Source organism: Leptidea sinapis, chromosome 1 (genome assembly GCF_905404315.1).
Source record: "Leptidea sinapis chromosome 1, ilLepSina1.1, whole genome shotgun sequence".
NCBI classification, from domain to species: domain Eukaryota; kingdom Metazoa; phylum Arthropoda; class Insecta; order Lepidoptera; family Pieridae; genus Leptidea; species Leptidea sinapis.
In genome coordinates, this window is record NC_066265.1 from 24855670 (window position 1) to 24927758 (window position 72089).

The following is a 72089-nucleotide window of genomic DNA, read 5'->3' on the forward strand; positions in this document are numbered from 1 at the left end:
ATTATCAACGATATTCAGTACCTATTCGATATGTAGTATTATCGAATGGTATATATGTATATATATACCATTCGATATGTAGTACCTGTTATTTGTGTACGCATTTATCGCACAACCGTAATTATATTCTTTGTTTGAACATGATTCTCGTAATATCATGTTGATGTAGTAAAATTAATATGGAAAAAGTTAAATTCAATAGTTTTTGTAAATGACATAAGTACAGTTTATATGACATTATATTTATTCTAACAAAACAAATCTTATAACTATACTTACAATACTATATTTAGATTAAATTAAAACTATTATAACGAGGAAGTGTACCTAGAATCCTGGCAGCGTTGCCGCGTTGGATAGCTAGGCTGATCCGTTGACAGAAGTAGCTATCAGAGCTTGGGTTTCCAGTTGCCTTATTAAGGCGCGTAGATAGTACTTTGTACATTCTCCGCGCCTCTGGACCGCACGGGCCACGATACCAAACGGCATTTGTAAAGTTAACTGAGACCGACATATTTACGACGTTTGCTGTCTTCGGCAGTCAAAGAAGCAGATCTAGGACCCACTGACGTAACTTGGACGTGAGAAGGAGCCGGAGCAAGTCGACGCAAGCCGCGATCCACGATTATATTATATTATCTTTTTTCATGTAAATAAGGGACGAGACGATCAGGACGTTCAGCTGATGATAATTGATACAACCTGCCCATTTCAATGCAGTGCCGCTCAGGATTCTTGAAAAACTCAAACATTCTGAGCGGCACTACAACTGCGCTCGTCACCTTGAGACACAAGGTGTTACATCACATTTGCCCAGTAACTAGCTGGCATCCTGTGCAAAAGACACCTCTCATTCGTAATCTTTCTTCTTGAAGTGCACAAATAAATAGTTATTAACAAATTAATGTAACGCAAAAATATATATTATTAGAATAGTTTGGTATTGGGCTAATATGAAGTTTAGTTAGTTAGTTAGTTATAGTACTTGCTTTAAGACATCTACAGCAATATGTTGCAAACCTATCAAACTAATGAAACAAAGCTGAATCTTGTATTATGCAAACGCATATCATCCAGCGTAGATTTATTAGAGAAGTTCGTCGGTTACATTACTCTAACCGTGATGTAAGCCGCTTCGTAATATTGTGCATGTTTACTGCCATGTCATATTTGTACAGAATTATCACCTATAGAATTATAGCTTTACTATAGTTTCTAGACCTTAGATTAAGGTGTGGTCTCCACAACTCGCGCTCTAACTAGATACCTCAGGCGTAGTCGGAAAGTGCTGCAACAAATATTACGCCCAAGTGGGCATACTCGAGCCAGTCTTGAAAAATGTGTGACGATGACGAGCCACATGTTCTGTTAAACCTTGTAAAAATAATACTACAAGAAATAAGAATGACAATGGCATCATGTAAAATAACACAAGCATCTACTAGTAGCCGTTATAAAAAAGCTATTGTTGTCAGGTAGTGCGGTATCTAGTTGGAATGCAGCGAATACCAATTCTTAATCTAGGTTCTAGACTAATTATATCTACTGCGCTTGAAATAGAAGCAAGTTAATTCAGATATTAATTTTAGAGTTAATTAGATAGTTGAGACCTGTAGTTGATAGAAGCCGAAGAGCGCGGATTGAATACGAAATTTCATACGCTACAGTCCGACAACAACATTAATGGCGGGATCTGGATCATTCGAAGAAAATCTGCGTCCACTGGTCCACTGGCGTCCACGCACATACGATACCAAAATGATCATATCTCATTCCAATCCGTCGACCTGTAGAGCCACAAGCGCCGGCAACATTCCGGTATCGATATGAATTTCTAAGCTGTAAGTTGACATTCCTCGCTTGGCTTTGCTTACATAGAAACTGCAGAAATATATCTTTGTTTCTTATGTTTTAACTAGGCGGGAGACGCACCCCATAATGCAACCACTTTATTTGTAAGCCATGTGCGAAAAACACAATTTTTTATGGTGTGATTTCATATTAAAGAAAATATGTTATCAATGATAAATTAATTAATCTCGCATTGTTTTGTGAAAAATATATTAAAATATAATATAAAATTTGTTTCGTTGAAATACCCATAAGAAACCCCCATTTTACAATACTTCCACTGTGGTATTTTTTACCCGGTTTTAAGCGTCTCCTGCCAAGGTAATCACATAATACACTTTCGAGACAGTAAAATAAACGAAAATGAATATTCTTAGACAGAATCGTACCAAACTCATAGATTAGTAGCTAATGCATCATTAAAATTGAACTGATATGCGAAACTGCACTTAAAGTTTGAAACTATACTTGGAATTAGTTCAATACGACAGTACAACTGAAATGTACATAAATTAACAGGCAAAACTATCGGACTAAGAAACCTCCATTAGAATAAAATAAATAGCTTTGAAAAATAGTTGGACCAGTGTTGAAGCCTTTGGAAATGATAGAAAGGGAAAACATATAATAGTATGGTGAAACTAATTGGTAAAGGAAGAGAATATAACAGAAATGAAAGGAAAAATAAGTAACGGGTGATCTGAGGTTGGCATGTGGAAAAGAGGGGGTGTTTAACTTAGAGTTCGTATGTTGTTAAAAGAACCATAATACTTTATAATATATACCATAGAAATTAGAGTCACTTTAACTATAGATTCCATTATTTGATTTCAATTTGTATTCTATTACAAATTATATAGTATAAGTAAATCCTTTCAAAAGATCTCTTTATATCCTAACATAATACAGATTAAAACTCGTAAATCAATTTTGTACGGTTGAGACAGTTTTCAAAACATTTCGAACTGCCCAACTTTTGCTGAAATACAAAATAGACGGACGCCCGTACAGCGCTATTGAAAATTTTTTGCTTCTAAAATTGTGTCAAACAACAGCGTACTCAAATAAGGATAGAATGAATTTATTACTTCTCCTTAGTTCCTTTGCCTTTTATTCCGTATGACCATTTGTTTTATAGATTGTTGCATGGTTTATGTGCTATGTAGTTAAAGACATATTCTTTTTGTAGGAAAATAAGGGACGAGACGAGCAAGATCTTCAGCTGATGGTAATTGATACGCCCTGCCCATTAAAATGCAGTACTGCTCAGGACTATTGAAAAACCTAAAAATTCTGAGCGGCACAACAATTGCACTCGTCACCTTGAGACATAAGATGTTGAGTCGCATTTGCCCAGTAATTTCACTAGCTACGGCGCCTCTCAGACCGAAACACGGTAATGTTTACACATTACTGCTTCAAAGCAGAAATAGGCGTCTTTGTGGTACCCATAATCTTGCCGGCATCCGGTGCAAAAGAGCCTCCCACTGGTCAAATCATTGGCTTGTTCAAATGGAAGTTCATTATCCAGAGAGCATCTACTTAATCATCTGACATCTATATAGCATCCGGCATCAAAACTCATTGTTTCAATTCAAATCCTCAATACGCTGTCGGTCTTTACGACACATAAATAAGTCTACTCTGATATTATTACACAAATAAAATTTATGAACGATATAGAACTCAAAACCGCGACCTCTCACTTTTCGTGCGAGCGCTCCTCCAACTGAGCCAACCGTTCGAATGACGTATCGGTTATAAAGAGCGCGATTCCCGCAAAGTTTATAGATTTTGTCTACAAATTTTATTTGTGTAATTAATCCTATAAGTGAGGCTTATCACTTTAAAAAAATAACAAATTGTCTAATATTATTGTAAAAAAACAGAACTTATCATATTTTGAGACGTTACGATTTTTATAGTTTAACTTTTGTATTAATTCTTAGTCTGCTCGCTTTAAGAATTATCCTACCTAAAATCTTACCTCGGAGAGATGTGATGGCTGAAAGATTGTAAAAATGCAGAGGTTCTCATAGATTAAGACAGTACAATTTCTTACTGTTTTAATTTTTTATTAGTTGTTAATCTGCTCATTGGCTGACAACCAACAGCAGTACGTATTTGTATGGTTCATTTTACGTACATGACTTCCACCTAACTAATAATACTTAATTTTAAAGTACAACTATCTCATTGTTAGAAACCGAGATACACTGCGGTAATATAAAGAAATCAGTAACGTACAAGTGTTCTTTATTTATTTGATTAATTCAAATTATTGTCATAGCTGAGAAGATATATTTTATATGATATTTTTATTGCGACGTCATCATATGGCCCAAAGAAAGACCAGTGGGCCTACCATGAGCTGTTATTGCGATTCAATTGACGACCTAAGATGAACTGTTTTGCTATTTCATATCACGACGTCTATAAAGCTATTCAATTTATCAAATTGTTTTAGTTCGAACATCCATTCGTACCATGAGGTAAATTTCAACCTGTACTGGATAGCTTATGTGTCAAAGTGAGCGATTCAAAATACATTGCTACTTTCTTAGCAGAAAGTGAATCGTTTTGTTAATAACTTTTAAAAATAGTGAAAACATACAGAAATGGAAAATTTTATTAATGAAAGGTGAGATGAGAATACTTTATTGGACTTTTATGTAATAAAAAATACTGAAAATAAATACCACAAATGAAAATACTAAAGACAAGGCAGTAAGGCCCCTGGCTATAGCTTGTTCGCAAGAATGAATTAAAAAAAAATTGCACTCTGTGCTCCTGTAAAATCAAACATGAATGGAGGTGCGTTCATAACTCCTTTTAATTTTACGAAAACTCCTAAGCAAACCATTAATTTGTAATTCAAAGAACTATACATATAAATATTTTACTATTACTTAATAAGTACTAAAACGGGCTTAATGGTTATAATTTGACGCTATAAGGTGCAATTTTAAAGTATATTAGTAGAAATACATTGTAAAATCATATCATTATAGGTTTTAAAACGCAACGCATATCGTTCGAGTAAGAGACAGACTTATGCAACGACTATACAGCGTCATCTCTTTCTCACACCGCGGACCATAGACAAATCTCTTTCGTTCATTCTTCCATTAGCGATTCAAACGCCATTCAGTTATAGGCACTTCGTAGTACGCATCTTAGCGATTAAGTTCAGGTACCTAAACTGAACTGCATCGGAATTGAATCGCTTATTAAAATTTGATGGTAGGCCTTCAGTGCTGGTTTCTTAATCAGCAAACATGCTTAGTTGGGGCACTTTGTGACTTATAGACTTATTCGACAGTTTTGTTTGTTTGTCTGTTTCTTATAATTTTCAAGACTTTTGTAGTTACGTGTGCATATACACGTGATAAATGAACGTTTCTTTCTTCTTTCTAATACTAAAGGGATACTAGATTTTAGGAGTATTATTTAGTAAGAAAAACAGTTTTTTTCCATATTATGTCTTCCCCACAGTATTCCTAAGTAAAATAATTAAAGTTTGACAAAAAAATGGTTTTGCAAAAAAAATGTTTGACGATGCGTTACTGTGAGTCAACTATTTGAGTACGGTTGACGCTCTTGAACAGATGTGTATATAATGACAGGACAGATCTAAATTCTCTATTTTAACGTTTTTGTGAATTTATATCTGATGGGGGTTTTTTTTTATAATTTCTCGATGCTATGCATAACTTTTTAATAACAAAAGTAGCGTTGCATTCGGGATTTCTACCTACTTTCTACTCCTACTAGATTTTAAACCTTTGAGCCCTTTTTGAATTGATTGGAATAACTTATATCTGGTTCGATAAAGAATTGGAGAACAGACTTAGTTCTGCAGCATACGCGGTTAAACGATTAGACAATTAACTGAAATAGATAGGGCGCGACTAGTATACTTTAGTTATTTCCATAGTATTATGTCCTATGGTATATTACTATGGGACAACGCTGCCGATATTAATACAATATTTGTGCTGCACTATTTCTAACCTAGGTTCTAAAGAATAATTGAGAACAAAATTCAAAGAAATTAACATCTTGACTGTTGCTTCTCAATATATTCTTGATAATGTAATGTATGTTCATAAGCACATAAGTGAAGTCTTAACCATAATGTTAACACCAGGAACAGACATAAACTTATAATGCCTACTACTCGGCCAAGTCGAGTTAGTAAGTCTTTTGTTGGGCGATGTATATGCTTTTACAACAAGATCCCAGAAAATGTTCAAAACAAAAGTACTACGTTATTCAAAAGAATTGCTAAAAAACGCTTGTGTGGTAAAGGTTACTATAACATAAATGACTTTCTCAATAATACCACAGATTGGGAATGAAGCGACCGCCCTCAGGCTATTAAATAAGTTTAATTGTAAAATATTACTTTGTGAACATATTCCGTTGATGAAAAAGAAAGCCCCTTTAGATTCATAAATTATAAACCTGAGCAAATATGATCGTCATTTTATTAAAAAGTACAAACACTACAGACTTATAAGTAGACCTCAGCTGTATGGTATCAAAACAGAACTCAAGAAATCTCATTAAACCAACTTGTTCATATGTCAGGATAACTTAAGAGTAAGTACTCTAAGTCGAGACAGCTTTATAAACTACGTCTAGTTACAAAATGAAAAGGCGTAAGCTAGTTTATATATTTATAAAGAGTATAATATTATATTTCTGACCGTCTTTCTATTACGGCCGTTCCCAATATTCAGTCTATCTCTTACTTGAGATAAAAATCTTAACTATCGCTGACTTTTCTGTCCCAATAAATTTATCGACGGCAACTCACCTTATCCGTGCACGCTGTCTGTCAATAGGATGACGTATAGCTTACCAGCGATATAAAGTTTGTATGGAAATTGCAATTCCCACGTCCCAATATAAGGCAATAAGAATGACTTATCCGGTATATTGGGACAGCTTCAGATTATTGAGAGCTAATTTCTGACAGTAGAAGGTAGTAATTTATCTCTATCTGTAGATAGTTTTGGGATTGGGAACGGCCGTAAGTCGTTTAGTGATTACTTTAACCGTTACTTAGTAAAGATTTACAAAGTTTGTCTCCCACATCAATTTGTCTTGAATAGCCAACATAAATAAGAGTGTCTCAAACGCTAGAGTTAATAAGCATCTACTGGTTATGGATGCTATATATTAATTTTCTTATATAAAACATAAAATAAATAAATACACTTGGCCCGTGGGGCCCAGAGGCGCACATAATGTACAAAGTACTATCTTCGCCCCTCAATAGGGCTACTGGAAACCCGAGCTTCTTGCGCCGCTTCTTGTCTCTCAGAGCGCCATTTGTTTCCGTAGCGGTAGTAGTATCTAGTATATTAGAAATGACATCAAAAGGAATTATTATAAATAAAGAAATCAATTTTGAGAAAATAAATGCCTTTTATGCCTTTATGGCTTTAAGTACTGGCAGCTATTTCGAATAACGGATCAGCCTAGCTATAGAACGCGGAAAAGCTGTCGGTATTCTTGGTACGCTTCCCCGTAATGATAGTTTTTTATTAATTTAATCATAGTATTGTAAATATAGTTAAAGATTTGTTTCGTCTGAGTGAATATTAGACACAAAACATAAAACACAACTAACGAAGTATTAACAAGAATTGCTCGCTTAGATAAACAGTTGATTATTAATAATTATGTCATAATCTGTTATTTCATAATTAATGTTTATTTACAATTTAAAATCTTAAATTTAAAAAGTCAGGTCGAACAAACTAAAAAAGGTTAATAATTCTTAGTTTAATTCTTCTTCTGTGTTTCGGTATGAAGGGTGCCGTAGCTAGTGAAAGTACTGGGCAAATGAGACTTAACATCTTATGTCTCAAGGTGACGAATGCAATTGTAGTACCACTCAGAATCGTTGGGTTTTTAAAGAATCCTAAACATAGGCACTGGCACTGCATTGTAATGGGCAGGGCGTATCAATTACCATCAGCTGATCGTCATGCTCGTCTCGCCCCTTATTATCATAAAAAAAATAGTTTATTATTAATAATTATGTTATATTCTAACTGATCTTTCATAATAAATGTTATTTTAACAATTTATAAGCTTAAAAACGATTCCTAGGTATAGTTCAAAGACATATTAAAATTGTAGTACAAATAATATTGTTATATTGGAACATGGAAGTTATGATTCCTTTACTCTGTGGCTAATGGATAAAGCTTATTTTACGACATCAAAGGCGTGAAAGAGAATAATTCGCTGCTTTAATATCATAAAGAGACGCTTTCTGAAGATTTCCACGTCGCCAAATGTTAAAGTCGACTTACAAGTTAAAATTGCTCGGAATGTTCCAAAATTGTTATTACGATTTCACTAAATCATAGCTTAAATAATTCTAATGGATAGTATCTTTGCGCTGACTAATTGAGTTTTACTTTAAATCATCATACTTCTGTCTGAAAGTTAAAAGTTTAAAGAAGTTAACCACATTGAAAACTCAAATATACTGTTGGAGTTCCAGTCTCAGTGATACACAGGCAAATTGTAATGAAAGGAGGCAGATTAGAATTATTAGTATTAGATTTGTTGAAAATAAGCAGTACATCTTCCTTACTGACCATTACTTATCTTAATGATAGAAATTTTTAGTAACAAAATACATAGTTTCATATGTTAACAACGAGTAAACATAGATATAAATAAGCAATTGGGATTTGTGAAACGGATTTGTAGTACATTCAACAATATTGAATGCATTAACACACAATAACACACACAGCAACAACAAATAAATAAATAAAATAAATAAAACACTGTTTTTCGCGTATGTTCAAAGTTTATTAGAAAATGCATGTAGCATATGGCCTCCCTAATATAAAATAAACATGAGAAATTTTGAGAAACTCTAAGGAAACTTCGTTATAAATTTATCGTTACAATAGATTCTCTAGAAAATTGTAGAAGACAATTTTGTATTGTTTTACGACATATTCAAGAGTTAAGTAGGTTGCAGCGAACTATTTACAAAGCTATCATTTCAAATACCACGCCATCGAACACGACACAAGATTATTTCACATAACACTAACCTTATGAGGACAAGTACAGGTTGATGTTAGAGCGTGTCCAAAACAAATTCGCACCTAGGCACCTATACTTCAAGTTATATGGAGTATACCCATTTTACCCACTTATGTATCCGACACTGTTTGTGCTGGGTATGGTTGGGTATATTGAGTTGAGCGTCCGTAAGGATTTTTTTCTAGCAGCGTATGTGGTGAACCCGGGAGTTCTGTGCTGCTTGAGTCTTCGTGTGCCGAACCGGTACGTGTGGAGGCGCCTCCATCCGCCACTACTATCCATTCCGATGGCGAGAACAAATGTGTTGGCAAAGTCGCCTTTAACTAGAGCCCTTCGCCATGTAAATGAACTCCACAACAAAGTGGACATTTTTGAGTGTACGTGGAGTGAACTCACAAGGGTATTGTTATATGTAGTATGTTATGGTAAATAGTAGTATGTTTAAGTTTTTTCTATTTCTGGTGTGATATATTATTTGTAATGTAATGTAGTTTGATTGTATGATTAGTTTAAGTTTGATTGTTGTTTGCTGTGATTGTTATTCTTGTTTGTTTGTAACTGTCGCATTAAGTAATACCTGTAATGATAGTTGCTATGTGTGTGTGTGAAATAAAAACTGAAATAAAAACTGTAACATATTTAAGGAGGAATTGTGCTTGAAACTCACCAATATAATAATGACCTATCTAAGTTAGATTTATTTCATTCTACATTTAAACACACATACAACAGAATATTCAAATTCAAATTCAAATTCAAATATTTTTATTCAAAATAGGATTTATAATTACTTATTGAACGTCAAAATCTACCACTCATTCAAAAGAGACTGCCTCAGACCTGAGAAGAATGGGCGCAAGAAACTCAGCGGGTAGTAGCAAATAGTAGTTCAACCTTCTTTTATAATTGTACTATACTTAGCTTACTTAATTCAATTATATCGCTGTAAGTTTACCAAATAAATAAAATATAATTAGTAGAAATGAATTTATCTTTTTGGAAGACAAATAATAAATTAACTGTGAATATATAGTAATAAAGTATAAATTTATATATTTAGCAGTAGTATTTTATAATATTGTGAATAAAAATGTGTCTTTAGAACTTGTGTATATACTTAAGATATAATTAGTCTACAGAAGTTTGTATTCAAAATAGTTTTAAATTACTTATGCGATCATATAAGGAGCGTAGATTTGCATAGTCGGAAACAAGCAATTCGTCATGATATTATCATTTATACATAACAGTTATTGGGGTATTATATACCAATAGATTAGGCATAACTTCTTACATGTGTCCATACTTTTTTATAATATTATTTTGTTAAATTATTTGAAGCTTACTTTTTACTTTCCTTTCGTGAGCACAATATTAATAAAAAGAAGATAAAAATATGCAATCTGCAACATTTTTAGATTCGCCTTTTGACGTTTGATCACAGCAAAACAAAAATTTAATCCTTTAATTACTTACTTAAATTTCACCATCATATTAAGACTATAAAACAATATACCTAGTCTTGCCATAAATACTGAAACACAGAAAACAAATTCTACTGCAAATAACATATATTATCTACTTTTATCTGATCTACATTCTGCACCACTTTATCTAAATTCAAAAACAGCTTATTGCTAACATAAAAAACATACAATGGCCTAATAACCATTAGATCATCCAAACGAGGCTAGCTTTTTAAATGTTAGCAGTAGGCTAACTGTTTCAGATTATTTTAAAGAGGATTCATATTATGGGTGTAGAAAAAGTCTTGTATGCAACTGTTGATAATTAGGTATTAAAAAACTCATGTGATACTATTATCACCCAAACCCATATTCGTGTTTTAATACCCCTTATTACACAACAGCTGTACAGTGTACATAAATAATTATTACAGTGTATTAGTTTATAACATCAATATAAAACAATTTAAAATATAAAAGCTTATTCGAAGTGGTCTCCATTGGCTGCAATACAGTCCTTTAAACGTTGAGGCCAGTTATCAATAGAAGCACGCACTCTGTCGTTGGCAAAATCTTTCACTGCCAATCGTACAGATTGTTTTAGGGACTCCAAATAATCATGGCGTTTAGAGCAAGCCGTACTATCATAAACTGACCATAAATCACAATCCGGCGGTTTAAGATCGGGACTAGATGGCGGCCAGTCTTCAGCTCTGATGAAGTCCGAAACATTCGCTTCCAACCAAGACTGTGTAGACCGAGCTTTATGACCCGACACCGAGTCTTGCTGAAAGGACCATTCTTGTTTATTGAACATGGTGTTATTAAGGAGCTTCAATAGCTTTTCAAGAATGGTATCTTGATACACTTGTGCCGATGTTTTGATGCCTTTTTCACAAACGCATGGCTCAGTCACTCCTTCATTGCTAATACTCGCCCAAACCATCACTGAAGTCGGATAGTCAGCCCATGTTGCACTCTGTCGACTAATTGGGAAGCTTTGGAGCTTTGAGCATAAATACGGTAATTTTGTTTGTTTAAATATTGCTCAATTGTAAAAATTAATGGCGAGACTAAGTATAAGGATTATAAGCGTATTATGTTCATTTTTATAAAATTGGATACACCATTCATTACAAATTATACATATCTGTGGAAGTATAAGTGTATATGGTATGTTTCTAAATGTAAAATTATATCTCTAAATACATAGTATAGATTTAGACAGTCTGTGGACCTAAATAGCTATTTGCAAGTTAGGATTGCACCTAACAATGCAGTCGTGAGCAAATAAGAATTTGTGAATAGTGACAGTAACAGTTTCAATTGAAATCAAACTTTGTGTGCACCGAACGACAAACACTTTTAAACGAACAGTTTACGGTGCTTTAAACGTTGAACCCAGAAACAAAGCTACGTCAAATGGTTTTAAGTATTTAAAAGATACATCATGATGTTTTAATTTTAGAGTATATTTTATTAAATAAATTAAATTTTAGTGAATTTTTGAAGTGGGTACTTCTTTAGCGCGAGCACTTGCCTTGGGATGGGTATAAAATGTAAAACTCGCGTCATGACACGTGTCCTGATCAAAAATTCGTAAGCCAAGTTTAACTACAGTGTTTAACTACCAGGCAATCATAGTTGAAGAAGAGATTGTCTTATGTATGAAGCAGTATACCTTAATATATTCTGACGTCATTCGCACGACGTAATTACTGCAAAGCGGTTAAAATCATTTGTCATCCTGGCAACATGTACCAGGACTTCATATAGAGTTTAGAGGTTCATGTACAATGCACATCTTAAAATTATTATTTAAGTATTGACCCGTTGTTGTTGTTCGTTGCTGTTCGGAAATTATGGATGAAAGTTGTTTTTTTTAGTGATAATCTTTTTAATGTAAAATAAGTGTAATAGTTCTGAATCGTTAAATTGTCATATTTTGTGTACGATAAATAAATATTGTATTTAAGCTCATAAATGCTAGTACTTCTATTCAGATATGTAAAGCAATTCTAGCGAAAATAAGTCCATAATCATTCCAAAATATTCAAAAATGCACAATGTTAATGTTTTTAGTTCTGCCACTCCCGGAGTGCAACCCGTATTTTTTTATGAAAGAAACTATGAATTTTAAGCGTACAATGTTTCCTATAGCTAAAATACTCTAACAAAGTACAAAAGAATCTGTAAAGTTCTCGTAAGAAGCTTTATCTTAATTACACAAGTTCTTACACATTGAGTTTGTTAACTCGATTTTATCTTCATATTAAAATAATTGCGAGTGTTCTTCTTTCTTCTCTTCATAAGCTTTATAAATTTTGATAAAGTCAAGGTCAAAAATATTTTATTGACATAAATTCAAAAAATCTAACAAATACAACGAAAAACGTCAATAACCAAAAATACAATTCAAATACATGCTAATTATACAAAAGTTTTAACATATATATTTTAAAAATAATGCAATCTAGTAAAACATTACAAGCATTGCTCTGCCCTCATCCAACCTATTCTGGCGATTTTGACGAGATCGTGGGTCCATCTTGAGGGGAGCCTACCAACACTACGTCTTCCGGAACGTAGTTACCATTCGGGGATTTTAGTGCCCCGATGGCCATCTGTCCGTCGTGTTTTGTACACTGCCCACTGCCAGTTTCGCAACCATCTGGGCTATGTCAGTGACTCTGGTTTTACTTTGTATCTCCTCATTTTTGGGTCGATCTCGCAGGGTAACTCCGAGTATTATAGCCCTCTCTATTGCCCTCTGAGTGACCATGAGCTTCCTCATAAGACCCATAGTCAGGGACCATGTCTGCGTTCTGTATGTCATCACTGGCAACACATACTAGTTAAAAATCTTCATCTTCAGATACTGTGGTATTTTTGGACGAGAAAATTTTACGCATATCTCGAAGAATAAAGTCTAATTATTTCTTTGGATTTTATCCTTAAGGCTATAGTACAGATTAAGGCTTACTATATTTATCCGAATTTCCTCGTCATGCTAAACAATTCACGACTAATTCAATAGAACTCAATGACGTCAAGGAAGCGCAAACAAGGCCTCGCTAGTATTGTAAAGTGAAAACACAAAGCTGAGTGTAGACACAGCTTTGTGGCAGTAGTTTGCGTCGCGTTTGTTTCGTTACGAGACACTTTGATTTGTACTATTTGTTTAGAAAGCTTCAGGCGGTGAACGAAATGTGCTTTGTTGTTTTAAAAAGTTTTACAGTGAGTCTTTTTTATATTGTCTTCGTTGGTAGGTACCTATATATAACCTGGTTACAGAAGTATCGCGGCATCGGCAAATAAGTGAATAATAACGGTAAATCGCAACTAGTGTTGACCTGGTGTTCGAAGAGTTTGTGAGAAATAACTAAGTTTTACGAGTAAGTGATACGAGATGGGTACTTTCAAAAGAAGTACGTACACTTTCGTTAAAGCCCGGCAACACTTCTGTGATTACTTTGGTATTGCAAGAGAATGTGTATTGTGTATTGTATCACTTAACAACAGGTGATCCGTACGCTCGTTTGTACTACTCTTTCATAAGAAAATCAAAACAATATTCTACGTCACTACAATACAAAAAGCGGTGGGAAACTGAGGGAACGGTTGCTGTATTTATTGGTTTACACAATGACTTCTATGACGAGAAGTCACGAAGTTTGGGATAGCAATTGTGTAGCAAATTTGGATAGCGTGGGCGAGCAGAGAGTGAAGCAGCCATGGTGAATATATCCTTGCAAACGCTGATCTAATAATAATGACAATGTTTCATTAGTCAATTTCAACAACATCAGGTTAAGTTTGTTGAAAACAACGTTTACGGCGTAAAAAACAGTGATCTGGTCTTCTCGCTTACTCGCAGTGGACTATACGAGTTGCGGCATCGGAACCGACACTCAGTGTGCAATTATTTAAGGCCACAGAGCTTGTCTGTAGTATACACAGAAGTCTTTGGATTTGCTTTTAAACTTTTGATGTATGATTTTGTTATTTTACAAAATTAGGTCAAGTAATAAGATATTAGTAGTATGATAACCTTTCAATAAAATAAATGTAATGTTTTATTCAAAAACTATTCCATTATATTAAATTTTATTATTTGCGAAGATAGTGTGCCTTTCCCACCTTCAACTAAGTGAGTATATGAAAGATTTAAAAACTTAAAAATTAATGCAACTTGTATCCTAAAATAGAATTATAAATCGTTGTTGGTGCAATAGCTTGAACCGGTGACTCTCTCCCCAGGTTGGACCCTCGCCCACCACAATATTGAATATTTGGTTAAAAAGAGCGCAAAAAATGTTTTCTTTCAAGTTGTTCAAGCGGTAGTAGTGTCTAGTATATTAGAAATTACATCAAAAAGAATTCTAAAAAATCAATTTCGAAAAAATAAATGTCTTTTTGCTTTTCATGCCACGTTTGGTACGTGCTTTACTTACTTTTGGCTTACGAATTCGAATTCACATAAACGTTTATAAGATGCTTCTAACGGTCGATACGGTCACTAACGCTATTGTAACTCGACTGGTGTTACGAGAGATAGCGTTACGGTGATTGCATACCATCAGATGACCCTTTGGTTTTTTAGTTGTACTCCTCTTCTAAAGAAAAATCATATTCTCCGAGGAATGGACAGAAGAAAAAGCTTATAACTCTACAGTATAACTCATATTGAAAAGTTTATAAGCTACATAAATAAATTCACTAACTGTGGTCCCTCCATTAAAAGTAATTGAACTTTCAACAAATGAATTAAGATGATAACTTATTAAAAAAAAAAAATTACGTTAGATATAATTCTCAAAATATAATATACAATAAAATGAATTTAACATAGCAATTATAAGCTGCACAAGGCTTTTTGTTTAACCCTAGAAAGATAATCTATGTCAAAATGACTCCCGCGCCGACTACATTTTCCTGCAACTTTTTAAATTGTGTGAATCCGGTGCATTCCGGACATCTTAGTCCACGCCGGGAACTAAAATGATGCTGATTCTTTGGGTTTGCCAACATTCCACGTAATTCATTCATTTTTGAAGTGATCACCGATCTAACACTTGGAGTAAAGTTACTTTTGTTTTAGTCTATGTACAGTAAGTAATAAGGACGTTAAACTGCAATGTATTTAATTTCAGTAATATCGGCATTTATATCCTTTTAATAGGAACACAAAGTGATCACGCAGTACTAGATAACCAGCAGATTATTATTAATTAATTTTACAGAAAAATAAATCATTAAAACTTAAGACAAAACTATATATACTACAGATAATGATGTGTTATATAGGGATGTAAGTATTTAGGTGATATAATAACGGCCTTACAAATTGGAACAAAAAACTTGGTATATAAGTCCTAAGAACAAACCAAGAATATGCTAAAAGTTTACAAATAGACATTTTGCTTATGATTGGTTTATTCGGACGTATAATGTTTCCCGCGTTTATTTGCAAGGCTGCTTGACAATCGTAAATCTTCAGAATTATAATTTTATTGATAGTGGTGTTAGCTATATCGTCCGTTTTCAATAACCTATTTATCCTTACTTTTACTTACGAACGTAGTTAGACGTTAGAGGTAGACAAATCTATCCTTTTAGGCTTACTTACATTTCAATAACCTATTGACCGATAGCATTGGACTATAACAAATAATATAACTATATTGTACATAACTATGGATAGATAAGATCTTGTCATTAAATGGTGACAGCAATGTATCCGTTAGTTAAACTAAGGATAGAAAGGTTATTGAAAACGGCTGTAAGTCAACATTTTGCATATTCTTGGTTTATTCTCAGGTATAACTTTATACCAATATTATTTATAAGGCATAAAAAGGCATAAAAGGCATTTATTTTCTCAAAATTGATTCCTTTAGAATTCTTTTTGATGTCATTTCTTATACTACTAGATACTACTACCGCTTCGGAAACAAATGGCGCTCTGAGAGAGAAGAAGCGGCGCAAGATACTCTCCCAGCATTCTTTTTTTTGCGCTCTTTTCAATAAAAATATACAATATTGTACAGTCATTTCTATCGCTATAAAATAATCACAATCTAGTCCCAGGCTGTCCGATCATTTAGATATTCAGCAGTGGAGTAATAGGATTTACGACAGAGCCATTTTTTAATAAAACATTTATATTTAATTATAGATAATGCCTGAACAATGGCTGGGACTTTATTGTAGAAGTGTATACATTTACCCTTAAAGCTATTATGTATCTTATGAAGCTTACTAGAATTTGTTACAAGCAATCACTTATTTCTAGTGTTATAATAAGGCCGTTATTGTCTTGATTCTCATGAATAATGCTAAATGTTATTATATTTATGATCTATGTATTGTTTATTATCAAACATATAAGAATTACACAGTCTAAAATGTCAACTACCTACTCTTAGAATGTTTCAAATAGCGTAATTAATTTTACAACATTGTCATTACAGAAACTTTCAGTATGATGCACGTAAATAGTATTATTATTATAAGTATATAGTATAATAGTAGAATAATATGTTAATACATAGTATTCGTGTTATAGACTCGAAATAAATCGCAGTTTATATCTTGCAATGTGACACATACTTATGCTATTAATAATGTCAAAGCTACATTTATATCATTGTTCAATTCTAGAAAATAGTCAATAAACAAATCCGTTTCAAATCCATCGATTTATCGAATGCATCTATGAAAGTTAAAAATAAAATCCAGTTATGTTGGAGCTCAGTTTAACGGAAATCCTTTCTATTTTCAGTGCCTAAATCAGACTGCGTGGATAGAATGGATTTTGTCGAGTCAGCGATGAATGAAGTTGAATTATCAGCACCTTGCTGAGTCGTTCCAACTCATTTGATTCTCTCGCTCTTTATCTTCAAACGTTTGGTAACGGTTTAATGGAATTAATTTTAAAATTTTCAATGAATTCAAATATTCTTTTAAATTTAAATGCTTTGTGTTAATAATGATTTGTCCTTAGATTAAGGATTGGTCTCCAACTAGATACCTCAGGAGTAGTCACAAAGTGCGGTATGTGTGTCCACATCTTCTGTTAAACTTTGCTAGTAATTGAAACTAAAATGTTGGGTTGCGGGATAAAACTTTGTAAAAATAATACTACAAGAAATAAGAAAGACACTGGGATCACATATCATCAATAAGCATTTTATATTTTATTAATTTCAATGTAAAATAACACGAAGCTTATGTTTCAAAATTAAAAAGATGTAATTGAGTGCCAAAATGCCACGCACACAAGTATCTAATAGTTGCCATAATAAAAAAGCTATTGTTGTTAGGTTTTTGCGGTATCTAGTTGGAGTGCAGTGGAGACGAATCCTTAATCTAAGGATTTGTCATTGAGAATAAAGTCTCGTTTGATAGGTCAATATAAACTATAGAGTAATAAATATAGGCTATTCATTGAAATTTAATAATTTGACATTTTCTTTAGCAACTCCATCATTTAGTTCAGTACTGTAAATTGATACTTATATATATTATTTTAAGCCAGTTTACAAACTTATTACTATTTCATATCAAAGTGAAACTTATTTTTATCATTTGCCAAGAAATCAATATAGATACAGCCTCCACATACGTAGCCTGTTTCGATATAAGCTAATTGGCAGGTGTCAGTCTGTCCGTTTTTTTCGTGCGATGTATTGATTTATGATATATGATATATGCTATTGCAGATTAAATTATTTATTAGTGTCGGCAGGACTAAGAGTTAACAATATTGAGTGATCAAATAAAGTAGACGGGATAAGTGGATCAGCCGACAGATACAGCGTTTTTGCATTTACCACAAGTCAGGGTGTGATTAAATAAATATTTTGAAACATTGTTCAAAACAGCGTTAATTGAGTAATTATGCCTTTAGCCAGTTATGTACTCACTAAGCAGAGGGTCAGCCTTATCCTCGAATAAACAAAAAACAATTTAAATTATCAAAACACTCTTCTAACATGTTATTGAAAAACCTGTATTTTTATTTAACACCGCCTCCCACATTATCTTGCTACACCTGAGGAATCACAGGAGCATTGCTGGACTTTAACGATCACTAAGCAGAGGGTCAGCCTTATCCTCGAATAAACAAAAAACAATTTAAATTATCAAAACACTCTTCTAACATGTTATTGAAAAACCTGTATTTTTATTTAACACCGCCTCCCACATTATCTTGCTACACCTGAGGAATCACAGGAGCATTGCTGGACTTTAACGATGGTGTACGCGCTTTTTTTAAGGCACCCATATCGTATCGTCCTGGAATCAACGCACAAGGAAGCTCGATCCACAGCTTGGTTGTACGTGCAAGAAACTTCCTTGAAAACCGTACAGTGGAGGAACGCCACACATCCAGATGGTGGAGAAGATATCTTAATTTGAGGCGTGTCTTCAGAATACTCCCCTTTATATGCGGTAGAAGACACAATGATGTGGTCAAATGGTTCGAGCTGTTACTGGGGTGTGCCAGACCAGAGACAATATCAATACTTCATATGTGGCCGGAGCTGCACTTTGTAGAGCGCTAGAATATGGCTTGAAGTATGGCCGTGCTCTATTTATGACGCCCAACTTCTTTGAAGCCAATTTGGCTTTGCCCTCCAGATAACCGTGGAATTGGCAATCGCTGGAGATTTCAAGACCCTGTATTCGATTACTAGGCGAGTTAAATTGGACAAGGTTAATTTAGCCTCATTCCGATACCTTCTCAAGAGAAGTCTCGATAGCACACACGAGAAGAAATTCCAGCACTGGTCGACGAGTTCCCGAGATAGAGCTGCATGACCCCTGTATACGGCATCACCAGTACTATGTTGATATGCAGAAGATACAGTGTTAGTGATAGCACACAGTCTTGGGGCACTCCAGAGTTCATGGGCTTCCGGTTCCATCAATAACCGTCGACTGTGGTCGACAACAACCTGTCTGCTGCGCCCAGTGAAGAAGCTGGAGACCCACTTGCATAAACTTTCGGGATGCCCAAACGATGGAAGTTTTGAGAGAAGCGCCTTGTGCCATAAACAATTAACGACCTTCGCTATATCCAGGCTAACTGCCAGGTCTTCCCGCTTGCTTTCGATAGTCGCCGCCCATCTATGTGTTATCTATTTTGTTAAAGGCAGTTGAAAAACTATAACTTCCAAAAGATTTCGCATAATGGTTACATTATGTCATTAAAAATTTATGCAAGATAGTTTGTACAACTACTTATAGCCAGTCAAGGTTTTACTATGATAACATTATGTCATAAAAACTGATGTAAATTTGTGTGTAATTTATGGCTAGACTAGGGAATATAAATAAAATAATAAATTTCTTTCACAATCACTAATAAGAAAATAAATTACATACACACATTACTGCTTCAAGGGAGAAAAAGGCACCGTTGTAGTACCCATAATCCAGCCAGGTTCCTGTGCCAAGCAGCCTCCCACTGTTAAAAAACTAAAAGATAAATTACAGAAATAGTAAAAATAACGGTCACAGGGTTAACGAGATATACATTTTATAACGTTATTAGAAGTTTCCTTAAATCCTATCATTTCAGGTTTGAAGTTATAAAAAACAAGTCCGCGCTAATTGCAGAGGTTCTATTCCGTCGAGGGTACTTAGAGGGAACACGTTTCTACCCTCTTAGATCCGACGCGTTGCATTTCAATTTTAAACATGCTTTAATTTTATTTTAATAGTACTGCGGAACTGCTTACGTGTAAATGTCGTGTGGCTTTTTTAATTACATTCGAGGGGTGGCGTGCTGGTTTTCCTAATTTAATGGTATATTTTTACATTAAACTTATAGGATGCATGTATTATTTTTTACCATTTTACTTTTTATTGTTCATCTAAAGTTATTTGACGATTTTTATTAAATTTATGTTTATAAGAACGAAATTTTTATAAACTTTTGTTTTGCGCCAATAATTACATGCTAAATATCCCTACTTATATTAAAAATGTAAATGTAAGTTTGTTTGTTACGCTTTTACGTCGGAGCTACTGAATTTATCTTGATGAAATTTGGTACAGCGATAGACTAGAAGCTTGGGAAAGGACATATGCTATTTTTTATCCTGGAAAAATCTATGGCTTCCGTGGAATTTGTGAAATACATACATTCAGTCGCTCGCTAGATACCAACTTTAACACACATTACTGTGCGCTCTGTAATCGAGATCTACCCTCAGTTGAAAAATAATTATGGTTAAGTGTACAAAATGCAGTAAAATTATATCAAAGAAAACGCCAGGTCTACAATGTTGTAAATGCAATAAGTGGTTACATGCAAACTGTGCTGCAATTTCTGTGGAACAACCAACAACTTTGTCATCCACGGATGCCATCGACTGGAAATGTAGAAACTGTATGGGTATGAAGCCAAAACGATTGTCGGTCATCGTACCTGATAATGAAGACGGCGATGAAAATACAGACACGGAATCCACGAAGATCAAGGATAATAACCAACACGAATCAATCAAGCAAATTCTAAGCGAAAAACGGCACGAAGTAAAAAATATCATAAGGGAAGAGCTGCAGCGATCATTAAAATTTTACGCCGAAAAAATTTATGATTTTGAAGTTAAATTAAACAACTACGAAAAACATATGAAAACCTTAGAAAACCAGAATATAGACTTAAAAAATAATTTAAAAAACATTCACTTGAAATATGAGGTGTTGGAGAGTAAATGTAATCAAATAGAACAAAACCTATTAAACAATCAATTAGAAATATGTGGGTTAAAGAATGAAGATAGTGTTGAACTTAATCCCAATGACATCTTAAGGGCACATTGGAAGAAAAACCCTAAACTTATAAATCAAAAATTAAAACCAGACCCCATAATCTCTGTGACCCTTCGCGATGGAATACGGGATCAGTGGATTTTAGCTTCCAAATCTGGATCACTCACAGCAGCAAACATTGGAAGGCAGGGAAACAAACTGTACCTGCGTTAATCACTGGCCCCGCAACTCCTTTCTTATTGTGGAAAACGATAGAGGAATTAAAGGATCTTTTTAGATATATATGGTGTAAAAATGGTGCTATATTAGTGCGAAAAAATGAAAGTGCAAAAATTATATCGATTCGATCTGTGGATGACATTTGAAGTTAAAACCTAAAAAACAGTAAGTCTATAAATCTAAGTACTTTTGTTTTTTATCATTCTAATAACTATCTAACACTTTCGGATTTAATATGGATAGTGACATCATTTTAGAAATAAGTTGCACTCACTGGAACGATTTCTGTAACCAACTACCGTTTGATAATAAATCTTTGCTATTATTTCATGTAAACATTCGTTCGATTATCAAAAACTTTGCATTGCTGGAAAATATAGTATCAAATTCCTTGCACACAATACACATAATAATGATAACTGAAGCGAATATAAAACTGGATATAAGCATGTTATTTCAACTAACAAATTATACACTTCAAGTACAGCTTAGGTCAAACAAAAAAGGAGGAGGAATTTTAATATATATTTTAAGAAATTTATTTACCAAATAAAAACAAATATAATATATGCGCTGTTTATCCACCACCAAACACAGACAAAAGAAGGTTTATTTACGAATTGTCATCATTATTATGTAAATATGGGTGTAATCAATCATTCATTATAATGGGTAATATGAACATAGATATCCAAAAATTGCACCCCATAATTAAATAATATTTAAACACTTTGTCTGATCTAGGTTTTTCATGTGGCATCAGCAATAATTGTACGCATATAGAAAAATTAGGCAATAATATAACAAAGTCATGTATCGACCACGTCCTAATTCGTGATAATTCTAAGTGTGATATATACACAGCAGTAGTAAACATTGCACCTGCGGATCATTCTATAATCGGTTGCGCGTTACTCGGTGCATTTGCACTTAATAACATGAATAACTCAAGTACATACACAGTTCGAAATAAGTTCACTTATGATAAAACTAAGCTACGAGCTGAACTTTTGATGCTGGATTTGGAATATTCTTTATCCTACAACGACCCCAATGATATTATGAGGCATATATATAACAAATTCAATTATGCTTATAGCAAATGTAGAATTGAAAGTCCAACTAATGTCACTAAGCGAAAATCATGTGAGTGGAGTAATAGCCGTCTGACAGAAATGTGTAAAAAACGTGACAGACTTTTTTACATATGGCGTCAAGACATGAATAATGCAAAAAATAGGCTTATATATAATAAATACAGAAATAAAACAAATAAATATGCGCAAAGGCTCAAATATACGTACACCATGAAAAAAGTTTCGAATAATTTTAATAACCTCCGTATGGTGTGGAAAATAATAAACAATTTGACAGGTAAAATCACAAAAAGTATAGATGAAATTTTAATAAGATCCTTTAGTCTAGAACCACTACAATTAGCAAATAATTTTATACAAGAATTTGATAGAAATGTTAAGAAAATCACCAAAAAATGTCACTTCGGAAAACTGCTAAACCCTAATGTATATAATAACATTGCTGACCGCGCTATATGGATTGGAAAAGCAACAAAGGAAGAAGTAAGTCAAATTTAAAAAAAACTTAATATTGATAAAAGTCCAGGTTATGATGGCATACGAGCCTATGACCTAAAATATATTTCAGAAAAGATGGTCCCAATATTAACACACCTCATAAACTGCTCCATTAAAACTGGCATTTATCCAGACCTGTTAAAGATAGGAATAGTACGACCAATATATAAAAAAGGCGAAAGGAATGATTAGAATAATTATCGTCCAATAACAATTTTATCGATCATAAATAAAATAATAGAGCGATATATTTGTGATAAAATAAATGCTTTTTTAACCAAAAACAATATAATATACGAAAATCAATTTGGTTTTCAAAAAAACAAGAGTACTTCGCAACTTTTAGAAAAATTCTCTAATGAAATAAATGGTCACCTAAACAATAAACTTAATATATTAGTGATGTTTATTGATTTCAGCAAGGCTTTTGATGTTCTAAATTACGATATACTCTTTGAAAAGATCTCGCAAAATGGGATACAGGGACCATTTCTTAACTTAATCAAAAGCTATCATAATAATCGTTGTACATCAGTGAAAGTATTAAACACTAAAAGCACTATGATACCTACACTAAGCGGCTGTGCTCAAGGCTCAATCTTAGGTTCTTTAGAATACTTACTATATGTAAATGTTATGTGTGGTGTCATCACAAAAGCCTCAGTGTACCAATTTGCAGATGACACTTGTTTGGTTGTTGCAAACAAAAACCTTAAATTAGCAGAACATGATATGCAATCAGATTTCAATAATATGTGTATGTGGGCTCATGATGTCGGATTGGTTATAAATATTGACAAAACTAAACTTATGTATGTACATTCGTCTCATCATAAAACACAAAATGAACCCGCTATTATCGCCCACCACCGCCGTTGTTTCCACAATCCAATACAGACGTGTGATTGTATTAAAATAGAAAATGTACAAGAATACTCGTACCTTGGGCTTGTGATTGATAATAGACTCAATTGGGGACCTCATAAAAACCATGTTTGTGCTAAATTGAGATCGGTGCTTTGTAAACTTGCATATTTAAAATATAAGTTACCTTATAGTGCCCTAAGATTATTATATATGGCTCTGGCGGATTCCGTTATAAACAACGGACTAAGCAGTTACGGAAGGACGTACAAGTCATATTAAGAGGATATATACAAATTACAAAAAAGAATTCTTAAAACTATCGTTCCAAATTATTTTTATAAACACAAAGAAAATACGGACCTTGCACTATTTAAATATTGCAAGGTTATAAATGTCTTTGATAAAGTGAAATTCCGTATATTGTCAGAAATAAATGAATCAAAATTCCTTCGAGAAATTCAAAGACTGCCTCATCTAAGACAATTTACAGGAACAAACATGTCATTTAAATTACCTAAATCTACAAATATATATGGCACCAGAGCAAACAACTACGTCATTCCTCTATACTTAAACGAGAGAGACCCCTTAGAGATTCAAAAATTATATATAAATAAAAATAAATATAAGTCATCGTTAAAAAAGTACTTTTTACAAAATCCTTCATTAATATGAAGTCATTAATAATTGTATCTGCGGTAAGCTAAGTAGACAACTAATTTGTAATTACTAACATTTAGTTGATAATTATTTTTTGTTTTGCATTTTATTGATTTCTATACTACTTTCTTTAAAATTGTAATTTAAAATCTTGTAATAACTGTATTAATTGAAAGTAATTGTTCTTTTCTTTTTAAATATTATGTAATTTAATTTTAAGCGGCTTCACACACAGATAAGCTTCCTAAAGTTTAAGTGTGTGTTATTATATTGTACGCTAACTATATTGTATTTTAAATAAATATTCTAAAAAAAAAATGTCGTTGTACTATAACTATACCAATGGAAGGTTTACTTTGCCATAGAAATCTTCCTCGAAATAAGATTCATATCATATTTTGGGAAAGGGAGCTAAAACTAGAACCGGAACTGGAATAGGACATAAGATAATCTTCAATTCCAAACTTGCTTATTACTTTTAAAAACCCTTCATTTACGCGAACAAAGTCGCGGGCATTAGCTAGTATAATATATTTATTACGTTCGTGTTGATTTTTTTTAACTATAAAGTCGTTCATTCTTTTCATAAGATATTATTAGAAACTACCTCGTACTTACATAAATGAATAAATATTCACAAACTCTTAAATATATTTAAAAGTGAACGGTAAATTGATTTTCATAAAATGCGATAAAATTTTAACTGCACAGTAATAATATCCTGATTTATGCTCAGTTCTTACGGGTGAGAATATAAAAGTATGCAACTCAGATTCAATTCAATTTTAGATATCAAAGAATTATGAGTATTAAAGGACTAAAGAAAGAAATAGTATCGACTTAAAGTTATTTAGAAGATTTGCTCGAAATTGAAACATAAAGAATTAAAAGTAATTACTTAGTCATAGCGTCTTCTTGTTAGCGGTGTTGGCTAAAAGTTTTTTAGTTAATATAATTAAATGAACTATATACAGTAGAAATTACAATATATTAGCGCATGGAGATATAGCATGATGTAAAAGGAAAGCAAATCTGTTTTTGAGTGAATTTTGATTGACTATGATTCCTCTGGGTTTGCATGTGGGCGGCGGTGATCACTTAACATCAGATGACCCAAACACTCGTTTGTCTTCCTCTTTAAAAAAAATTACAAGTCGTAAACAGTCAGCCACGCTTGGAATGCGCTGGTTAGTATTTTGAATATTAAACTGGCTAAATTATATGAAAATATTTTAGTACAAACCACATTATTACAAAAGGGTACATTAGATAGGTAGACAATATGCCTATATATTAACTATATATTTCTATATTATTTAAGAATAATTACAACTAATTCTCACAGTAAGCATAATTAAAAAAATTCGGGTAAATCATAGAAGCAATTTGAAAATCTCTAGCAACAATCACCAATCAAATTGCACACGCATTGCTACGCATTATTGTACTGCACACATTGACAAATCAAAATTGGTCACGCATTAATGTACTGCACAAATTGACAAATCAAAATTGGTCACGCATTAATGTACTGCACACATTGACAAATCAAAATGGCTTAAGCATTAATGTTCTGCACACATTGACAAATCAAAATTGGTCACGCATTAATGTACTGCACAAATTGACAAATCAAAATTGGTCACGCATTAATCTACTGCACACATTGACAAATCAAAATTGGTCACGCATTAATCTACTGCACACATTGACAAATCAAAATGGCTTGAGCATTATTGTTCTGCACACATTGGCAAATCAAAATTGGTTACGCATTAATGTACTTTACACATTGACAAATCAAATTTGGTCACGCATTAATGTACTACACAAATTGACAAATCAAAATGGCTTAAGCTTTAATGTTTTGCACACATTGACAAATCAAAATGGGTCACGCATTAATGTACTGCACACATTGACAAATCAAAATTGGTCACGCATTAATGTACTGCACAAATTGACAAATCAAAATTGGTCACGCATTAATGTACTGCACACATTGACAAATCAAAATGGCTTAAGCATTAATGTTCTGCACACATTGACAAATCAAATTTGGTTACGCATTAATGTACTGCACACATTGACAAATCAAAATTGGTCATACATTATTGGACTGACAAGTCGTCTGTACGCTAGTATATTCTATGGCTATGAGAGTAACAACCTTCCAGTGCTGTTATATTTCACATTTTAACGCGTTGAGTACAGATTCAGAAAACTGTCCCTAAAATATTATAAGCTATTTTTATGGAAATAAAGGACGAGACGATCAGGACGTTGAGCTGATTGATTGATTGATACGCTCTACTCATTATTATGCAATTCCGCTTAGGATTCTTGAAAAACCCAAAAATTCAGAGCGGCACTACAATTGCGTTTGTCACCTTGAGATATATTTGATGTTAAGTCTCATTTGCCCATTAATTTCACTAGCTAAGACGCCCTTTAGACCGAAACACAGTAATGTTAATACATTATTGCTTCACGGCAGAAATAGGCGCCGTTATGGTACCCAAAATCTAGCCGTCATCCTATGCAATGGAGCCTTGAGTTGTCCTTGAAGTGATATTACTCGAAGAGGATGCCGACGCAAGTTGAAAATCTCATGAACAGCGCTCTTGTTTAGGTCACTCGTCATATTCTGGGGAGGAAAATCAAATATTATTCAGACCAGGACCTTGACAACTAATAGCAGTTCTTCGTTCAATGCTGTTGACTTCTACAACACCAGCGGACTTTAGACCAAGTTAAAATCCACCCGATTCCCTCTTGATACCGAAGAATGTGGATGTAAAGTGGGGTAAAATGGACCTTGTTCAGCTTAAATCCTAGAATACCCAACTTTGCATCTTGATCAGTAGCTACATCGTTCTCTTCACCAATATACTTTTTATTGCCACGTCTAGTTTCGAAGTACTAGGTCTTAGAGCGATTACCAAGTACGTGATGCATTCCAACGATACGTTAGATGTTCGACATGCATTTAAATACTAATTATTATTATTGAGTTCTTTTGTGAGGTTTGCTGAAACGTACACGTAAAATTTTATGGTCGTTGATAATTAGATAACTTCATTTATCGAACAATTGCTCGTCGATCTTTAAAGTTCCAAATTGTATCAGAATAATGAAGTACCGTACTTCAAGCATACTTCAAATCTGGTCTCTCTTTCTTTCTAGCAAATCCTAGTGTCAGTTCAAATCATTTGCTTGTGTCCAACACTAATTGGCGGAGATCAGTACTCTATGAATAGCTCAGTCTCTCGTCGCTGTGAAGGTACGGGCATCAAATCATATTGTTATGTATAGCATCTCTTTCAAACTATCCATTCTACGGTTTCCAAGCGTTATTTTATTCTTTGATTTCTGAATTAATGCACAAGATAAAATGCAATCCCATATTATTGTTTTTTTCAAATTAACGCCCATTCTGCCATAAATTTGGTATGTCTATTTATGACAAACCACCACATATAACCAAAATCACACGTATAAGTGTTACATTTGTTTTGGTAAATAAATTTAAATACTTAATATTAAATGTTATATTATTTCTCCATAAACAAACGTTTTTGGGACGGCAAATTAAAATATACACACACACACATATATATTTATATATATATATATATATATTCATAAGAAGTAAAAGTGAAAGTACTCAAAATAATTTAGAAGAAGTCATTAGTTTTCTATTATCATACACAAAAACGTACACAGTTTCATAGTTTGTGTCGTATTTAAGTAGAGTTTGCTGAAATTAAGTGCTTTCTTTGGTGAGTCTTGTCAAGACAGCTTATGTCATGTCGGCTCATTTTGATAACATCATTACCTTTGAGTGTTATATTTGTAGAATTTCTTTTTATATTTTACTGTTAAAAGAATATTTTCCAGTAATACATGTTTACGTGAGCTACGATATAAAATACTGGAACTATAACCAAGTCATTAACTTCATAAATTTTATGACAATTACAATTAGCAACACCGGATTCATTATTTTAATCAAATTCAAGGCGGCCCACTGCCGGGTGTCGGGAATCAATAAAGACTTGGTTTACATTTAGGCACGGATCCAAGGGTGGTTAAAGTTGCCATTACCCTAAATACAACTTTTGAATGGAATTTTATTAAAGTTTCATAGAATTCCTTCCAGAAGCTTTATTAGAGCTTACAAAATATTTACAGCATGTTTTAATGGTTTTATGATCATTTGCAATATAACTTTGTAACTATTTCATTGTCTTTATTAAATTATATTGAGTAAGTAGATAGACGCAGATACCTATAGAACCCTAGTCATCTAGAGCTGTGTAACATTTTTATTAAGAGTTAAGAATAAAAATGAGCGCATTTCCTTCATGCTCTGCAATGTGCGCTTTTGCATTATCGAATCAAGACAAATTATCTCCGAAGAAATTGTTTTTTGAATATTTCAATTTTAATTTTATTTTTCTTAATCTATAGATGCTTCTCCGCTATCCACATTGGAGAGAATTAAAAGAGCTTTAAATTTCTTTGGATATAAAACAAACAAACTTGAATAATTTAAATTGAAATAAACAAATTATCATTATCAATACATAAATAAATTAAATATATCAACGAATATAACAGAAATACGTATTTATAACAAAATAAAATATAAATTAATGGTTTATTTCAGAAATATTGTCTAAATGAGTAAATTACATGGTGATACCACAGCAGGTTTTGCTTGTCCTGTGGCGTAAGTAAAAATGTAAATAAATTATTATTTGAAAAATACGATAAACTGTATAGCTAAAAATTATATTTTTCAATGATAAATATTTAATTTGAACACCAAATTGTATTGAACTCAATTGAAATCAAATGAGATCTTTTGAGAGAGAAAGAGAATAACGTATTTATTTATGTCAAAAGATCTCATATAATATTGCTTTGGTCACAATACATTTTCTATGAACGCGCTGCATGAAAAAACATTATATTAGAATCCTACCACTAATGTCGAATATCTAAATTTGAGCAGAAGCAGTTACATCTATCTCTAGACCGGCAACGGCAACCGGCTAAAGGCCGCCAACGCTCCTGTGATTCCTCTGCTGTTGCGAGAGAATGTGGGCGGCGGTGATCACTTAACACCAGATCACCCATACGCTCGTTTGTCCTCCTACTCCATAAAAAATACACTATTTAAGATTCACCTAAAATAGATGAATTTTGACCAAAAAAATTAATGAAAAATAATGAACGTAACTTCGAACATAATTTCCTTTTTTTCATAAGTAAACTTAAAAGCGGTTAAATGCTATGTATAAATATTTGATGACTTTAATAATGTATACCCTGTGGATACCGAAATCTCAATAATTAAACAGCTTTACCAAATATATTATAATTATTTATATATATTCAGAAGACCCCATAATATCAACTGAATATTTCATATTCTTTTGTGCTTTATTAAATTTTCGTCTCATGGAACACAAGCTACGGAATGAACAAATGAACAGAATAGAACAATATGAACAGTGACCTCCGTCATAACTCATTGCAAGATAAATTATTGAAATCAAAACGTTGGTTATGTGAATGTCAATAATTAATATAGAAGAATTGGTTTATAAAACGCTTTTTCAATAGAATGGCGTGGTGTCGCAACTCACGCGACAGGAACGCTGTTTTTATGCTAAACGACAAATATTTCATTTATTACTAGCTGACCCGACAGACGTTGTTGTGTATATAATAAATAAAATAATGTTTTTATATGAATTTGTTAATAATATATCATAACATCAACAATTACTTCGTAAAATATGCACCCTGCTGTCGTAATGAAATTGTTTCACAGCAGAACTGTCAAACCGTGCGTCAATAAATTCTCTCATTGAAATTATGTATGGACACATCAAAAGAAAAACAAATTTGTTGTTTTTATTTAATTTAGCAGAATTTTCCTATTTATTCACCATTTAAACCTTCTCTGGACTTCCACAAAAAATTCAAGACCAAAATTAGCCAAATCGGTCCGTTCTCGAGTTTTAGCGAGACTAACGAACAGCAATTCATTTTTATGTATATATAGATATAGATAGATATATATCCTCTCATTAATTATTAACTTAATAACTTAAAATTTATTTATAAGAGTAAGTAGACTAGCCTCACTTTATTTCCCATCAAATTCCCTAATATTACTAGTGTCTAGATATCTAAAACGTTTTTTCCTATTAATTTTTGTATTTATGGAAAAACCTAAGTTTTATCATTTTAATTACAATCTAGGTTACTAAGCAATTTAATTTTAACTTAATTTACTCAGTAGAGTAACACTAAGAAGGTGACCATAGGGTCATATTATTGTCTATTCTTATTGTCTCTATTTAAGGGAAGATATTATTCACTGCACTAGATTCACTACACTAACTGTGTTATTAAGAAACGCGATGTAAAGTTATTCCAAATTAAAAACTTATTGTCTTTATGACCTTTACTTTGTTACCTTTGTCACTACAGAATAACATGACAGGGAGAAGTAATTTTAAACTTGGAGTAATTGTACATTGCGTTATTAATGATACAGTAACTGCACTATTAATAAACGGAAAGTAAAGTTATTCCAAATTTAAAAATGTTTGTCTTTATCTTACCTTTGTCACTACAGAATTATATGACAGAGAGAAGTAATTTAAGACTTGGAGTAATTGTACATTGAGTTTATTAATGAAACAGTAACTGGACTATTAATAAACCCAAAATAAAGTTATTTCAAATTTAAAACTTTTTGTCCTTATCTTACCTTTGTCACTACAGAATAACATAACAGGGGAATTTAAAAATTGGGGTAATTTTTCACTGAATTTTTTAATAAGACAGTAAAGGTTCAGTCCTTTTTAGTCCTCTCATGAAGCTCTTTTTTTATTAATGAAAAAAAAATTGGAGCCCCATGCCAGAAGTGGACCATTTTTGTTTATCTTATTTTAAAAATTTGTAAATTATATCATGAATTGCTTGTGAATAGACTTTGCAACGAAAATCATCGGTTTATCTTTAGAAACATTTGGGGCGCAGCATAAGAAGCTTAAAACTATTCGGTCTTGACGTGTTGGTCACCAAAGCTCCAATATGTAATGCATTGACAGTGTCAGTCTCTAGAAAAGCTTGGCATAAGCCTCTGCTCTATAGAGTTGGTTTAAGTACACAACGAGTTTCTTACCACTTCTTCTCATCAAAGTTCAACTTTTTCCGAAGTGGTGGTAAATTTAAAAAGAAAAGAAAACTTTTGACCTTCATAAGTGTCATTCCTTGACCTACATGAATAAAGTGATTTTGATTTGATTTGATTCGGATTCGTTGGGTATAAGTATCTATTGCACTTTATCCGAACATTCCTGATACCTAGCTTTAGCCTTTGCACCAGGCAATCACTGCGATTCTGTGTTCATTAATATCCCATTCTATTATGGTTAGTTAAAATAAGCGTCGAAAAATATATGAAATAGAGGAAAACGTTCGAAGTGTTTTAATTTGTCACAATATTTATGACTAGAGTTATTTTAGTAATTTAATTTGCCGTTATCTATACTTAATATAATAAAGCTGCAGTGTTTGTTTGTTTGTTTGTTTGTTTGTTTGAACGCGCTAATCTCTGGTACTACTGGTCCGATTTGAATGATTCTTTCAGTGTTGGGTAGTACATTTATCGAGGAAGGCTATAGACTATGTTTTTTTTTTCAAAATTAGGGATCCGTAATAAAATTGCTATTTAGTAACACAAGGTGTAAAATCGAAAACCTATTTTTGTGTGCGCTGCAAAAACTATTGACAATAGAACAAAATGATGTACAGGCTATAATATAGGCAATATTTTATTACTTATAAAACTATCGCGTGAATTATACTTATATGGCAAAACAACGTTTGCCGGGTCAGCTAGTTTTAAAAATAAACAGAGAACTGTAAATGATTCATATTCAAATTTGGAAACGTGCAATAGTTCTGAAATGCTCGCGAATGTATAATGATAGTTGAACAGTTATATGAAACTGCACTTAAAGTTTGGAAGTGAACTTGAAATTAACTCCGCCTGACAATGTTAATGAAACACTAATATATTAACACTAAACTTAAGTCTTCTTTAATTAATGTCTCATTGAGGGTACAGAATAAATAAAAACCATCGTTAATATGATTTTGGGTACTCTATACCTACTTGTCCTCAAAGTAGAGGTCTATATGTACACAAAATTTTGAATTTTTAACTTTAAATTCAAATATTATATTAATTATTCAAAATTGGATATGACGCACTAATGAGATGTTAAAAACAACCACTCATTTGAAAATTTATGCCTCAGACCTGAGAAAAATGGGCGCAACAAACTCAGCGGGTTTAAACTTTTTTTTATAGTTGTTACAATTAAATATATTAATTAAATAGCCAATGAAGGTAACCTCAATCCCAATTTGTGTTATCATCACGAATAATAATTTATGTTAATTATTATTTAAATATAATTACCACACAGTTCAGCACATAAACGTCTTTTAACTTTTTTAGGGTTCCGACCCTCACCTTGTTGTCCTTCAATCCATCAACCACAATACAAGTAATAGAACAGTACTGCGGTCTCCTTGAAATTTATACATACCTCTGGGCCCAGAGGTAGGTTTAATTTAAGTTAAGTACATACAAAAAGATCGAATAGAGACCAGTCTCGGCGGCGTACGGCCGCGGCGTGGCATTCAATAGTTTTGTCTCCCCAAAATTGCTTAGTGGCTGTGTAAATAGTGTGTGTGTGTGCGTGCATCGATTCGTAGTGACCACTGCTTCTCGTCCCTTCCGCCATGATGTATGTCAGTACTTGCACGATGACATATCCTCACTAAATGCGTCTAACAATATTATTATTATGCTAATACGCAAATTGATTATATTTATAAAGACAGTAATTGCTACCATAATTCCCGAATCCATTAGCGGTCTTCATCACCCTTTCCACTTCATCAATTAATACTCTCTGTTACAAATGCTTCACTAGTCTTGAAAATCCAAAAACACGATACGTGGTAACCGACTGATAACATTTTCAATTTTTAATTCGGTTCGATAATTATAACAGCTCCTATAATATGAGATCAAATATGAAATGTTTTTTAATGTCACAACAAAATTTTGTTTTTTTTTTCCAACAAAATCAAAATTGGTCACGCATTAATGTACTGCACAAATTGACAAATCAAAATTGGTCACGCATTAATGTACTGCACACATTGACAAATCAAAATGGCTTAAGCATTAATGTTCTGCATACATTGACAAATCAAATTTGGTTACGCATTAATGTACTGCACACATTGACAAATCAAAATTGGTCATACATTATTGGACTGACAAGTCGTCTGTACGCTAGTATATTCTATGGCTATGAGAGTAACAACCTTCCAGTGCTGTTATATTTCACATTTTAACGCGTTGAGTACAGATTCAGAAAACTGTCCCTAAAATATTATAAGCTATTTTTATGGAAATAAAGGACGAGACGATCAGGACGTTGAGCTGATTGATTGATTGATACGCTCTACTCATTATTATGCAATTCCGCTTAGGATTCTTGAAAAACCCAAAAATTCAGAGCGGCACTACAATTGCGTTCGTCACCTTGAGATATATTTGATGTTAAGTCTCATTTGCCCATTAATTTCACTAGCTAAGACGCCCTTTAGACCGAAACACAGTAATGTTAATACATTATTGCTTCATGGCAGAAATAGGCGCCGTTATGGTACCCAAAATCTAGCCGTCATCCTATGCAATGGAGCCTTGAGTTGTCCTTGAAGTGATATTACTCGAAGAGGATGCCGACGCAAGTTGAAAATCTCATGAACAGCGCTCTTGTTAAGGTCACTCGTCATATTCTGGGAAGGAAAATCAAATATTATTCAGACCAGAACCTTGACAACTAATAGCAGTTCTTCGTTCAATGCTGTTGACTTCTACAACACCAGCGGACTTTAGACCAATTTAAAATCCACCCGATTCCCTCTTGATACCGTAGAATGTGGATGTAAAGTGGGGTAAATTGGACCTTGTTCAGCTTAAATCCTAGAATACCCAACTTTGCATCTTGATCAGTAGCTACATCGTTCTCTTCACCAATGTACTTTTTATTGCCACGTCTAGTTTCGAAGTACTAGGTTTTAGAGCGATTACCAAGTACGTGATGCATTCCAACGATACGTTAGATGTTCGACATGCATTTAAATACTAATTATTATTATTGAGTTCTTTTGTGAGGTTTGCTGAAACGTACACGTAAAATTTTATGGTCGTTGATAATTAGATAACTTCATTTATCGAACAATTGCTCGTCGATCTTTAAAGTTCCAAATTGTATCAGAATAATGAAGTGCCGTACTTCAAGCATACTTCAACTCTGGTCTCTCTTTCTTTCTAGCAAATCCTAGTGTCAGTTCAAATCATTTGCTTGTGTCCAACACTAATTGGCGGAGATCAGTACTCTATGAATAGCTCAGTCTCTCGTCGCTGTGAAGGTACGGGCATCAAATCATATTGTTATGTATAGCATCTCTTTCAAACTATCCATTCTACGTTTTCCAAGCGTTATTTTATTCTTTGATTTCTGAATTAATGCACAAGATAAAATGCAATCCCATATTATTGGTTTTTTCAAGATAACGCCCATTCTGCCATAAATTTGGTATGTCTATTTATGACAAACCACCACATATAACCAAAATCACACGTATAAGTGTTACATTTCTTTTGGAAAATAAATTTAAATACTTACCACTGAAATACTAGTGAATTTAAATAAAAACAAAGTTTAATATTAAATGTTATATTATTTCTCTATAAACAAACGTTTTTGGGACGGCAAATTAAAATATACACATATATATATATATTCATAAGGAGTAAAAGTGAAAGTACTCCAAATAATTTAGAATAAGTTATTAGTTTTCTATTATCATACACAAAAACGAACACAGTTTCATAGTTTGTGTCGTATTTAAGTAGAGTTTGCTGAAATGAAGTGCTTTCTTTGGTGAGTCTTGTCAAGACAGCTTATGTCATGTCGGCTCATTTTGATAACATCATTACCTTTGAGTGTTATATTTGTAAAATTTCTTTTTATATTTTACTGTTAAAAGAATATTTTCCAGTAATACATGTTTACGTGAGCTACGAAATAAAATACTGGAACTATAAACAAGTCATTAACTTCATAAATTTTATTACAATTACAATTAGCAACACCGGATTCATTATTTTAATCAAATTCAAGGCGGCACACTGCCGGGTGTCGGGAATCAATAAAGACTTGGTGTACATTTAGGCACGGATCCAAGGGTGGTTAAAGTTGCCATTACCCTAAATACAACTTTTGAATGGAATTTTATTAAAGTTTCATAGAATTCCTTCCAGAAGCTTTATTAGAGCTTACAAAATATTTACAGCATGTTTTAATGGTTTTATGATCATTTGCAATATAACTTTGTAACTATTTCATTGTCTTTATTAAATTATATTGAGTAAGTAGATAGACGCAGATACCTATAGAACCCTAGTCATCTAGAGCTGTGTAACATTTTTATTAAGAGTTAAAAATAAAAATGAGCGCATTTCCTTTATACTCTGCAATGTGCGCTTTTGCATTATCGAATCAAGACAAATTATCTCCGAAGAAATTGTTTTTTGAATATTTCAATTTTAATTTTATTTTTCTTAATCTTTAGATGCATCTCCGCTATCCACATTGGAGAGAATTAAAAAGAGCTTTAAATTTCTTTGGATATAAAACAAACAAAATTGAATAATTGAAATAAACAAATTATTATTATCAATACATAATTAAATTAAATATATCAACGAATATAACAGAAATACGTATTTATAACAAAATAAAATATAAATTAATGGTTTATTTCAGAAATATTGTCTAAATGAGTAAATTACATGGTGATACCACAGCAGGTTTTGCTTGTCCTGTGGCAGAAGTAAAAATGTAAATAAATTATTATTTGAAAAATACGATAAACTGTATAGCTAAAAATTATATTTTTCAATGATAAATATTTAATTGGAACACCAAATTGTATTGAACTCAATTGAAATCAAATGAGATCTTTTGAGAGAGAAAGAGAATAACGTATTTATTTATGTCAAAAGATCTCATATAATATTGCTTTGGTCACAATACATTTTCTATGAACGCGCTGCATGAAAAAACATTATATTAGAATCCTACCACTAATGTCGAATATCTAAATTTGAGCAGAAGCAGTTACATCTATCTCTAGACCGGCAACGGCAACCGGCTAAAGGCCGCCAACGCTCCTGTGATTCCTCTGCTGTTGCGAGAGAATGTGGGCGGCGGTGATCACTTAACACCAGATCACCCATACGCTCGTGTGTCCTCCTACTCCATAAAAAATACACTATTTAAGATTCACCTAAAATAGATGAATTTTGACCAAAAAAATTAATGAAAAATAATGAACGTAACTTCGAACATAATTTCCTTTTTTTCATAAGTAAACTTAAAAGCGGTTAAATGCTATATATAAATATTCGATGACTTTAATAATGTACACCCTGTGGATACCGAAATCTCAATAATTAAACAGCTTTACCAAATATATTATAATTATTTATTTATATTCAGAAGACCCCATAATATCAACTGAATATTTCATATTCTTTTGTGCTTTATTAAATTTTCGTCTCATGGAACACAAGCTACGGAATGAACAAATGAACAGAATAGAACAATATGAACAGTGACCTCCGTCATAACTCATTGCAAGATAAATTATTGAAATCAAAACGTTGGTTATGTGAATGTCAATATTTAATATAGAAGAATTGGTTTATAAAACGCTTTTTCAATAGAATGGCGTGGTGTCGCAACTCACGCGACAGGAACGCTGTTTTTATGCTAAACGACAAATATTTCATTTATTACTAGCTGACCCGACAGACGTTGTTGTGTATATAATAAATAAAATAATGTTTTTATATGAATTTGTTAATAATATATCATAACATCAACAATTACTTCGTAAAATATGCACCGTGCTGTCGTAATGAAATTGTTTCACAGCAGAACTGTCAAACCGTGCGTCAATAAATTCTCTCATTGAAATTATGTATGGACACATCAAAAGAAAAACAAATTTGTTGTTTTTATTTAATTTAGCAGAATTTTCCTATTTATTCACCATTTAAACCTTCTCTGGACTTCCACAAAAAATTCAAGACCAAAATTAGCCAAATCGGTCCGTTCTCGAGTTTTAGCGAGACTAACGAACAGCAATTCATTTTTATGTATATATAGATATAGATAGATATATATCCTCTCATTAATTATTAACTTAATAACTTAAAATTTATTTATAAGAGTAAGTAGACTAGCCTCACTTTATTTCCCATCAAATTCCCTAATATTACTAGTGTCTAGATATCTAAAACGTTTTTTCCTATTAATTTTTGTATTTATGGAAAAACCTAAGTTTTATCATTTTAATTACAATCTAGGCTACTAAGCAATTTAATTTTAACTTAATTTACTCAGTAGAGTAACACTAAGAAGGTGACCCTATGCACTATTCTTATTGTCTCTATTTAAGGGAAGATATTATTCACTGCACTAGATTCACTACACTAACTGTGTTATTAAGAAACGCGATGTAAAGTTATTCCAAATTAAAAACTTATTGTATTTATGACCTTTACTTTATTACCTTTGTCACTACAGAATTATATTACAGGGAGAAGTAATTTAAAACTTGGATTAATTGTACATTGTTTTTATTAATGATACAGTAACTGGGCTTAAACGCAAAATAAAGTTATTCCAAATTTAAAACTTTTTGTCCTTATCTTACCTTTGTCGCTATAGTATAAGATGACAGGGAGAAGTTATTTAAATCTTGGAGTAATTGTACATTGCGTTATTAATGATAAAGTAACTGGGATATCAATAAACACAATGTAAATTTATTCCATATTTAATACTTTTCGTCTTTATGTTACCTTAGTCACTACAGAATAACATGACAGGGAGAAGGAATTTAAAAATTGGAGTAAATTTACACTGCATTTCTTTATAAGACACTAAAGGTTTAGTCCTTTTTAGTCCTTTCATGAGGCTCTTTTTTTATTAATGAAAAAAAAATGGGGCCTCATGCCAGAAATAGACCTTTTTTGTTTATCTTATTTAAAAATTTGTAAATTATATCATGAATTGCTTGTGAATAGACTTTGCAACGAAAATCATCGGCTTATCTTTAGAAACATTTGGGGCACAGCATAAGAAGCTTAAAACTATTAGGTCTTGACATGTTGGTCACCAAAGCTCCAATATGTTATGCATTGACAGTGTCAGTCTCTAGAAAAGCTTGGCATAAGCCTCTGCACTACAGAGTTAGTTTTAGTACACAACGAGTTTCTTACCACTTCTTCTCATCAAATTTCAACTTTTTCCGAAGTGGTGGTAAATTTAAAAAGAAAAGAAAACTTTTGACCTTCATAATTGTCATTCCTTGACCTACATGAATAAAGTGATTTTGATTTGATTTGATTCGGATTCGTTGGGTATAAGTATCTATTGCACTTTATCCGAACATTCCTGATACCTAGCTTTAGCCTTTGCACCAGGCAATCACTGCGATTCTGTGTTCATTAATATCCCATTCTATTATGGTTATTTAAAATAAGCGTCGAAAAATATATGAAATAGAGGAAAACGTTCGAAGTGTTTTAAGTTGTCACAATATTTATGACTAGAGTTATTTTAGTAATTTAATTTGCCGTTATCTATACTTAATATTATAAAGCTGCAGTGTTTGTTTGTTTGTTTGAACGCGCTAATCTCTGGTACTACTGGTCCGATTTGAATGATTCTTTCAGTGTTGGGTAGTACATTTATCGAGGAAGGCTATAGGTTATTTTTTTCAAAATTAGGGATACGTAATAAAATTGCTATTAGTAACACAAGGTGTAAAATCGAAAACCTATTTTTGTGTGCGCTGTAAAAACTATTGACAATAGAACAAAATGATGTACAGGCTGTACATCATTTTGTACAGATGTACAAAATCTACATCTAAACCTACCTCTGGGCCCAGAGGTAGGTTTAATTTAAGTTAAGTACATACAAAAAGATCGAATAGCGACCAGTCTCGGCGGCGTACGGCCGCGGCGTGGCATTCAATAGTTTTGTCTCCCCAAGATTGCTTAATGGCTGTGTAAATAGTGTGTGTGTGTGCGTGCATCGATTCGTAGTGACCACTGCTTCTCGTGCCTTCCGCCATGATGTATGTCAGTACTTGCACGATGACATATCCTCACTAAATGCGTCTAACAATATTATAATTATGCTAATACGCAAATTGATTATAATTATAAAGACAGTAATTGCTACCATAGTTCCCGAATCCATTAGCGGTCTTCATCAGCCTTTCCACTTCATCAATTAATACTCTCTGTTACAAATGCTTCACTAGTCTTGAAAATCCAAAAACACGATACGTGGTAACCGACTGATAACATTCTCAATTTTTAATTCGGTTCGATAATTATAACAGCTCCTATAATATGAGATCAAATATGAAATGTTTTGTAATGTCACAACAAAATTTTGTTTTTTTTTTTCCAAATAATAAATTGACTTATAATAATCACGAGATTTACATTAAAACTAAGATCAGATTATAAGAGAAAAAAGGCGTAAATGCAACAACTCTTTAACCATAAAAGGTACCAAGTTTAATAATAAGCTAAACATCATTTTTTTTGTACTTATAATAAGTCTATATTAAAAGTATTATTCAAATGTCGACTAATGTAACTGATATAAAATAATATATGTGACACATGTCAGTCTGTTTCCACGTTACGGCAAAACAACGCATAAATATTTAATATTTGTAATTTGGGTCAACATACATGGAGGATATTTATAAACAGTATTATGTGAAAGGTTCAAGAGTATGGATGGGATCAATGTTGGTAAGTCGACAGATACAGCGTTTGTGCATTTACCACAAGTCAGGGTGTGATTAAACAAACATTTCAAACTGAGTGTCCATCGAACCATTAAGCCTTTTAGCTTATAAAGCCATTTAGCGGAGGGTCAGCTTTATCACCATAATTGGAAAAATATTTAAAATTTTAAAACACAGTTAGCAAGCTATTATTATACGCTTTACCGAGGCTAAAGCTCAAATGATTATTAATGGGCGTCGAATCAAAAAGTTTATTTTTTATTTCGTAAGATTGAAGTTACAGTCACAATTATTTAGTAAAGGTGTATGTGGATTTTTGCATCTATAATTGTGCTTAATAACTCTTGTTTTACGTATTAATTTACATTTACTTTCTTGACTTACGCGTTTGAGTATTTTTGTTGCATCACTTTATATATATTGTCATTGTAATTATGTGTGTGTGTGTGTGTGTGTGTGAGTGTGTTGGGAGTGTGTGTGTATGTGAAGTGTGTGTGTGAGTGTGTGTGGGCAAGTCAGTTGCGGGAAACCTCGTAGAACATTCGTCGACCAAATTAGGGACGTATTGAGTCCCTGCCTACCCCGACGGGAATAAGGCGTGAGTATTGTGTGTGTGTGAAATTATTTGTAAAACTATGAAGCTGTAAATGTTGATTTAAAAGAGTGGCAAGAAACTCATTAAAGTTCGACCTTTTCCGACGTGATAGTAAATGTAAGAAGAAAAAAAAATCTTTTGACATTCATAAGTTTCCTTAACCTACATGAATAAAGTGAGTTTGATTTGATTTATATTAATCAAATGGCAAGTAGTACAAATACATTATTTCTGTATTACTAATGGAGTCCCTGTATACTTGACAAGCTAACTATCGAGCCCAATATTATAAATGAGAATATAATATATTTACTATGCTTTCACGCATTTACTTTGTACTCAACCAATCATTATAATATTTTGTACACACGTCCAATGTCAAAATGAACTAAAGACAATATCGTGGAGAGTTATCAAGTAATCTTAGTTTTTTATGAGTTATAAAAACAGTTTATAAATATACAAGTAAAATAAGTTATTTTCGTGAATAGATATACCTGCTTTACCATAATATGTATTGATTTAAATTTGTCAAATAACTAACCGAAGCTTTCCACTTTACAATTGATATTTCGAGTACAGTCAAACTGTGCTCTTATAGTTTTGTGGAACTATGTACTAGTTCTTTAGTGTACTGTACTATATGTATACAAAAAGATACACTGCATTTAAGATGTTCATGATTTGAAAATCTTTACGAGTTGATCACTTTTTCAAGATGACAGTGAAGTAATGTGGTAAACGAGCTTAAATATGCACCTACGGTCTGAAGAGACTCTTAACCGGTTTCTCATCATTGGTTAGCCTCGAAATGTACTATAAATATGCACAATAGATACCCTACGGTACCGGTTTCTCCATATCGGTTTGGCGAGAAATGTACTGAACTAATATGACTGCATGGAGCAATCACTACATTTAAGAAGGCAATGATTTGAAAAAAGTGAAGTAATGTGGTAAACGAGCTTAAATATGCACAATAGATACTTTAGGGTTTGAAGAGGCTCTCAACCGCTTTCTCATCATTGGTTAGCGTCGACATGTACTGAACTAATATGACTGCATGCACTAATCACTACATGATATGAATATCTTTACGAGTTGAATACTTTTCAAGATAAAAGTGAAGTAATGTGGTAAAAGTCAAGGAATGTACTGAAGTAATATGACTGCATGCACCAATCACTACATTCAAGATGTTCATGATTTGAAAATCTTAACGAATGGTACACTTTTTCAAGATAAAAGTGAAGTAATGTGGTAAACGAGCTCAAATATGCACAATGGATAATATTTATTTATTTTGAAATAAATAAATAAGTACCGCACGATTTGAAGAGACTCTTAACCGGTTTCTCATCATTGGTTAGCCTCGAAATGTACTGAACTAATATGACTGCATGCACTAATCACTACATGATTTGAATATCTTTACGAGTTGAATACTTTTCAAGATAAAAGTGAAGTAATGTGGTAAACGAGCTTAAATATGCACAATGGATACCACACGGCTGAAGAGACTCTTAACCGGTTTCTCCCCATCGTGTTGGTTAGCCGAGAAATGTACTGAACTAATATGACTGCATGCACCACTTGAAATGATTCAATTTACAGCGGCACCGCCAACCGGCACACTCTGGAATATATCCTTACCAATTGAAATCCGAATGTAGAAGCATTTATTTAGTTTATCTTGCAAAGTATCTGATGTAGATAAATATTATTATGCTTCCATGATTACTGTTTATTGAAATACAAGTAATACCAGAGAATTTCTGTTTACTTTTGTCTGTAATATAGATAGTTGTATCGTAGATCGTTGTATACGCTGCCAAGTGCTTCATGTTGCCACATGAGTTTAAATAATTTTTAATTAATGTAATATTTAGATGAGCCTTTTAAGTATAAAGTTTTAAGTTAGATAAAAGTTTAAGTATAGAACTTTTTATATGGTAGGTAAAATGTATAAATAAATCCTTATGTGTCACCTACTACAAAGCTGTGGAATGAACTTCCTTGTCCCGCGCACGCTTTCCGGACGATACGACTTCAAAAAAAGCGCGTATACCTTCCTTAAAGGCCGGCAACGCTCCTGTGACTCCTCTGGTGTGGCAAGAGAATGTGAGCGGTGGTGATCACTTAACATCAGGTGATCGGTACGCTTGTTTGTCCTCCTTTTCCATAAAAAAAATGTGTCCACCAATGATCATTTATAATAAAATATATGTAAATAAAGCACTCGGTTGCTTGCTATTAAAATATATGTAATTGACATCCACATAAGTATCCATACCTACTCTGTGACATAAGTGTTTTTTTACAGATTAAAATGAGAACAATCTTTGTAACGTACATTTACGTCAATAGTATTCACGATTCGGGGAAAGACAAAAAGGATAATATTTGTGTGAACAAAACAACACTACTTATTAATAATAAAAGCTGTATGTCAACGCGTGCTTAATTTTAAGTTAATACTGAATAATCCATTTCAGTACTCTCAGATGAATCTGGTGTAATTTATATAAAATGATTTAATAAATAACCACGATATCACGAAAGAATACAATGTTTTCTTTTATCCGAGTGAATTACAAAGGAATAAAGTTAATCCGGTGTACAGCGACAGAGAAAAGAAAATAAACTTGATGTAGATAGGAAATACGTATTTAGTAGAAAATGGAGGACTGCGGTCGCACACGTAACAAATTGAAAAATGCTTTTACCTCGTGAGTAGAAGAAAATAGACAAATAGCCACGTACTAAGAGAGTCAATCTAATATGGAGTGAGATGTTGCCGGTGATTTGGGTCAACTACTTCTGGACTTTCAATGTAGCGCTAATTAAGGTGTTCTAATTCATTTGTAACCTATTTATTACTTTCGCTATTTAATTGAAACTGCCAAATGTGGACCAAACTAGTGCAAACAGCGCTTGGTTTTGACACTTATAAGATTAAAGAAAGCTTTTCGAAAAAATATTTTACCATGAACTTCGTTCTGAAGTTGTGGCTACATATCGGAAGGCGTAGTGGGCCTTCTAATTTATTTGATAGATCTACGTCATGGTAAGAATCTCAGAATCTGCTGGATACATTGTACATTGGTTACATAAAGGCCAATTTTGGCGGAGCTGAGATTATGTCACACACTATATATATTCGTGAGTGCAAGTTTTAGTTCTGAACACATAATCATTATTGTCGCATATATATATAGATTCTTGTAAATTTTATTAGTTCTACCACTTTTTTTTTGTGCTTCTTCACCGGCTTCTCAATTTAATTACCTCAGTATTTTATGAAAATCGAGAGTTTTAATAAAACTGAGGTTATTAAGATAGATAACTATAACTAAGCTATAAAGCATCATATTATGTACTCGTTAATAAAAGACAGTACTCTCTTTAATAATTTGAATTGAAATGTCATACAAAAAGATACTTAAAACCTATGTTATTAAAGCAAAGTTAAATGAAACCACTGTTGTTAAAATTATAATAATATATAGATCAAATGTTTTTGGCGTGTTTCTCTGTATAAATAATCATCTACGCTTGCAGGTTAAAATGAGATAAAAGTAGAAAACGAAGTTAACTTTTTTAGTTCACGTTTTTCTCTTAAATTATTCTTTAAATCTGGTACGAGCTTAAGACTTGCTCGCAATAGAAGAACATGACCCGACTTTTGTAAGTATTGTACTGGATAGTAGTAATTATTATCTTTTTAAGATGTACTTCCGAAACACTGGCATTAAATGGTAAGGTTTTAAATATCAAATATTATTTTAAAAGTAGAGCAAATATGTGCGTTTTTACCTGCAGAAATACCTATCAATATATATGAATGTATATGTAAACCCTCCTTGAGCTTCAACGAATCTATTACAAAAGATTTCATTGAGATCGAATAGTTTAGGAGTTATTAGGGAACATACAAAACATACATTCTCTTTTATATATATAGATTATTAAAGGACCCGAAACAGGGATGAAATGAATTTTACGTTAAAACTTTTACAACTAAACCTTTAGTTAAACTTAATTTAGTGCAAGACTTGCATTGCATTCATATAAATTTTTGTTGTAATACAAGAACTTATAAGAACTTAAAAGGAAATATTTATAATTTGTTTGATTTCTATAATAAATTTCAAGCCCTCGACAGAAAGTCTACACTAGGTTATATACCAAAATATAAGTAAAAAATTAAAAAAGCACGCATTAGTGAAACACAAAAAATAATTAAATATGAAGAGCTTGTTTTAGTGCCATTTCCTTCACCGATGACACTTATTTTTTTTATCAATCCAGTGAATTATTTTCTACTTTTTAAATTGGCCTCCTATCAAAGCGTATATTGTAAAGTATTTATTATCTTCTATTTTAATCTGCGAACACCATTACAAGAGCACTGTTAGAAGGAAATCATATTCGCATCAAATCTTTTGGCTATATCACTGACTGCAAAGAAATTTATCCTGGTAATCCTGGTAACAATACCAAAGTTATGAAAATATTGATATGTCATCGGGTCTTCATATGGGTGCAATTTTCTAAATACATCGGGTGTCTTTATAGTGTAAATAATAATCTGTTTCACAGATATAGATGAAGCTATTATAAAGAGTAAATATATTAGCTTTAAATCCATCATAATGGTTGTAGATCACATAAATGAGTATAAAATAAGAGGCCCCGTAAGTCGACAGGAGATCGCTATTCAAGTCAGACCCGGGAACGTAATAAAGCCTAATAAATCACTTTCACCTTAAATATGCCTCCATATTCACTGAAATGAAAACTTTAATAAAACGCCTCTCAATTACTGTGATCTTTACTGTCTTGTGATGTAAGATGAAATATGAAACAGAAAATGTTTTAGCTGCGGTGGAATAACTGGATAAATAAAATAATATTTTCTTTTTGAATCCCGCTTTATTAAGATAGATATGAAGTTGTGTCTTTGACTGAACATTATCTGGACTTTTGGTATCGTAAGCAGTAAGGGGCTTTCCATCGTCCATTTGCAACAATTATTGGAAAATCGTTTTATCAGTTATTATTACCTCTATATACAGTGATATGATGACATGATTAGTACCTTAGTACTGTCGCGTAGTAACGCTTCGACGTACATGACCAGAGTTGTCAAACTTCAATGCAATGATAATTTCGACAGCTCCGACAGCAATACTCATTGTAAAGGAACATATTGCCGCATTTAGAAAAAATCACCTCGAAAAATCACACTTCACAAAACATTTAATTAAAAATATATAAAAGAGAATGTATGTTTGTATGTTCCCTAATAACTCCTAAACTATTCGACCAATCTCAATGAAATCATTTGTAATAGATTCGATGAAGCTCAAGGAAGGTTTACATATTATATAATTTATATGGCAAAACAACGTTTGCCAGGTCAGCTAGTTAATAAATTAAAACAAAAACATAAATAAAACAATAGAATAATTACCATCATGATCACCTTTGGGTGCTCCAATATTGGATGTACCTCTGCCTTCTTCATCAGTTCTTAACCATGTTGCTACCACCTCATATTTTTTTTTTTATATTTTTACTTGCAATCTTAGACTTTCGGTGTCAAGGAAGCTTAGTTTCATCTCCAAGAAATAAAGTAATTGAAGTGTTTTCAAATAACTTTTGATCTTCAATCTAAACTAAATTCTTCAGCTAAGAGGAAAATAAGAAAAAGCATAGAGTATACTCCAAACTTGAAGGTCACCACATTTTTAAGCTCTGGTGTTACCAAAGTCCATGGGCGGGTGCTTCACCCATCTTCACCCATATTAATACCCGTCGCGATATATTTTATACTTCGCCTCGATCCTAAAAAGATCACCCTCGTAGGAATAATATGTATTAGAAACCCCTTTGTAAATTACAGTGATAATAAAATATAGATAAAAATCTAAACAATTTGTATTTTTTTTAAAGTGATAACCTTCACTTCTGGGATTAATTACACAAATTAAATTTGAAAACAAAATTTATGAACGATGCGGCACTCGAACCCGCGACCTCTCAAGTCAATTTCCCAATATCCAAATATTGGGGTTGATCAGGTTATCAACTGTAAAATAGATCCTGTAGATGAATCCACAACCTGAGCGTTGAATAAGAATTACAGGATTTATCAACGATACGTCGCTCGAACGCAACGCGAGAGATCGCGATTTCGAGACCCGCATCATTCACATATTTTGTTAATTTGTGTAGATAAAAATTATTGCTGCTGTAGGTATGCACTTTGCTGTTAAAAATGGCAAGGTCCAATATTATTTACTTCTCATGACGAAGTCGGGGCGAGTAACTAATTCAAAAAATTAAATTGTGGTATAGTATATAATATTGTTTGTCAAAATTATTTAGCTAATTAAGCTTTGTTTACATTTTTTTTATGGAATAGGAGGACAAACGAGCGTACGGGTCACCTGGTGTTCAGTGATCACCGCCGCCCACAATCTCTTGCAACACCAGAGGAATCACAGGAGGGTTGCCGGCCTTTAAGGAAGGAGTATGCGCTTTTTTTGAAGGTACCCATGTCGTATCGTCGCGGAAACACCGCATAAGGAAGCTTATTCCACAGCTTTGTAGTACGTGGATGAAAGCTCCTTGAAAACCGCACTGTGGAGGACCGCGAAACATCTAGATGGTGGGGATGATATCCTAACTTGTGGCGTGTCGTGCGAAGGTGGAATTCGGCGGCAGGAACATTCGTGTTTTATGAGCGTAAAACAAACTAAAGGTAATCAAAGTACGTGTCGTTCTAATACATATCAGCTAATAATAACAATAGCTGTACTAATTGCGATAAAAGTCCTGAACTGTACAAAACATGCGAACTCTGTGAGCCAAATTGTACGTAAATAGGCAACTATTGTGTATTTTTTCTATTGTGGCGTTTTGTTTCAGTAAATCACGCTTGGCATGCTCTGGTGCGGTCTCCTAATTAGGGACCACCTAAGTAATTGAATTAAAACATCGCATAATTAACGAAGGGTTCACTGTAGGTTTGGGACTTTGAATATATTTATGAAAAAACGCTGCTATTTAAACAGTAATTACGTAAATATCTTTCCAGGTTACTCAAAGTGTAGTTAGTCTAGTTTTAGAGCTTTGGATAGGATTAATATAGAAAAACTTTTTTGATCGAATAATCATTGTATCTATCTATAAATTTAATTTAGATCAGTAACGGCCGTTCTCAATATACTATCTACAGATACTACCTTCAACTGCTACCTTCTTCTGTTAGTAATTAGGTGTCAATAATCTAAAGCCCATGGGCGTGGCATTATACACGTCCATTAACCCGGCCCCTGGGAGAGTAGAGCCACCTTCTCTACTCTTCACTTGGGCAAGTCCTGTCTGGCGCGTCCATGTCGCGGGCATCTTTCACTTCAGCAAGCCGGAGTGTGTAGATGGCGGAGTTCAGCAGGGACCCAGTACTGCGGCGTATAACGCAGAACCCGTGCCCAGGGTTACGGGTGAAGACCTCAATGGTGGTGAATGCGGAGACAACAGTTGTCGGTACGGACTAACCAGCGGAGGAGGCAAGCTACAGGGGCGTAGAACCTGGATCCTGATGGAGGGCAGCGGTAACCATCAGTACCGAAGTGAAGCGAAAGAACCATATGTTCTGAACCGGTTCCCTCTTGGAATACTATAGCCACTGAGGTTATAGTACCGCGATGTAGAAAGTAACGGGAACCTACTACATTATTTATCCCATGAGAGTTGCAATGATGAGTATGTTTAAAGACAGAGTAAGACCGCCTAGCAACCCGTGTAGTGACCGGCGCCCTGAGTTTTCCGGGGCTGAGGGTGTGAAATGGGTTACCGGCCATCAGGATGCAGGCAACCAGGCATACTATGGAAAAAATGCTATGGAACGTTCGAGGGCTTCTTGAAGATGGAAAGCTTCATATTCTGGAACAAGAACTTGAGCGATGCAAACTCACTATCACGGGAATCAGTGAGACACATTGGAAAGATAGCGGCCACTTTTACTCAGAGAAACATACCATCTATTTCTCCAGCAACGATAAAAGTAGCTTTTCGGGTGTGGCTATTGCGATCCCTAAATTATGGAAAAACTCGGTGCTTGGATACCACCCTATTAATGATAGAATAATTTCCATTAAACTTAGCGCATCACCGACCCCACTCAACATAATTCAAGTCTATGCTCCCACAAGTTCTGCCAAAGATGAAGAAGTAGAAGACTTCTATTGTCAACTTGAGTCTTCTATAGCTAAGATCCCTAAAAGAGAGCTATTAATCATCATTGGGGACTTTAACGCCAAGGTGGGAAACACCACAATGAATACGGGCATACGACATATTGTTGGGAACTATGGCCATGGTGTTCGTAACCCAAGGGGTGAACGACTCATAGAGTTTGCAGCCGATAACAGCATGGCCATTGCAAACACGATGTTCAAACACCATCCTAGACGCCTATATACCTGGACCTCCCCTGATGGCAAACACCGCAATCAGATAGATTACATATTAGTGAGAACCAGATGGAAAAGTTCAATTGCCAATACACATACCCTTCCCGATGCTGATTATCATTCCGACCATCAACTGCTCATTGGAAACCTGCGATTGAAATTGCAAAGAGCAAAACAAATTAAAATGGCTAGAAGAATGGAGGTGAAAGATCCAAAGTCACTAACCACCTCGATACAGAACAGACATGCCACATGGAGAGCAGGTATCGGAAACAATTACTCTAACTACTTGTGGATCTCGGCAAAAACATATATTGTGGAGGCGATTGCAGAGTCACAACCGAAAACCATCTTACCAAAACGACAACATTGGATAACGGAAGAAACCTGGCATTTGGTTGAAGAGCGCTTAAAACTTAAAGCCAGTGGTGCTAGCATTACGAAGCTAAATGCCAAGTCAGCTATCATACAAGCTGCTTGCCGACGTGACCGCAATAACCATCTGAGTAAGATATATCATGAACTGGAACAGCACTCCGACAAATATCATACCAAAGATCTGCATGATAAGGTGCGATACATAACACGCCAACTTAAGCCTAAGACGTGGGCTGTTGAGGACTCCGTTGGGAATACGGTTACGGAGATAAAGGATATCGTGAATGTGTGGAAGGAATATCGTCAATAACTATTTTCCAACAATTTGGTACTAAGCTTCACATGTTCTCCACACAACATTCTTGACCGTGAACCCGACATCATGCAGGATGAAGTACGAGCAGCAATTACACACCTCAAATGAAATAAAGCCATAGGTTGTGATGAGATCCCGATAGAAGTCCTCAAAACGATGGGAGAACCTGGAGTTGATATTTTATATACTATCTGCTGTAAAATATGGGAGACTGGAATATGGCCTGACGATTGGTCAAAATCCATTTTCATTCCACTGCACAAAAAAGGGTCCACCAAGAAATGCACCAACTACCGACTCATATCCTTGATATCTCATGCAAGTAAGGTGATGCTCCACATAATTAATACAAGGCTGTCGGCCTATCTCTCAAGGCAGATTACACCCGAGCAAGCCGGATTGGTTAAGGGAAGAGGCACTCGTGAACAAATTCTTATACTGCTTCAGATTATTGAGAAGGCCAAAGAATTCAATACAACCCTTTACATCTGCTTTGTGGACTTTCACAAAGCATTTGACACGGTCATATGGACACACCTCTGGAAGATACTTGCAGAAATGGGTGTACCAACCCATTTAATAGTTCTGTTGAGGAGGTTGTATGAACACGGTACTGCAGCGGTACGAGTGGATGATAACCCTTTCAAGCGAATTCAAGACTGTAGCCGGTGTACGACAAGGATGCATCTTATCGCCATTACTCTTTAACATGTACACAGAGTATATTATGCGCATTGTCTTGGAAGATTGGAACAAAGGAATATCTGTTGGAGGACGCGTGATAAATAACCTCAGATACGCTGATGATACTACCCTTCTCGCACAGACTAGAGAAGATATGGAAAAAATTTTAAACCGTCTAGGAAGTACCAGTCTCCAATTCGGACTTACTATTAACCGAGAAAAGACGAAGGTGATGATAGTAGACTGGGCCGAATAAATTGGAACCAACGTACCCTATATAGCCAACTGTGAAGTGGTACAGAACTATATTTATCTTGGTTCTACTATATCAAGTACTGGAGGATGTGACGACGAGATCAGACGACGGTGCGCCATCACCAGGTCTGCAGTGGAACAACTGGGAAAGATTTGGAGGGACAGGAGGATTACCAAGAAGACAAAAGTCAGATTGATGAAATGCCTTGTGTTTCCAATCTTTCTTTATGGAGCCGAAACTTGGTCTCTGAGACTGCAGGACCGCCGTAAAACCGATGCATTAGAGATGTGGTGCTGCTTCGTATTAAAGACAGACTATCGTCAATTGTGCAACTAAAAATACTGAAGTTCTTTGGTCACGTCTCTAGAAATGAGAACTCGATGGAGAGACTGGTAGTTCAGGGCCAGGTGGAAGGCAAGAGAGCACGTGGTCGATCGCCAACCCGCTGGATAGACGCCATCGCAAAGGCTACTGAGTCCACCATAGTCCAGTGTACTCGCAACGCCCCTAGCCGTCAGAAATAGAAGCACATCGCCAGATCTACCCTCAGAAAGGATATTGACCCACCGAATACCCCACCATGTACCTCGTCAGCGCAACCACGACCACTCTGACAAAAGTGTCCGACTAAGAAGAAGAAGAATATAAAGTTGTCCCAATATACCCGTATGTCTAATCACCAGTCCAATGTTTCAATTTCCATACAAAATTCTATCCCTGGTAAGATATACGTTGTTCCCATTGATAGACAGCGTGTAAGACGGATAAGATGAGTTATCGTCGATAAGTTAATTGGGACAGAAAAGCCAACGATAGTTAAGATTTTTTATCCCAAGTAGGCCACAACCAAAGATAGACTGAATAATATTGGGAATGGCCGTTAAACGTCTAGATAGACTATGACAGCTGTGAAAACATAAAAAAAATAGACTTCAAAACTAACCTCTATTTTGAACAAGTCACGCACACTAACACAAAGTGTCATACAAATCGCGAGTGTAAGACGTAGCTCGTCACGCACACTAAACGAATACTATCGAAAAACGGAATTTTTACCTTCTAAATTCTGTCTCTGTCTTTTCGTTTCTGCTTATTTCCAAATTGGCTAGTCCGGTATTGAAGGACTGGACTTACTGGCAGAAATCCCATGCTATAAGGTCTTAGTGTAACTTTTATTTAAGAAAATCATTTAGGATTGGATGCCATTCCGTAGAACAATTAAGCATTAATGACTTCTCTTTGGACAACAGAGTATCATGTCATATTCCGTAAGAAATATAATAAAATCATCGTTTATATTTAATTATCCATAGAAATATATATAAAATTCAATTGAATACTATAAAACTGAACGATAACAACGTAATACGAGCGGAAAATCGTAAAAATGGAAACCCTTCTAGCGTTTTCGAATTACTCAACCATTCAACTGAGGGCTATCGTAAATAAAAAAAGTGTCACTATAAATAATGTATCGGTTTGAGAACGTCTCTCTATTAAATAAACTATTTGTAGTTTTGTACCAAAGGAAAAATTGCTCCTGTTTAAAATCACTTCATCGTCAGTTTGTTTTTCTCTACACACTCCAGTTTAATTTAACATATTTTCGTCTTCTATACGAAACATCGCTTCAAAATTCTAAAATAATAAGAAGCTAATAGAAATGTACAAAAGAAGTTAGTCTTCAATAATTTATATGTATAGACAGAGTTTCTTGCTGTTAGACAACCGATAAAAACAGGCCAGGAATATTAGTTTAGTGTGCGTGACAAGCTACGTTTTACACTCGCGATTTGTATCACACTTTGTGTTAGTGTGCGTGAATTGCTCAAAATAGAGGTTAGTTTTAAACTCAATTTTTTTCAACGCTGTCACAGCTGTCATAGTCTATCTAGACGTATAACTGCTTTGTAATTATTGTAGTATTTAATAACATTATCTGTGAACGAATGAGTAAAACGTGCACAAATTCTTTATAAATATATAATTTCAATGGTTTTACAACTAGTTGATATCTTTACAAAAGGTTATATTTTAATAGAAAGGTACGTGCGCCTTGCGCCAGAGTTCCGTCGTAATGGGTTGAAGTTGTTCACGATAGGTGTCCGTATTGCGCTGTCTCGCTGCCGTCTTCACGTCATTGGCAATGGCGCGATGTTCAATCCTGAACATTAGTAGTTAGAAAACTAAGTAACACTTTTTATAGAAAACCGAACAAAAAAAATAGAGAAAAAAATAGAGAAAAAATTAAAATCAATTCCTGCCTTATATAGATGAAAATTATATAAGAAACAAAAATCTTATTTTGCAAATTGAAAAATGTAATAATTTTATCAAATTAACTAGCTGACCCAGCAAACATTGTATTGCTATATAAAGTAATAAAAATTCAACAATTAAAATTTTTGGGGTATAAAAGATAGATACAGCCGATTCTCAGACCTACCAAGTATATCGTACCACAATGATTGTATTCGATTGCCATCTTGCAACCCTATCATGGTTCTGTGGATGGAACAGAATAATATAATAAACGTGATAAAAAATAGTTGTATACCTTAGGATGGCAAAAATTTGAAGTTGTATGTATTTTTAATGTTGAATCATAATAAAATAAAAATAAAAAAATTCGTCACAAAATTAAAAAATATATATTTAGGGTCACCCTTCTCATTTAGGAGTATGAAAAATAGATGTTGGCCGATTCTCAGCCCTACCCGATTTGCACACAAATTTTATACAAATCGGTTCAGCCGTTTCGGAGGAGTTTGGTAACAAAAACCGTGACACGAGAATTTTATATATTAGAAGATGTATTGTCATCGGTCCTTGATAAATCTACGAAGTTTGAAAGCAACCTGTCTCATACGGGTGAAGCTAATAAAAGCTTGTAATAATATATTATATTGATTTCTTAGAAGCTTATGTTTTTGTTATTTTATCAGAACGGAATACTCGGTAAAGAATAAATTAAAGTCAAGAATTTCATTAGTGCAGAATATGATACTTACTAGATACTCTGAATTCGTGTCTAGCTGATTTCTTACTTATAAGGCATTTGTACCCCTTTCAAGAGTTTTTGGCAGCATTCCAAGCATAATAATATTATATTTTATTAATGTGGTACACTTTTGGTTATCACTCGACTATTTTTGTCAAATACTTTGTGAATTATAATACATTACTAGCTGACCTGGCCTAGTTTTTTGTACCCAAATGAAAAAAAAAGTGTTATGGAATCATGTGACAGAAGAATATGAAATTTTCAAATTCGATTTTATTTATATGACTCAAATTATATTGTACTGAATCATTGTATTTATAGGTGCATACTGCTCAACTCAAATCAGCTGAGTAGTTTTAGACTAGTCTCTCGAGCTGGATGCTAAAGTGTGATTAGTTTGTTTTTGGCAATTATTTGAGTTCTCACTAGAATACAATGGGCAGTTTGTGTAAGAATGGTAAGGGAGGTATTCTGCGAATTATTTCATTCATTAATTTTTGCAGAATGGTTTCCAAACAAGGGAACCAAGGGGTCCTTAAGAGGTTTTCCTCATGCAGGATCGATGTCATATTATGCTCGAAGGAAAGCATAGATAGACGCAGTTTCTAGATACTGTTTGGTACAAGGTGTTCCTGGTCGGGTTTGCTGTAGTCAATGTAACGGGCAAATATAGCTATTAAGCGAGATTTGTTCGGGTGCAGTGAATTTGGTTTAATTTATCTGGTGTTACCGCCCCATACTCCTTAAATGTCTGATATCTGATATAAAATCTATGATTTTTATATAATTCTTCCAATCATTCTATATCGGTGGACTGTGGGTAGATGCTCTAGGCATATAACGCCCTGCGTGTTCTATAAAACAACGCCCTTATGATGGTGTTAAGGCTGTCATGGCGCTGTATCACAGACGCACAAATTAATGCCTTTTTTATATATTGTGTAAAAATGCAGAGTATCGTAGAATTCTTACTTACCAGCGACAATGTCATGCAGAGATTGACAAGAAGGAAATTAGCAGAAAGTACTTTTTGCTGATTGAGTTCTTTACATACATTTTAATGTATTATGATGATACAAGCTACTTAAAATTATGAAATAATCTGAAGATGCTAGTGAAATAGGTTCATTATCTAAGTGCCCGCTTTTGTTGCAAAAGAGTACTTATAAAATATATCATGTTTCTTTTATCTTTTATCTCATATTACTCATGTTTTAAAATTTTACACAACAATTTTTATTCTGTTTTTGCATGTGAATTTTTATTAGATGTGTCCCTTTTTGTTACGGGACAGAATGGTACAATAACATCCTCATTACACCTAGGGATGTCCCTAAAGTCATGAAATTTATCATACATACGAATATTTGAATTTCAAAATGAAATATCATATAACAAAACTCTATTGTGCTACCGGCGTTGTTAACGTTACCATTCCTGACTTGTGACGTCAGTTTCCTACTTCTTATAATGAGCTGATGTCAACTTATTTTATGTCATTTTATATTTAAATCACGAATGCCTTTTTGTATTATTTCATTATGGCAGTATACTGCATAAGGTTTTTTGTGAGTATAATAACTATATTATAATTGAAGTAATACCTCTTTAGGCGCGTTATGAAAAAACGAAGAGAGTGAAATTATAACAATAAAATTTTAACAGGTTGGTTCCTAAAATTTTCTGACATCTGCGTCATTCGTTTTGTTTTATGGTTTTTTCGTCCATTATTCAAGCCCAATGGTTCAAGTCTAAACAGCCGTATTCATTATTTAATAATTAATTGTCAAAGCCATCTTTGCTATTTTTTTACGAAATGGTTCTTTCTAAAAACGTAGCACGTTCGTTAGGCCATAGAAGTATAACTTCTTGCGTGCATACATAAGTACACACACACTTTTTTTTTACCTTTGTGAGTGCATATGTTTGTTATATAGATACTACTTTGTACATTCTCCGCACTTCTGGGTCCACGGGCCTTGTATCTTAACACCAAACGGCAAAAAGTTGTAAGACTCACTGACACCGACATATTATTTGTGACATTTGCTGTCTTCGGCAGTCGAAGCAGCAGACCCAGCACCAACTGAAGAAGCAGTCAAAATGTCGACGAAAGTCACGTCCCACACAGCGATCCGTGCCTAAGCCATTTATTCAATCAGAACGATTGCCATCGCAACGGATAATCATTTGGCTCTAAAATAGCTAGTATATTAAGAGCGGCAAAGGACCTGTGGATGACTTCATTAATGCTGGCGTGACCACTGATCAAATTGCCGATTTTAGGCAGGATAGCCCGTGACACCCAACAGCATGCATAATTGAAGTGGTTCATATAATTTTATACCCAGCCGGAGTGATACACATAATAGTTGTTTGTTCATATTATAATGTGTGTTACCGTAAGACATCACTCATGACTTACGGTACGCAGACGTGGTCGCTATCTATGGACCTTATGAGAAAGCTCATGGTCGCTCAGAGGGCAATGGTGAGGGCTATGCTCGGAGTTTTCTTGCGAGATCGAATCAGAAATGAGGAGATCCGTATGAGACCCAAAGTTACCGACATAGTCCAAGTGATTACGAAACTGAAGTGGCAGTGGGAAGGGTACATAGTTCGACGGACAGGTGGCCGTTGGGGTAGTAAATTCCTCGAATGGCGACCACGTACCGGAAGACGCAGTGTTGGTAGGCCACCACAAGATGGACCGACGATCTGGTTAAGATCGCCGGAATACGTTGGATGAGGGCAGCGCAGGACCGATCGTCGTGAAATTCTTGGGGGGAGGCCTTTGTCCAGAGGTGGACGTCTTCTGGCTTATGATTATAATTACCTTCTTTTGGCTATTATCCTTTCATGCATCCAACCCTAGGTTTCAATTCCTTGGAGGTCAGGTGGACATGCGACCAGCTAAAAATTATGTGTCGTATTTTACGAGGAGACGTTGATGCTCCAGATCTTCATGAGCAATTGCGTCGTATACGTGCAATAATCTTCGCCCACGAAATGATAAGATTTTCGTGGTTTCGCTTCACTGCATTGTTGCCCGAGTTATGACACCTATACCGCGGTCATTGGGATCTTTCAACGCGCTCTTGGACTAGAATGCTTTATAGGACATACCAATAATTTGTGTAAGAAGTGTTTCAATATTATGTTATAAGTAAGTATATTGTATTAAATATATCGTTGTCTTGTGCCATAGTACAGGCTATGCCTAGTTTGAGCAAGATAATCTAATATATAAAATTCTCGTGTCATGGTGGAGGAGTTCATTTCCGAAACGGCTTGACCGATTCTCATGAAATTTTTAGTGCGTATTGGGATTTTTCATCCATTTTCAATTTTTTTTAATTTTTAGACATATTTTTAAATTTGTTTCAGCATTAAAAAATACATACAACTTCAAATTTTCACCCATCTACGATTAACAGCTACTTTTGTATCGCACTTTTAATATCGGCAATACAACGTTTGCTGGGTCAGCTAGTTTGTGTATAATGGTGGCCATATACGCTACGAGAAATCGTTAAGATCAGACTGTACAGTTCGAACGGTGCAGTTTATCGTAGCTGGCATACAAGCTATACACGCTACGAGATATCGTTGCGATCAGACGGTACAATAAGCGGCGCCGACGCACACGTGTCTGTGATGGCTTCGACGGACGACGATTTAGCAATTATTGGATTAATATTCACCCTGAAGGAAAAAAAAGTGAAGCGGAAAAATCGTAGCATCTGGTGTAAAGAATGGCTAATGAAAATAAGAGTTCATTCTCATGTCAATTTGTTGGCGGAATTAAAGCTTTTTCCAAAAGACTGGCATAATTTTCTAAGAATGGATCACAATACGTACTTACATCTATTGAACTTGGTAGCACCAATTATCGAGAAGCAACACACTATTATGAGAAATGCTATTCCACCCCACGACAGGCTTGTAGCTACTTTGAGGTTTTTATCAACAGGAAGAAATTATGAAGATTTAAAATTCTCTAGCATCATTTCATCTCAAGCCTTGGGTCGCATAATACCGGAAACCTGTGAAGCAATATATAAGGTTCCGCAAAGCCTATTTTAAGGTAAGAAATAAAAAACTACTAATTACTTTGAATGTAATGTTTATTAATTTGTACTTATAATGATGGTGGATAATACATTAAGTAAAATTAGACAAAAAGTAGCCGCTGAATTTTGCACTTGGGACTGATCTTGTTGAGAAGTTTGCATTATTGGGGTTTGGAGAATTGTCTGGGAGCCTGGATGTGTTTGGAAATCATAATTTGAATTCTGATAAGGTACTGGGCTAGCATTGTTTCCTACAGGGCTGGGAGTATGTGCAACGGGGCTGGGAACGTTGTTACCATAATTATTAAAACGCACACTGGTGGAATCCATCACTTGGTGTGAAATAGTCAAATTTTCCATCTCTGCCAGAAATAATGTTTCGTTAATTATTTTTTCGGCCAAAATACGTTGATGTTTTGTGAGGTCTCTCAGCTTAGCTGCGACGTTTGCTCCATTATTATCAAATCGATCATTAGTAATTGCAGGCCTTTTAAAATGGTTTTGAACAGACTGTAAAACTTGAGTAGTTAGGTTTTCATTTGCATTCCTTTTTGGCCGACTCCTATTAAACAATGTGTTTGTAATTGAACGAGTATCGGGAGTTGAGTGTGAAGTTGTTTGTGTGGCTGGAGGTGACTGTTGAGTTGACTGCGTGGCTGGAGGTGACTGTGGAGTTGACTGGGCGGCTGGAGATGCTTCACTTTCAATTTCCTGAAACAATTAATATTTTTACAGTTCCCACGCTCGAAAGAAGAATGGAAGGATGTGGCCAAAGTGTTCGAAAAGAGATGGAACTTTCCGCACTGTCTTGGCGCGATGGATGGAAAGCATATAGCAATTTTTCTTCTATCAACTATAAATATATCAACTATAAAAACCATCATAGCATGGTGTTATTGGCAATCGTTGATGGAAATTATCGATTTCTTTTATGTGATTTTGGAACAAATGGAAGAATTTCAGATGGTGGCGTACTCACAAACACTAAGTTTTTTGAAAAATTTGATAATAATCAGTTGTGTATTCCAACCGAAACAGTTGTCGCAAATAGCACCAAAAAGTTGCCTTATGTGTTTGTGGCTGACGATGCGTTTCCACTTAGAACAGATTTAACTAAGCCATTTCGACAAGCAGACTTGACCACAAATAAAACCAGAATTCTAAATTACAAGCAAGGCGCATTGTCGAAAATGCGTTTGGGATCGTGGCATCTCGATTTAAAAATTTACACAATAATTAGTCTTGATCCGAAAAGAATAGAGTCTGTCGTGATGGCCAGTTGTGCTTTACATAATTATGTAATGAAGACTTCAGAAAGTTCTTACTGTCAACAAGAATGCTTCGACGTAGAAAATGTTGATGACGGGTCAATAACCCAAGGATATGATACAATGAATTCAGCGATAGTTAATTTGCAACGAAGAAATCTTGGTAATACTTCGATTGCCGCAAAAAAAGTCAGAGAAGAGTACATGGAATATTTTGCAAGTGAAGGCAGCGTTCCGTGGCAAAATAATTTTATACGTTAACTCTTTGAGAATAAACAATTTGATAAAAAAGTTATTTACTTTTATTTATTATTTATTCATGTAATAATATAATAACTATGAAGCATTCTCAATATGGCCGGATTAACTTATCATATTCACATAACCATATTAGTGCTATTCTACTCTGCTGGCACCACAGTATAATAACACGCAAATGACTTTCCTCGTTGTCTGATTCGTCGTCCATATTAGAGCGTGAAAGCCTTGGTTCTTCTTGGTCATCCAAAAACAGCAACATAGAGTAATACCATAGTTTTGGTTTATACACTTCTTTGGTTCCTGCTCCTGATTTTTTTGAATCAGCGATCTTCTTACGCTCTTTTTTGTAAGTAGAGCGAATGTTGTTTATTTTTTTTTTACAACAGCATCTTTGTCAGCCTTAGGGTCTACTATTTTCAATTTTTCAACCAGCTTAGTATATGCTGAACGTTTTAAGTCACGATTGTGACACTCTTTGCCTTAATATTCCAAAGACAAGGTTCACTGCGATATAACTCAATAAATTCTTCAAGCCATTCGCGATTAGTTTGAGACGCCATGACGCGTGCGCACGTCTACCCGAATGTCGATCGACGACAAAACTGAACACGAAAACGGAACGAGCGCATACACGTTTCGATCAGTCGGCACAGTTCGTCCGATTCCGATAAATCAATTGAATTTTTTGTATTGTTCCGTTCAACTGCACAGTGCTAAAAAATCGGACAAAACTGCACAGTTTTATAACACGTAGTGATTTATCGGTACCGTTCGAACTGCACAGTCTAATCGTAACGATTTCTCGTAGCGTATATGGCCACCATAAGAGTGTTAATATTATTATTATAATAATAATTATGGGTGGACTTTCCTAGTTTCTGAACTAAGGTACGTGGAGAGCATTGGAATTGTATAATTCATTCAATTATTCTTTTAAAGTGAAACTTTTATTACATCGTCTCAAACATTTTCGTCTGTGTGTTGCGTGACGGTCGGGCGGCGTCTATAGTTCGCAGCAGATGACCGTGTAGTGTATAGACTATTACTCATTTGTGCCAGTGCTCCACGCTATTTTGTGTGTTTTTGTCAGTGTTTAATGTTGTTATTTATTAAAGTGAAACTTTTATTCAATATTTTTAACCAGGGCTAAGACAGAGAGTTCAATAAAAATATTAGTTGGAGATTTAGTATACTTTTATTATTTCCCATTATCATTCCAATTTTCGAAGCATAAAATAAAGATTGATAAAGCGATTTTTATACCCTTAATGGAATATTATTCCAAAAGTTTTTAGTTAAATGTCGATAATATGAAAAAAAGTTTCACTTTTACCGTAGTTTAATCTTCCAACTCAACCACACAATCCTTTTTTAATATTCCTTTTTTTGTTTCTAATTATTCCACTTTTGTGTTTCGTCTGATTTGTGTAAATGGCACTGCTGTGCTAATTAGACACTAAATAAAAAATCGAAAAAAAAAAAGATATAAGGACAAACGATCCTAACGCTAAGCGATCAAAAACCTTCTAAGCCTTGAACTTACTTCGATGACAAAAGACGGCAAGGCATCTTGATTTTAAGTTTTGTCCAAAAAATTTTGTGAACTCACATTGTTATTATATCGACATTACAATGTTCGGATCGGTAGTGAATTAAGATACCTAGGTGTTTAATATTTCAGAATTGATTTAATACTCGTACTCCCTTTTATATGAATTGTACCTACTTAGATTATTTTAACAGCGGGAGGCATCTTTGCATAGGATGCCGGCTAGATTATGGGTACCACAACGGCGCCTATTTCTCCCGTGAAGCATTGATGTGATTCGGTCTGAAGGGCGTCGTAACTAGTGACATTACTGGGCAAATGAGACATAACATCTTATGTCTCAAGGTGACGAGCGCAATTGTAGTGCCGCTCTCTTTTTGGGTTTTTCAAGGCTCTTGAGCGGCACTGCATTGTAATTGGCAGGGCGTATCAATTGCATTAAAAAAGGTGGTTGTAATTAATTTATCTCACTAGATTTCAATTTTATTTTATTTAGTGCCGCTCAGAATTTTTGGGTTTTTCAAGACTCTTGAGCGGCACTGCATTGTAATTGGCAGGGCGTCATCAATTGCATAAAGGTGGAAGTATTTAATTTATCTCATTAGATTTCATTTTATTTATTCTTTCTGGGCATAACTTCGATAGTTATTACATATTGTGTATAATATTTCTTCATTATTTGTTTGCAAATGTTCTACAAACAATACATTATTATGCTGATGCTAAACATGTTAGCTTACCATTAAGTTCTCTATGACGTTAAATGCAAATCTAGAGCAAATATTCCAGGAACGTCAATGGTATGGAGTCAAACACAGCCCTGAAAAAACAAATAACACTAGATAGAGTTTTATGTGTCGAGGTGAGAGGTACATTTTTGGTTTCGGGTACAAAAAGGATCTGGTCTAGAGAAAAGGGTATTTTTGATTACATATTATTAATATTTACTATCTATGTGTTATATTTGTAATAAATTATTATAAGTCTTATAGAGATGGAGCTCCATGGTTATGTCAGTTATAATAAAATTTGACTTCAAGATGGATGAGGACAATTTCTACGTCTTGATAAACCCTCATGCTGCTAGACAACCGATGAAAACAGGCCATGTTTATACTATACTGTGCGTGACAAGCTTAGTGTGCGTTGATTGCTCAAAAATAGAGGTTAACGATCAACCTCAATTTTTTTCGTTTTCACAGCTGTCACAGTCTATCTGGATGCATGGAATGATCTGAGGATGAAATCTTTATGAAAATAAGGGATGCCACGAGCAGGACGTTCATCTGATGGTAATTGATACGCCCTGCCTATAACAATGCAGTGCCGTTCAAGTCTTGAAAAACCCATAAATGCTGAGGGGCACTACAATTGTGCTCGTCACCTTGAGAGATAAGATGTTTTGTCTCATTTGCCCAGTAATTTCACTAGCTACGACGCCCTTCAGACTGCAACACAGTAATGATTACACATTACTGCTTCACGGCAGTAATAGATGCCGTTGTGGTACCCATAATCTTGCCGGCATCCCATGCCGGAGGAGGAAGAAGGAAGGAAGGAGAAGGAGCGTAAAATTATCCAATAAAGAAGTAAGTAAGTATAATTATTAAATAAAAGTGAAAACTTATAAAATTGTTCTCAAATATTTATTGCAAAAATTCGATAGAAAAACCCTTCACTGTTTACGAAACCAAATGTTCAAATCAAATCAAATCATCTTTATTTGCATTAAGGTAATAATAAGGTGTGTTGGTTTATAATTAATAGGTGCTCTTATCCTAACCCATAAGGCATGCAAACTTATAGTGGAATACAAAGTCAGTTCACGTTTTAATTTCTGTAACAATTATATACAATACTATACTAAAAAAGATATACATCCCAAGCAAACATCAAGAATTATTACGTAAAAAATGCTCCCTATTGTTATGATGAAATTGTTTCACAGAGGAACTGTCAAACCGTGCGTCACCAAATTCTCTCATAGAAAATATGTCCATACAAAACAAATATTGAAAATAAAAATTATTATGGGTCCCGCATCGAAATAAAAACTATCCTATCTCTCAAGTTGGACTAAACTGCATTCCATGAAGACGTAATCCTCATTAAAATCCGTTCATTAGTTTAGGAGTCCATCGCGGATGAACTACGTGTCACGTAATTTCTATATATTTAGATGTCATTTAGTAGCTACACAATGATATTGATTTCAGTCGAAGTTAATATTTATTTATTCAGACAAAGAAACAACTAAATGTCTATCATGAATTGCAGTATTGAGTGAGATACAAAAATAAAATAATGTATTGTGTATCCAGTTACTCCACCGCAGCTAAAATATTCACTGTTTGATATTTCACGAAACAGAAAAAATCATAGTAATTGAGATGCGTTTATTAAAGTTTTCATGTCAGTGAATATGGAGGCATGCATAAGGTAAGAGTGATTTATTAGGCTTTATTACGTTCCCGGGTCTAACTTGAATACCAATATGCTGACACCTTTCAGGGTCTCTTATTATGTACTAATTTATGTGATTTACAACCATTGTGATATATTAAAAGATAATGTTTTACGTTTTAATATTGTTAGATCTATAACTATAACAGATTATTAATTTTCAAAATCAAGACACGCGATTTACTTAAAAATTGTACCCATATCAAGAACCGATGACAATTCAATATTTTCATTACTTTGGTATTGTATCCTAACCAGAATTTCCAGGATAAATTTCTTAGCAGTCAGCAATATAGCCAAAAGATTGAATGCGTAATTGACTTACTTTTTACACACATACAGTACATTTGAAATGCTGTTTTGAGACTTAAATAGAAGAAAATGAATAACAAGCAATACAGGCTTTAATTTGGAAAGCCAAACTAAAATATAGAAAATAATTTAAACTTAATATTATAAAATAATGGGCTTTGATATAATATAAATATATGCGAGCTCAAAATTTTTAATTTTTGTTTTTTTTTGTCTTATAATAATTATTTGTCTTATATTAATAGTTCCACTTTTATTTTGTTATAAGGTCTACATAACGAGTAATATTTATACCATTATAATTTTATATTTTCCGGATGGTAAAGCAACCTAAGCGAATCGGCGCTCTCCAATCTTGGCGCTCGCACAGCGTTCTGTTAGTTCGTATTATTTTTCGTGTAGCAATAGATTGTTTCTATAGAGCCGAGACTTGGACGCTGACTCGACAGCTCATCCACTGACAACAAGTCTCCCAAAGGACTATGGAAAGAGCTATGTTGGGGATTTCTCTACGCGATCCCGTGCGGAACACCGATATCCGCAAGAGAACGTGACTAACTGATAAGCAAAAAACATAGCCTCTAGGAAGTGGAAGTGGGCGGGCCAATTTTGTCGTAGGTCCGATGGAAGATGGGGCAAAAAGTGATTGGAGTGGAGACCATGAAAGGGGTTCAGGAATGTTGGGAGACAGCCAGCAAGCTAGACGGACGATTTGGTGCGAGCGGCTGGGAAGGACTGGATGCGGAAAACTCAGGACCGCACAAAATGGTCTAAAATGGAAGAGATCTTTACTCTTGGGTAGATCAGCGTTGAAGAAGAAAAAGAATAGATTGCTTATAATTAGGATGATTTTAGTGAATGTATCTGCTGATAATGAAACAAGCTAATGACCATGCAAAATAAACCATTTTATAAACAGAATAGGGGTTAGAACTTGTTGAGGAAATACGGTGCCGTACAGCACACTTAGTTTTGGTGTATCTGAAAATTCTCGTGACCTGGTTTGCTGATTTGGGAAGGTTTAGAATGAATAATAAGTAGAGGACTATATTTCGCCTATTTCTACCATGAAGCAGTAGTGTGTAAGCGTAACTGTTTTGCGGTCTGAAAGGCGCCGTAGCTAGTGAAATTACTGGGCAAATGAGACTTGACATCTTATGTCTCAAGGTGACGAGCGCAGCTGTAGTGCCACTCAGAATTTTGGGTTTTTCAATAATCTTGAGCGGCGCTGCATTTTAATGGGCAGGGCGTATCAATTACCATCAGCTTGACGTCTCGTCCCTTATTTTTATAAAAAAAAGGACAAACAGCTCATAAAAGACCTACTAAAGAGAAGAGAGAAATCTAGAATGCACGATTCTCTTAAAAAAAAATTAGTATGTCCCATGACATTCTTTTTTGTTTCCATAATAAAACAATGATGATATAAGAAATTATTGTTGAGCTCAGAATAGGTTTAATAAGAACGAAATTTAAAGCTTCATAACCTATATAAATGATAATTAAGATGCACAAATCACATTTCAACGCATACAAGTAGGTTAACTTAAAAATTCAATTATTCGCGAGGCTGCGCTCGTTTCAACGGGGTCATGAGAAGTGGCAATTAGTCCACGTAATTATAATCAACAAATAAATTGTGGAACAAAGTACCGGGAACGATACGGGAATCAATTACCCTTTCGTATCGTAATAATTATTATAACAGAATCACGAGTAGTAGTAGTTGCAGTAATATTTAAATATTCGGTCTAAATAACATATTCCTACCTTAAATCATTTATACGCATATTTTTTTTATGAAGCTGATGGTAATTGATACGCCTTACCCATTGCAATGGAGTGCCGCTCAGGATTCTTTAAAAACCCACAAAATCTGCACCACAAAGCGGCACTACAATTGCGCTCGTCACCTTGAGACATAAGATGTTAAGTCTAATTTGCCCAGCAATTTCACTAATAACGGCACCCTTCAGAGCGAAACACAGTAATGTTTACACATTTCAGCTTCACGCACACTAAACTAATATTCCTGGCCTGTTTTCATAGGTAAGACAACAGCAAGAGACTCTATCTAGACGTATAAAATATCTTAAATTCCTACAATTCTCAATAACTATAAAGAGGCGTAGGTTCAATATTGGATCAAAAAATGCTCTAATGATGATGATACTAAAAATAAGGAGTCGGAACACAGAATTTAGGACAAGGAAGCATTAGTGGTGGTTACAGCCGTTCACTAACAATATACTAATGTATAGACAAACATAGCGTGCAAAAGGGAAGAACATCTATGACCAAGATATATGCAGCAAGATAGAAAACGAAAACGAATCTATTATTTCAGCAACGAATTTTGACAAGTCGTCACGCTTGGAATTTGGAGCACTTTAGTATTTTGAATATTAAACTAGCTAAGATAAATATTTGGTGGTCATAACTATTTGAGACTAATTTACACTCATGGATAAATTTAGCGGAACGCAAGAAATAGTTATGATTTTTAGAATGTTAATTTTTTAGAATTTCATTTCTTATGTTATTTTGTTAATTTTTAGTCCACTTATGTAAAACTATCGGTCAGTGAAAAAATTCCTTCTTGTTTTAGCTTACTTACACAAGCTACTTAGTACTTACTACTTACTTAGTTATTTAATACAGTAATATACTATGAAGTATCTAAAGCTCGGATATAAAAATTTTGGAGTACTTATGGAGTATTGCTGTCATCTCCGGTCTGGCGCATCCCAGTATCAGCTCGATTCATTTGGCCATGTGGCATTACGTAGAAACGTCGCCTCATTGTGTCTTCTACCGCATTTATCACGGGGAGTGTTCCGAAGAGTTGTTTCACCTCATTCCTGCCGCATTAGGATATCAATCCCAACATCTGGATCTCTGGCGATCCTCCACAGTGCGGTTTTCAAGGACCATTCTTCCACGTACTACAAAGCTGTGGAAAGAGCTTCCTTTTGCGCTGTTTCCGGGAGATACGAAATGGGTACCTTCAAATAAACCGCGTAAGATTTCCTTAAAGGCAGGCAACGCTCTTGCGATTTCTCTAGTGATGCAAGAGAATGTGGGCGGCGGTGATCACTTAACACCAGGTGACCCGTACGCTCGTTTGTCCTCCTTTTACCTAAAAAAGTTCAAAATAGAATAGGTACGCACCTAATAAGAAATTAGCGAAACACATACAACATAGAGTATAAAAAACAAATTACAAAAGTCAAACGAGTAAGTAAAACACCGAGCGGTAAATATAAATTCAAGTTGCTTTGATCCACAAAACTGTGAGCTCATAAAATGTCTACTCCTGGGAATATAAAAAACAAATTATATGATATAACAGCCTTTCATGCAAATACAAGGGATTTCCGGAGTAAAAAGCTTTTGTTGTCGAAATAATTGGGGTCATGCGTCAGTACTGTATAAACAGTTGACTTCTCTGAATGATTCTAAATAGATAAAATTTGATATTTTTTTGATAAGGGTATTTAATTGTATGAGAAACTTTCAGAAAGAAACTCAGTTTCAATCTTTAGCGAACAGGATCTTTATATGGTTACTGGCTGATGCCCGCGACTTCGTCCACGTAGATAAAGGGTTTTAAAAAATAATAAGCAAGTTTGGAATTGGAGATTATCTCATGTCCTATTCTAGTTCTAACTAAGTCTACTTTTGGTATAGTTATAGCTCGTCGAACTGAATTTAAGTTTTTCACAAATCCCGCGGGAACCATGAATTTTTCCGGTATAAAATATAGCCTATGTCCTTTCTCAAGCTCTACCTATCGCTGTACCTAATTTCATCAAAATTGGTGCAGTAGCTCCGGCGTAAAAGCGTAATAAACAAACTTACAATTTGTTATGTTCTTAAAGTGATAACCCTCACTTCTGGGATTAATTACACAAATAAAACTGAAAACGTATTTTTTTTAAATAATAAACAATACGTCACTCGAACGGTTGGCTCAGTTGGAAAGAGCGCTCGCACGGAACGCGAGAGATCACGGCTTCAAAACCCGCATCGCTCGTAAAATTTTGTTTTCAGTTTTATTTGTGTAAACAAACTTTCATTCACAATTATAATATTTAGTAGGGACTACTCTACTATTTAAGTTTTGTAATAAATTAAAGTACATGCGATACTTCTATGGATAATAATATCAGACATTTTCATTTAGTTTATTTTGGTTTTTTAGAATAAGTTTTACATTTGACTTATGTGTATATGGACAATTTACTAAAATAAACTTTTGTCTGGTCTGGCGCACCAAATTACCATGAAACATTTGATAAGTACAACACAGAACTGCTCTTTTTTTTTTCGAGAGGAGTAAAATACATTTACGTATTGAAGACCCCGAAACGAGGCCCACATGTCGGGCTCGGGTGTAAACAACCCTGAAGGCTTTTATAATAATAATAATAATAATAAATTCCTTTATTTCAGGCTACAAGGCCCATAAAATAAATACCTTATAGTCTAACATACATATGATATATAACTTAAATCTACGTCACATTTTCGCGGCGATGTGAGGCGCGGGTTCGGTAGCTTCCAGCAGTCGGCGACGTCCGCGATATTTGCGGAACACAACACCCTTCGGCCACAGCTGCACGTCCAGGAAGGTTGATATATGTTCTGTCGGGACACGAACAACAAAAGAGTTGAAGTCTACTGCGTGACGCGCCACCAACTTTTCGACCCCCAACCGGAACCTTGTCTTCTCCACCAAGTACTGAACAATGTCGGATGCCTTGGTGGTGTGGTGAAAGCGAGAGACGTAGATATACGACACGCTACAAATTATGATATTATCCCTGCTATCGGATTGTCTGGTGGTTTTGAAGGAACGTTAATCAACTTCAACCACCAGCTGCTTTACCCAATTTTGAGTTCAATCTAGAATCCCTAGCGGCTCTGCATTGGAAAGGCCAGGGCGTATCACTTACAATCACGTAAACATCTTGTTCGTCTCACTACTTTTTATCGTAAAATTAAAAGAGCAAGAGCCTACCGCAGACCTACGTCATTTTATTAAAGCTGAAAGTTTTTCAGCGCATGCTCCCACACAGGTAAGAACGATGGTCCAATATGGAGTTTGATTTACAGTGGCTTTGGCAAGTAAACGGTACTAAAAGTGTGTTAAATACCGATCTAAATACATCAAAGAATAAAGTGTGATTTTTCGGTATTACCTTCAGAATATAACAACACTTCACAATATAACTTCGTACGGCGTAGGGTAAGGACATCTTCTATCGATAATTAGCTTTCTGTAAAGGGAGTTGTAATCCATAAACAATAAGCTATTGTTTAAGTTTCTTTTAAAATTGTTCTGTAGTGATTATTGTAAAAATACTACACACTAGGTATTTTTTTATAGGTATTAGTATAATATCTTAAATATAAAGGGTGACTGGCAAGGGGTTGCCACGATAATAATTGTCTGTCAATGAATAACGTGATTTTTGCTAATATTCTGAAGGTAATACCGAAAAACGCACTTTTCCATTTGATGTATTTTACACATCTTTGGGGGGCTGGAACTATCAAAAGTGTATGGCTTATGAGGAAACATCATCTACATATTACATTAGTATTATATATAAAAATCAGCTTTTATACTATGACGTAAGTAAAATTATAATTTCGTGAACATTAATGAATTTTAATGAAATTTCAATCAAATTTATATTTTAATAGATTATTACAAATTAAGAATAAAATTGATAGTTAAATAAAAATGCTAATTTAATAAAATCAACCAAATATTAAATTTTAAGAGAATTTAAATTATATATATGTTGGTAACGCTAACAATTGTTTTTTTTAAAAGTTCAACGATCGATTACCTGCATTAGGTAAGTATATTATTCACGATTTTGTGAAAATAAGGGTTTCAATAGATAAGCATACGAATCCTATTAATATTATAAATGTTTGTATGTCTGGATGTATGTTTGTACTTCTTTAACGCAAAAACTACTGAATGGATTTTGATGAAACTTACAATAATATAGCTTACACACCAGAATAACACATAGGCTATTATTTATAAAACTATCGCGTGCATTATACTTTATATGGCAATACAACGCTTGTTCCGGGTCAGCTAGTTAGTAGTAATGTTAAAATGAGCCTAAAAGGTTCATTATTGTGTCGCCTATAGCCTTCAATATAACTATAAGAACAAAATATACCTATAGAGTTAAAATCTTAATTGCATACTTCTTGAGTGATTGCAAGGCGTCGCAAAATACCTCTTCAGTCATTTATAGATGGCGTGACGAGCGCTATAACGATGAAAAATATTTTATGCAAATAGCCTCACATGAGGCAGTGCTCGCTGTTAGTAATAATCGTACTCGGAAAGCCTGAGTAAATATATCGGTGTATGATTCTCATATAGCAAATGCTGTTAGGTGTGGTGTATGAATGTAGTCTGTTGACACGCTAACAATAAACCTTCCCGGGAATTTCTTAACATAATGAGTAGGTATTTTATATTTACGAGAAGGTCGTGTTCATAAGTAACGGAGTTGTATTGAAATGTATTTTAACTATTTCGATTACTTAGCTCCTTGATAGTACGAGGCGTATTCAATAAATAGTTTCTTTTTATGAAAATAAGGGACGAAATGCTGAAGCTGATGGTAATAGATACGCCCTGATCATTACAATACAGTGCCGCTCAAGATTATTGAAAAACCCAAAAATTCTAAGAAGCACTACAATTTTTTTTTCATTTAACATATTACTGATATATAAACTAGGTCAACTAAGCACCTAAAAAAGCACAAAGGTTACAATTAACTGCACTTGTCACCTTGAGACGCAAGATGTTAAGTCTCATTTGCCCAGTAATTTCACTAGCTACGGTGCTCTTCAGTAATGTTTACAGATTACTGCTTCACGGCAGCAATAGGCACCGTTGTGGTACCTATAATCTAGCCGGCATCCTGTGCAAAGTTTACTCCCACTCGTGATAGTAATAATGAAGGGCGAACTCCTTGGAACCAAACGAAGTAACTACTGGTTAGAAAGCTGAAATATATAATATAAATAGATAAGATTATAAAAATAGATATTATTAGAATATCTTGTATTTTGTAGATACTGAAGTATTTTCTTTCAATTTTTCGGAGGGGAGTACTATTGAAGTTTGGTGTCTGGATTTTATCGCGGAAGAACAGTCACCAAATATGACCTATGTTTTGGGTTGCCCAACAATTGAAGTAACCGAAAATTTTTTAATTCTATTATCACAATAACATGTGTAACAAGACTACATGTACATCATCATTTCCAAACCCTAAAAAGTAAGGCAAGTCGTTCGAAGGACTCTCTCATAGAAACAGTAAAGAGGTAGTCATGAATATCTCTATCACAGAGCTACTGTTATTAGCTCATTGTAGGTAGAACTAATAAAACAACTACGTATCGAAATTTGTAAGAAAATGCAAGGCAAATTAGCAATCTTCACCAATTCTGGGGTTCCGGAACATTAAATAAAATTTAGGAAACTATAAATACTATGATAAAATACATAGGATATATATAAAATTAAATTAAGTTTGAGACAAATAAATAACATAGACTAAATTAAACAGAACTAACAGAAAAAAAAGGAAAGAAAGAATTTAAATAATATGTAATGCCAATGCTAACAAACAGACAGAACTTTTTCATTTGATTCCTGTCGCCGAATTCCACCTTCGCACGACACGCTACAAATTACCATGTCATCCCCACCAACAGGATGTGACCTCCACAGTGCGGTTTTCAATGAGCTTTCTTCCACGTACTGCAAATGAGCTTCCCTGTGTGGGGTTCCGGGACGATACGACATAGGTACCTTCAAAAAAAGCACGTACATGGTC

General features: G+C 34.2%; 1 protein-coding gene across 1 annotated transcript; it reads left to right on the forward strand.

Annotated features, from left to right (window-relative positions):
• The first annotated feature begins 40451 nt into the window (after positions 1-40451).
• LOC126964989 (uncharacterized) lies at positions 40452-59876 on the forward strand. The gene is made up of 4 exons (XM_050808379.1): positions 40452-40562; positions 57894-58350; positions 59070-59280; positions 59364-59876. Exons 1-4 carry the CDS (start codon positions 40544-40546, stop codon positions 59874-59876), a joined length of 1200 nt encoding a protein of 399 aa, XP_050664336.1. The 5' UTR covers positions 40452-40543.
• The last annotated feature ends 12213 nt before the right edge of the window (positions 59877-72089 follow it).

What these genes read in the sequence shown, in the direction of transcription:
- LOC126964989 (XM_050808379.1), top strand. An exon ending in ATATATAAGGTTCCGCAAAG is followed by an intron (nt 58,351 to 59,069) that starts CCTATTTTAAGG and finishes CCTGAAACAATT; the next exon opens with AATATTTTTACAGTTCCCAC. An exon ending in AAATTATCGATTTCTTTTAT is followed by an intron (nt 59,281 to 59,363) that starts GTGATTTTGGAA and finishes GATAATAATCAG; the next exon opens with TTGTGTATTCCAACCGAAAC.